At 41.1% G+C, this 72,089-nt stretch overlaps 4 protein-coding genes across 7 annotated transcripts in view; 1 reads left to right on the forward strand and 3 right to left on the reverse strand.

Annotated features, from left to right (window-relative positions):
* Positions 1 to 28,802: 28,802 nt before the first annotated feature.
* On the reverse strand, positions 28,803 to 34,281 carry LOC111237647 (gap junction alpha-1 protein-like). 2 transcript variants are annotated; one of them, XM_022766816.1, is made up of 2 exons: positions 34,129 to 34,281; positions 28,803 to 32,044 (listed from the first exon to the last, which is right to left on the reverse strand). In XM_022766816.1, exon 2 carries the CDS (start codon positions 32,026 to 32,028, stop codon positions 30,877 to 30,879), a length of 1,152 nt encoding a protein of 383 aa, XP_022622537.1. In that variant the 5' UTR covers positions 32,029 to 32,044; positions 34,129 to 34,281; the 3' UTR covers positions 28,803 to 30,876. The 2 variants fall into 2 exon arrangements, with proteins under 2 accessions (XP_022622537.1, XP_022622544.1); XM_022766823.1 differs by lacking the exon at positions 34,129 to 34,281 and adding an exon at positions 32,427 to 32,619.
* Positions 34,282 to 38,339: 4,058 nt separating this feature from the next.
* LOC111238772 (gap junction Cx32.2 protein-like) lies at positions 38,340 to 40,485 on the reverse strand. The gene is made up of 2 exons (XM_022768453.1): positions 40,351 to 40,485; positions 38,340 to 39,555 (listed from the first exon to the last, which is right to left on the reverse strand). The coding sequence occupies exon 2, from the start codon at positions 39,537 to 39,539 to the stop codon at positions 38,667 to 38,669; it is 873 nt and encodes a 290-aa protein (XP_022624174.1). The 5' UTR covers positions 39,540 to 39,555; positions 40,351 to 40,485; the 3' UTR covers positions 38,340 to 38,666.
* Positions 40,486 to 45,520: 5,035 nt separating this feature from the next.
* Positions 45,521 to 48,283, forward strand: LOC111238710 (gap junction Cx32.2 protein-like). 2 transcript variants are annotated; one of them, XM_022768364.1, is made up of 3 exons: positions 45,521 to 45,579; positions 46,731 to 47,082; positions 47,284 to 48,283. In XM_022768364.1, the coding sequence occupies exons 2-3, from the start codon at positions 46,740 to 46,742 to the stop codon at positions 47,502 to 47,504; spliced, it is 564 nt and encodes a 187-aa protein (XP_022624085.1). In that variant the 5' UTR covers positions 45,521 to 45,579; positions 46,731 to 46,739; the 3' UTR covers positions 47,505 to 48,283. The 2 variants fall into 2 exon arrangements, with proteins under 2 accessions (XP_022624085.1, XP_022624075.1); XM_022768354.1 differs by having other exon boundaries at positions 46,731 to 48,283.
* An 8,643-nt stretch (positions 48,284 to 56,926) lies between these two features.
* The window catches only part of mcm9 (minichromosome maintenance 9 homologous recombination repair factor), a 29,037-nt gene continuing 13,874 nt past the window's right edge, over positions 56,927 to 72,089 (reverse strand). For both annotated transcript variants that reach the window (XM_022770186.1, XM_022770180.1), the window contains exons 5-15: positions 71,743 to 71,949; positions 71,563 to 71,644; positions 70,379 to 70,579; positions 70,154 to 70,279; positions 69,950 to 70,069; positions 69,596 to 69,770; positions 68,311 to 68,513; positions 66,858 to 67,061; positions 65,699 to 65,781; positions 63,175 to 63,320; positions 56,927 to 58,996 (exon numbers count right to left, since the gene is read on the reverse strand). In XM_022770186.1, the coding sequence (XP_022625907.1) occupies positions 57,367 to 58,996; positions 63,175 to 63,320; positions 65,699 to 65,781; positions 66,858 to 67,061; positions 68,311 to 68,513; positions 69,596 to 69,770; positions 69,950 to 70,069; positions 70,154 to 70,279; positions 70,379 to 70,579; positions 71,563 to 71,644; positions 71,743 to 71,949 (3,177 nt within the window). In that variant the 3' untranslated portion in view covers positions 56,927 to 57,366. The remainder of the gene's footprint in view (positions 58,997 to 63,174; positions 63,321 to 65,698; positions 65,782 to 66,857; positions 67,062 to 68,310; positions 68,514 to 69,595; positions 69,771 to 69,949; positions 70,070 to 70,153; positions 70,280 to 70,378; positions 70,580 to 71,562; positions 71,645 to 71,742; positions 71,950 to 72,089) is intronic.

The raw sequence follows: 72,089 nt of genomic DNA on the forward strand, positions 1-72,089 counted from the left end.
ATTCCTTTGGAGAGTGGAGGTCACTCTGGAGACAGAGCTCAGAACTGCACCACATTACTCTACATGGAAGGTGTGTGGTTCACTGCACATACAGTGTAATTGTATGTATTTCCACCTCACATTCTCACTACCAGACAGACCGAGGTCACGTCAGAACTGTGTTGTACAGCCTCTGCTCTTCATGATATCACCTCACTAGACTGTAGACCAGTGTTGGTGGTCTGTGTGTCTGTTCGGATCCGGATCTATCATTGACTGGATTTGTGAGGATCCAGACCAAACTCACCACTGTCTGCATTTACCACAACTTTTTCCTGCTGTGGGTCTGATGGCTCTGCTGCACGGGATCTGGTTCTGTCCTTCAGATCAGCCCCGGTGATATTCTCTAATGCTGCAGCCTGTGGAGGGCTGAGAGGGATGAGTCTTATATAATAAAGTAAACAGTGTATACACTTACTGATACTGACAGTTTTGAGCACCAACACATTATCTTGTGTTACATATACAATAATGTGAGTAATTACAAGTTTGGTTGTTTTATTGTTTTTGGTGCCAATCTTTTTATGAAAAATGTAGTTTAGTGTTTCATGGGTAAATTTAGTTAAAATTTTTAAAGGCATTTTAACTGTTATGCTAAAACAATAACACACACAGTCACACAACTATGGATCAAACATCCAGGTATGAGATTTAAATCTTGTGTTTTATAATGTATTCCAACAGGGGTATGACTTCACAGTTCACCTGTCTGTATAACACTGAGGAGGTCCACCAGATTATGTCTAAATACATCAAAGTTATTCACCAGCTTTCTGGCTTACAGCAGGAGCAGCAGCAGTACATCATTGATCATTATGAATTATCAAGTCAAAAAGGTCAAGTACAAACAAAGCTGTGCGTTTTAAACACCCGTTCCGATGATCAAGTTTTTCACCATGTTAACATCCCTAGGGTGTTTTTATGTAATACAGAGATATGATGAGTGAAATAATCACCAACACCATGACTGAGTGTTTCCACCTTGAACTGCAGTGAACCAATGACTCATATAAAAAGATTCAGACAGCCAGGGTTTCATACATCAAAAACCTAAGGAACCAATCCTGTCAACTTGTGGGGACGAGGGGCGGGGCTAAACAATAATAATAATAATATAATAATAATATAATAACAAACTTTATTTATATAGCACTTTTCATACACATGATGCAGCTCAGACCGAAGTCTTACTGTCAGGTCAGGGTGTAAGTCTTGTAGCAGAGATTCAAACTATAACAGGGAGGTGACTCTTTCAGTCATTAATTTCCAACAGGAAGAAAATTAATCACTGTTCATGATCATTTTTACCACGGTACTCATCACATCACCCGGATGAGTGCGTCCAGGCGTACTGTATCATACAACGCAGTCTCTGACCTCTCCTTCAGACTCTCTAACGTCACTGCACACCATGGATGCCACTGCATTCCACTCACCTGTCATGATCTCCAGCAGATGTTTTTCCAAAAGAAAAGAAATTTTCTATCAAGACCCAGATTTTTTTTTTTTGGATAATTTACATTAACTGATTTTTTTTTTTTTTTGAAAAAAAAAACTAACCCTTGTAGTGGGTATCAGGTCATGTAATGATGTAATGTAATGATATTGTATTATTTTTCATGTGCATTTCTTGGATATCAGAAACATGCCATGTACATAGATATGCCAAAAAGATTTTCAGCTCCTGTTGATTTATGTGCTGATGTTTTTTCTAAAACCTGGTCGTCTTTGTGCTGTAGTAATCAGAGACTATCAGTCTTGGCTGTGACCAGCAACATAACATCTCCACAGCTGGGTTGAGGCTTAAATGATTAAGAAAGGAGAGGTATTGCAAATGTATTGTATAAATCAACAGTTTGCCCAATTCAAGCGTTTAACTGATTGTGTACTGTACATTTGTGTGTGTGTGTGTGTGTGTGTGTGTGTGTGTGTGTGTGTGTGTGTGTGTGTGTGTGTGTGTGTGTGTGTGTGGTCAACCTGTCCTCCTCTGAGCTGTCATCTTCCTGCTCTAGTCTGTCCCTCCTCCTCCTCGTCTCCTGACAGCTCTGAGTCTGACTCCTTCCACAATTCTGAGTAAAATCCTTCCTGCCTCACTCAGCCCTCTGCTTCCTAAAGCAAGGAAATTGGTTAAAAACGGGAGTCCTGCTGTCCACTACAAAGGACATTGAATAAAAGTTGTGTTTTGAAAGAGTTATTTTACTAAATTCAAGTTAAGATTATTGGCAACTGAAACATAATTTCTGTTATCTCCCTTGTTGCCATAAAATGAGGAAGCTGCGATGTCCGCCATTTTGAAAAGCCAAAATGCTCTGTTAGCCACACCCCCACAACTGTGGCATCACTAGAAAGCCCAGGATGGCCTCTTGACAGACCAGTAGGACTCAAATTGACTGCATAAATGCTGCTTGACTTGAGGTCTCAGACTCATGTCCCCCACAGAGGATGAAAATAATTTGCCAGGTCTCAGGAGGATAACAAAACCAGGAAGTAAGTGCAAGGTCAGGCAGGCCGCTATCTGCCTCTCTCTGTCTTGTGTCAGGATACTGATAGTCATTTTTACACGTGATGTTATGGTGGATGAGTTTTGCTGTCAGGGCTCTTTTCGCTCTTTTTGTTATTACTAAAATGCATCAGTGATTTGTAAAACCACTGAATTACTATACAAGGCCTCATGGGTGCGTGCGTGCATGTGTGCATGTGTAAAAGAGTAACAGGGAGGGAAGAAAGATTCACAGCAGACAAGAGAGAGAGTGACTGGACTGTATGCATGACTGATCCATTTATTGTGTAAGAATCATAAAGTGTAAAATCTGCTACAACAACTGCACCTCTGGAATGGCAGCTCCAAAATGTTCTGATAAAATAATACAGGATTAGCTCAGCTCAGCACAGGGACAGAGCTGTGGCTAAGTTCTGATCAGCTAGTTCCTGTGGTGAATAACAGCATAAAAAACCTCCTGAGACCACAGCCAGACTGACGCTCATCTGCCCAGGGCGCCTGGAACAAGCAAAGTACAATGATGATGTCCTCTGGTGAGTTTGAGTGCAGGGATTTAAGTTATGAAGCATTTAAAAATGTTATTTTTGCACTTTGTATATACAGTACACTACTGAAGAGAAGAAGACAGAGGAATAGTCAAGACTGAGAGATCTGAGCATACAGTCAAATACACCGGATCCTACATTTCCAATCATGCAATTTATTCTATATATGGTGATAGCTCCAAATACACTGGATCCTACATTTACCTTCATGCAATTTATAGAATCTCTCATCAGATGGTCCTAGCTCGATGAATGTTCACATCCCTAGTTTATTATTAGTAGACATCATGACATCATCAGGGTTAATTTCTCAGATTTGACAAAAACAACTGTTTAATGAGCACTAATCATGACTAGTAAACTGACCTTAATGTGTGAAATTAAGATATTAAAGTTTGTTCATTATAGTTCATATGATGGTTAGGGACATTCCACAATTTGACATGTTTTCAGTCATAGTTAGTAGGTAACATGTTAGTGATGCTGTCAGGTTGCACTTTTAAAAATGTAGGATCCAGTGTTTTGGAGCTTTACCCACAGCAGGGACTAAAGATCAGAGGTCACGATATCTCAGACTCTGCTGCTTTGTTATCAATTATCCTCTCAAATAAGACTTTCATGAAAACGTCACATACATCAGAGTATCTTGGCGGTGAGAACAAATGCCAGTCTATTCTACTTTCAAAGACACGTTATTTTAACAACACACACACACACACAGGGAGAATGGGTGAGAAAGTACCTCCCTGAAAGCCCACACACTCTCAGAAGAGGAATCAAAAGGTGGGTAGACTTCAGATGTTTCAAAGCACAGACTGGTTGTTTGAGGACTGGCTGCTGCACACTGAGAGCACAGGCAAGAGAAGCGTGGGCTTCACTCCGTGCATTTCTGCAGACAGGCCTATCATCTGGACATTTAGCTTACATTACAATTTGAACCAGCATAAATTAGAGTTGTAATGGTCAGTATTACTCCCCATGCACAGCATCCATCCAGTCCATTCAGTTTACTGCTGGAGGGACTTGCTGACTCAGTCTTGTTACGGAGAATCAAGCCAGGCCACAAACAGAAAGAGCTGCAACTTTCTCATGTAAAACCACTGGATACTGTACACAGCCTGTGTGTTGGTGTGTGTGTGGTGTTGGTGTGTGTGTTGTGTGTGTGTGTGTGTGTGTTGTTGTGTGTGTGTGTGTTGTGTGTGTGTGTGTGTTGTTGTCGTGTGTAAAGGCGTGTACACATGGAATAGCTTTTTCTGCCGAGTCAGTGCTGTTCTCGAGCATGCAATTGATTGTGCTGTGGCTTTGCCAGCCAAAAGCAGTTAAAAATACCCAGCCCAACCAAATGAGGTGCAATTTGTTTGTTTCTCTTCAAGCCTGTAAAGTGGAACCATGTGAAGCAGAGACTTATATCTCCTGAAGGCTATTTTCTTTCTTGTCTTCTTTGAAAATAATTGGAAATCTTGATATTCTAGTTACCACATTTCAAACATAATTACAAGCTGTGGGCATTGTTTTCTTGTCTGATGTGGTCCCATGTCTTTTTTTCTTTGGTATAAAAAGGCTAAACAAGCATGAATACTTTCTTTTTTTTCTGTCTTTGTCCTAATTTGTTTCAAAACTGCCCTTTTATTAAAGCACTGTAGGCCAGGAAACATAAAAGCAAGCTCCAAATTCAACTGAGTTTTAGTTTTTAACCAGAAATACCAGAATGAGGCAATAATTTCCCATTGTCTGTTATTGATCATAACTCTGTCTGTTGGGGTAGACAATAACTACAGTCTCAACAGGAAGTCATGTCATCCTCAGACCACATGACCTTGTTCTCCAGAGCCAAAGTTGATGAGAGGTAGTCTTGAGAGATCCTGGCCCCTGCAGTCACAGAGTGGTGAGCTGGCTGAGATGAAGCCCTGCAGTAACCCTATTGAAAACTATAATCATCAGAAACTGTAATCATGGGCTGGGGTTTGGAGCGAGGTATCTTCTCCCCCTCTGTCAACCTCAGAGCATTTCAGCACGGGGGAGACACAGGAGAGAGAAGCTGGCTCCTGTTTCTGTATTGATGGTTTTATCATGTTTGATCAAATCATCATCAAATATATTTTTACCTGTTAACCCAACTTGGCACAAATCCTCCTTGGGTATTAATCTTGATAAAACATGTTAGCCACTCAAAAATTCAAGATGGCCGCCAATTCCAAAGATAGCTGCTATTTCTGGAACGGAAATGTCATTTTTTGCAATACACCCACAGTTCTCCCATATCAATGAGCTAGGTGTCAAATCTACATTTTAACAACTTAGAGGGTGAAATTTAGTACACTGTAATAAATGAAATGTGTGAAAATTTTAACAGATTAAATTGAAAGTGCTGCTAAATTAAAACAATCACACAGAGGGAGAGGCCAAAAAACTTGTTAGCATACATTTTTTATTATTATTTTAAATAATATTTAATTGACATTAAAAATTCAGAATTTGATGTCCTCATATTCAAAAACATAGGATTCAATAGCAAAATCATTGAAATCTGTCCAATGGGTAAAAGTCTGTGTTAAAACATGTGTTCCCTATGCCGGAAATGGCGGCCATCTTGGACAACGGCAGCCTTTTGAAATTTCAAGTGGCTAATAGGATTTTTCAAATTAATTGCCTCAGAGGGATAAACATACCAAGTTTGATCTTGTATCCACATTTGGAAGATTATTAGCTGCACAACTAAAACTGACCACTGATCAAATGTTAGACTGACTTTATGAACAGTTTCATCATGTTGAGAATATGACGCAGCATCTGACAAACATCCAGCTCAGTAATATTAGACCATTCCATGGATGTAGCAGGTTGTAATTAGCGTAGCATTAAGCAGCAGGTGAATGAACATATGTAGTTTGTGTTTTGAATGATTTCATTTGTTAGTTGTGTGGAGCAAATGAAGCCACGCTGGAAACATCCATTCAGTGGTCAAGCTAAGCTAATAAGCTAGGCTAAGAAACCATAGCTAAACTAGCACAAGATATCCAGGTTTAACATGTTTCTGTGTAAAAGCATCACAGATAAAGAAACTGTCAGAAGAGTGAATGATGAATGATTAAATTACCCATTTAATTCACTGAGCAGTTCAGAGGCTTCCTGCAGCTACTGGCATCTTTTAAGGTGGAATGTTTTCATGCGTGTTACTCAATGCATGATTGAAGTTTGGAAATCAATCAATACACCTTAAATGTCAATATGACAACTTTGATCATTCCATTTGTTCTTATTGGTTCTTACATGACAGACTCTGTAGTGATGATCGTATCTTCAAAAGATGATGTGAACTGAGAATAATTTCCTTACCTGGATAAAAATAGGTGGAGCAGCACATCCAGCAGTACAAGACCTACAGTTATACACCAGGTGTGGACCTTTAATGAATCCCCTCACCACTGGAATTGTCATGTTTTAATCCAAAATTTATGATAAGCCAGAGGTGCTCAGAATCATGGGAAGTCCAAGCTCAATAGTGTGGGGGGAATATTCATCACACACCCACTCCACATTAAAAAGAAACTGGAAACAATCAGCCCCTTTTTATGGAATAAAAGTACCATTCATTGGTTAATTCAGGTCATGTGAACACTGAAAATTAAGCACAGGTGAGTTTTGTTCTGTTTTTTAGTTTAGTTTAGTTTTTTTATTATGTTCAGTAACTATGGACATCTTATTAAAAATATCCTGGTTATACAACATTATACAACATTGGTTCATTTGCCTTTATGTCTAGATATTCTGAGTTATTCAGGGGGGCAATCATTTTGACCAGGACTGTAAAAGCAGGAAGTTAAACTACATATTATATTATATTAGATTAGATTAGATTAGATTAGATTAGATTAGATTAGATAAAATTAGATTAGATCAAATATTTAGGGTAATCACGTTATTGCCTTATAACCAGTGGTTTAAATAAGATGTTTTAACTGTTGAGACTGTGGACTGAAAGCTGCAGTGGGAGAGAAAGAGAGAAAAGGGGAGGCAGAGAAAGTGTGTGTGTGTGTGTGTGTGTGTGTGTGTGTGTGTGTGTGTGTGTGTGAGTGTGTGTGGTGTGGTGTGTGTGGGTGGTGTTTTGGGGGGTGGGGGGGGGTGGACACAGTCAACAGCCAAAAACACTTAGCTATAAAAGGGATAATTTCTTTGTTTCTGCTTCATGCTGACTGCACTGCCTGGAAATCCCAAACAATTTCACAAGGCATTTAAGACCCATGAACATGCTAACTAGAAAACCAAATAAATTGCCTCAGCTCCAAACAATCACTTCTTCAAGACTTTCAGACTCTTTCTTATGACCTCACCTCTCAACCTTTTCAAAGCACACACATTTTCTTGAGTGAATTTCATCTTTATTGTTGACACCACTGCTACTGTTTGTTGGTAAAGATGTGAAGGCTCTAATTTCAGAGGGACTACAGCCATCATGGAGCATGTTCACTTCAAAGGAGTTACCGTGGCAACCTCACAGCTGACCCCACTGTGTTTTAAAAGTATTGTAACTCCATGAGTACAGCCCTTCATTCATCTCAATGGGACCACAGGGTCAGGCCAATGCAGGCAAGGGTTATCTGGGGAAGAAAAGGTTTGACTTGGTTTCGTTTTGCTGCAATACAATGTGGGAACATCATGGAGGGGCTGGGAGCTGAGATTGATGCTAACCTTTGTTTCTCTGATAACTTATGAACCAGACGTTCAGCAGGTTTTCACCAGCAGCTGAATTATCCACAGAGGTGTCCTCCTCTCCATAACGGATTAAAACCAGTAGAAACACTGAATCAAGCAGTTTCAAGTTAAAAATCATTAATTCAATGATTCACTTTTCAGTGGTCACAGGACATCTTGGAGCTGAGCTGTCTAACATTTCCTCAGCTTTTTTCTCTGATAACTTCAGATCCAGATGTCCAATGACTAAAATCCTTCATCTGGTTCAAATATAGAGGTGAAAACCACCAAGGTGTAAAAAGTAAATGTGGCTTAAAACTAGATAAAAGTCAATGTTGAGCATCTGTCAGACAAACACAACACTGACACATGATCATAGAGGATATGATGTCATTGACAGGAGACCAATGAAATTTTACCATGATTAAAATCACAGATTTTTCTGGTTTAAGAATTGATGGAAACATTTGGGATAATGTAAGAACACAACTCAACAACATATAGAACATAGGTCTAGATGTTTTTAGACATTTTAATGTGGAAAAGTTACAGAGTAACTTTAAGTTTGTAGTGTGAAAGAACAAGGTACTTGCCTGAGGTAGGGATGTAAATGAAAACAAATACAGGTAACACTCACAATACGGTGCACATGTATATGAGTAGTTATTAAGGAACAAATCAGGAATAATTAACATTGCTATTCACTATTCACATTTTAGCGTAAAGTTTTATCAGAATACATTATTCAGATATGTACAGATAATGTGCCCTGAACTAGACAAGCATGAACTATGCAGGGACACATGAACTGATGGAGCTGCAGCACCACAGTTTAGTATTTAGTGAACTGTTTAACTGGCTTCTCACTGCAAATATTGATATATGAGATTAATTTAGATTAATTACATTCACAATTAATCACAAAGCATCTCATTATTTTTTTACCCTACCTTTAACAGAGAAGAAAAACATCCAAACTTATATTTGCAGTGATATTTGCCACCACCCTCCCCTGAGCCACCTGAGTCTCTTTGTCTCTTCTCAGACCAGAGGGGAACCCTCAGGGCCTTCTAGGCCTTCAGAGAATTAGAAATTTTTTTTGTTTTGTTATTTTGTTTTTTGTTTGTTGTCTCTAGGCAGAAAAGAGTTTAGAGCTCACTTATTGGTTAGGACTTAATTGACAGAAGGCCATGGCAGTGTATGTTTACGTAGGAAGTGACAGGTGAATTAACCAATCATATTTTGATTTATAGTGGGTGGGACCAAAAAATAATTGCCGTAAGCCTTCTCGAAGGCCAACGCTGTCCTGTTGGAAGTTTGGCGCCAACCACCAGTTGGCCCCGCCAGCGCAGCAGTGAAATAAGAACGTTATGTCCATGGCTATGGCAGAGGAGACCGATGTGGCTAGCTTGATAGCGCTGCCTTTTTCAAGGCGGGCTTTCGAAGAGAAACAATTAATAATACAAAAGGGAAGACCAACTCCAGCACTGGAATTAACAGAAAAGGGGAAAACTGTTGAAAGGCATTTCAAAATCGACAATTATGAACACTACCCAGGGATGACTGGCTGTAAAAAAACTAATAGGCTGTATTGCTGGAGTTGCCTGGTTTTTTCAACAGACAAGTCATCTGCCTGGGCTTATGCTGGATTTGTTAGTCTTACTAACCTAACAAAGTCAGCCCACCATCATCATAATTCAGCTACACATTTGCAAGCTACGGTGAGCTTAAAAACTTTTGGGGACACCAGAGTAGACCTCCACTGCAACCAAAGTCTTGCCCGCAACAACAAGGTCAGGCAGAACAGGGAGATATTGAAGCAGCTTATTAACACCATCGTATGGACATGATGATGGCAAGGAGCACTACTTGGAGATGCTGGATTTTCTGTCCGAATACAACACCCCCCTCCGCTGTCATCTTGATACTGCGACAGTATTTGTGGGCACGTCAAGCAAAATTCAGAACAACCTGATAAAGTCAGTTGCAGAGGTTATGACTGAGGCCATGAGGAAGGAAGTGAGCAAAACACCTTTCGTTTCCATTATGGTTGACGAGACAACTGACATTGGTAATGCGGCTCAGATGTCATATGTTCTGCATTATGCGCTTGACAGCGGTGTGAAGGAGAGGTTATTGAGTTTGATGATGTGAGTGGGGACAAGCAGGCAGAGGCAGTGGTGGGCCAGGTTCTTCAGTTCCTAGAAGACTGTGAATGCGCCAAAACAGTACCCCAATGTTATGATGGAGTCATGGCCTCAGGTCTGTACAAGCCAAAATTAAAGAAAATATACCATAAGCTTTTTTCATCTACTGTTATGCACACTCTCTGAACCTCGTCATGACTCAAGGTGCTGCTAAAATCAAGAAGTACAAGGTATTTTTCTGTCACCTCAGTGGCCTAGGAGCCTTTTTCACTAAATCAGCAAAATGCAAAAAACTGCTGGATGAGATCTGCCAGCGGAGACTCCCCAGAGTGGCCCCAACACAGTGGAACTTTTCATCACATTTGGTTTGAACTGTGTATGAGCGGAGAGAGGAACTACTGGAGCTCTTTGAATATATTGTGGACCACCATGATGATTTTGCTGAAGATGCAGTTCACAGCGCAGATGGACACTGCTGATCAGCTTTGAGTTTTGCTTTATACTCTCCACATTCAACACAGTCTTTGCATATTCCAATGTGCTGTTTGGGATCTTGCAGAATAAAGAATTGGATATGCAGTTCTGTCTGTCCAGCATTGATGATTTTTGCAACACCACAGAGAGAGAGAGGTAACTTTGACTCCATCTGTGAGGACACTGCATGAGATCGGGGATCATAGCGGGCACAAGGCACAGACACATGGAGATGTGAGGGCTGTGTACCAACAGCTGCACAGTGAGATCCTGGAAAACATTCTCACGCAACTTCGGAACCGGTTCAAAGACCATCCAGACACGCACACAACAGACACACCCTTCTCATCTTACGACCTGTAAAGAGTGGATGTCCATCAATCCGTTCAGAAATCAAAGAGCCTTATAACTTCTAATATTAACTCATAATCATCAGATTCAGGTGTATTCTTCTTCCAGGCGATTGTCTGTACAGTGTGAGCAGAAACTGCTTGTAGCCAAAGGACTTTCGATGATGCAGATTTGCCACAATTTAAACTAAGAGGCTAAAGGCTAAAAACCACAATAGGAATAGTTTTAAGTTTGATATTGAGACGTTCAGCAAGCTTCATTCTTAATAACGTTTCATCAGTTTGTTGTGCAGTGTAAGATAACGTGGCACCCTTTGCAACTTGACAGTACTGAGAACTGATGGGCTGTCTTAAAAGTGTAAGCTAATGGGCCAAAGGAGTTTATTTGATTTTTTTTAGACTTCAAACTGACACCTCCCAGTACATGGACAACCACATTTTTCAAATCTCACTTTTTAACCATTTACTATGAAAAACCAAATTAATTTTATGTTTTGCTCAGCCTTTGACACAGTTGACCGTCATACTCTAATCCACAGGTTGAGGCATCTCATGGGTATATCTGGGACTAAGTGGTTCTCCTCCCCCCTTCAGAGACAGGTCTCTCTCTGTAGGAGAATTATAATATAATATATATATAACACATTTACAGGGAGAGAACTCTGAGAAAGGCAAACAGCATTGTGGGTGACCAGCAGCACCCCTTTGCTCTATCTTTCGAACTGTTGCCATCCGGGCGACGCTACCGTCCGCCCCCATTCAACCAAAAATAGGTCAAAGTTTTCATTTGTACCACAAGCAATTAAGCTCTTAAACAAATAATGCACTTTTCTGTTTAGTCACCTTAGCTGTTCACTGTGCACCTACTGTCCAGCTGGTCTGGGCAGCAGGTGCGACCATCTTAGCCATTATGTTTTTAATAATGCTGCAAGGCATGAAGTGGAAATGTTTCATGTTGTATGTCCTAAGCTGTCTTTATCGTATGATATTTTGTTTTTTGTTTTTTTTTGTTTTTCCTTTTGAAAGGCCTGTGATAATGCTGCAAACCAATTTCCACACGGGGAAAAATAAATACTACTACTACTACTACTATATATCAGACTCTGCTCTCCTGTCATGTTGTTTCCCTCAGGGATCAGTCAGGACCCAATTTATTTTCGATATGCATGCTGTCACACAGGACAAGTTATCAGTGCTTTAGGAACATCTCCTATCATCTGTACGCTGATGACATTCAGTTGAGACTCTTAGCAGAGCTGTTTCATTGAAGTACATTTTACTAACTCCAGATTGAAAGTTATCAAACACCCTCCAGTGTCTGGACAAGTTGCTTTTGGACGACCTTTTCTAGGATTCTGGAGAAGCTAGTTTAGAAAAAAAGCCTTTCATTCTCTGGCAAGTAGGGTCCCGGTTTGGATTCTTTAAATAAGGATGGACCCATTTAAAATATCTGAGGACTCACCCTGATAAAAGAACCATTTAAAATGTGAAGGAGCCGATGGAGTTAAAAATCTTTGAAAACAGAGATGTTGGTAAGGCATCTGGTGGGCTGGAGGACTTAATTTGTCCTATCAGGGCTATAACATCATCTATGGACAGGATGGGTGGTTTAAAGGATAAGGGTGAAAGTGTTTTAAAAGAAGTTACTGATTTTGCCTCATCTACTCAGGCTGGTTGTTTAAAAGTTGACAGGCCCTGATGGTGAAAGCAGTGTCACCTTTAGATTCAAGCCTTGACTGTCGAATGGCCAGAAGGACCTGACCTGAGGATCTAAGGCTGCATACTGGCTCGTATATGCTTAATAATTCTGTTATGTAGCTCAGGCCTGGGCCTGAGCGTGCTTTAAAAGTGATTAGTAAAATCTTCAAATTAATTCTAAAACAGACTGGGAGCCAGTGAACTGAAGCCAGGATCATAGTGATGTGATATCGTCTCTAAAACTCCGTAAGAAGCTAAGCTGTTGTATTCTGAACTAGTTTGAGGCGGATGAGTAACTTTTGATTTATGTGACAGAGGAAGGAGTTGCAGTCCTCCAGTCTGGAGAAAATTAATGCATGAATGACTTTTATCAGATCAGGGTGTGAGATTAAAGGTTTGATTTTGGAGATGGATCTTATTTGAAGGAAGCAGGACTGGACAACTTTTGTAATGGAGTGTTTGAGTAGAACAGTACTTTACAGATTTCTAGCAACAGATTTTACATTTGTAGACCAGGGACCAAGGGGATTCTGAATGAGACTGATGGGATTTGGTGGATTAACATTTGTTGCATTATAAGATGTTAACTGTTGGATGGACATGCAACAGTTTACAGCATTAAGACAGTCTAAAACAGCAGCAACGCTTTCTGGTTTATCAGGTTTTAGTGGAGTGTACTGTATATCTGTGTGTCATCTGCATAGCAATGAAAAGAGGCGCTGTGCTGTTGGATAACTTGGCGGAGTTGAAGCATGTAAATTGAGAATAAAATTGAACCTTGCAGTACACCACAGGTAATGCGAGTTGTGGACGATGAATGGTTACCTACAGTGACCAAGTAGGTTCTGTATAAAAGATTGTCAAGTGTCCTTGATGCCAACCCAACTTTTTTGGCAATCAATTAAAATGGCATGATCTACAGTGCCAACGACGGCACTTAGGTCTAAAAGAACTAAAACTGCTCTCGTCCCTGTCAGCTGCTGAAAGGAGATCATTTGTTACCTCCTCCTACCCTGCCTGGTACCCAGAACCCTGGATACCTGAAATAGACAAGCTCTTCAATTCTTGGATGGACATGAAACCATCCTCATTGAATCATCAGCACAAAAGATGATGAACTGTACACTGAGCTTGAGAGGCCGAATAAGGTTGCATCAGTGTCACTTCAAATTCAAATGTTTTTCAACTTACTTCAGTGCTGTTATTGCTGGAATACATCTTAGAAAGATTAAACACACTGTAGCTATAGTAGGTTTCCATCAACATCCAGTCTCTCAGTTTGTGCTTCAGGACATAAATGGTCTCATTTACTCAAAGATAACAGCACTTATGGAGGACCAAAAGAGTGTTACTCCATAAGTGCTTCTGTCCCCTCTCATGTAAAGTGTTCAGCTGGCAGAGCACTGATCATTTCCTCTGCACACACAGTTTAGGCTACAATCACGGCAGCTTACAGTGTGACAGTGAAAACAAACTGAATTCTTTCAGCTGACACTCAACATCAGTCTGACACCAGAGCTCAATGCTGATGCTCAATAGACTGCATCTGGTAATGTGTGTGTTTACACATGGATTCCCAACAGACATTCTTTCAGATTTAATATATTCCACTGGACATCTGCAGGGCCCCGAGTACTGAGGGCCAATGACACCACAATGAGTGAAGGCAAAGTGTATTAGGTGATTTGGCTCATAACATATTATTATTATTATTATTATTATTATTATTGTTGTTGTGGTTGTTGTTATTGTTATTGTTATTGTTATTGTTATTGTTATTGTTATTGTTATTGTTATTAAGAAGACGAAAAAGAAAAAGAAGAAGACAAACAATAACAAGACCAAGTCAAAACTTAGCCTATGCACAAATCCTGATTTTATAACTGAGACGTCGTCTGACAACATCACCAAACACATCATTAAAGACAAAGACTGAGCTGTGACTTCAGCTGGATTTAATGTAAAATGATCACTCACAGAGAAAGTTAGAAGATAGAGACTATATTTCTTATGTTGAAGTTATTCGTTCAGGCTTTTACCTTTATTACAGTCATAGTGAAACTTTGCTCGGTGTGTCTTATGTTTATTTATTCCTCTGCCTCCTTTAGTAATGATACATGTAATGAAAGTAGTTTATTTGCTGTAATGGAGGTGAGGCTCAGTGTTTTGGAAGTGATCCTTCTCTTCCCTGGAGTTCCTGAGCAGCCGGGAACCCGGAGCAGCTTGGTAGACTGCAGCTCAGCACTCCGCTGGCCATTGGTGGAAATATGATCAGTCAGTCAGTCAGTCAGCCAAGGACATTTGCGATTGTAGGGCTGGCCCCGCTGCTGCTGTCCAGCCAAAAAAAAAAGATAAAAGAATCCCCTCCTGGTGGTTGTCTGCCTCTTCCACTCAGACCATTTTCAGTCATTTCTTTGTTTACCGCCATCTTGTATAGTCCTCTTTGTTCAGGTCATGTGGTCATAGCAACCATTTTGAATCGGCCATCTTGCCTTTGTCTGTGTTCCCACAGATATACCCCCATACACACACACACACACACACACACACACACACACACACACACACAAACATACACACACCTGTATATACTAGATTAGACATTATGTTTTTACTCTGTTTTATTGTAAATAAATGTCTTTAAGTACTGGTGTGTTTAATATTGCACAAGCGTGAATATTGCCAACCTCTACTCAGTAGAATTCCAATCCAGATTAAAAGTAATAAATTGAGACTGAAACAATATTGGCTATTTTGCCTGTTAGTTTAGGCTGGTGCCCCCGAGGACTTTAATTCATTTTAAAGTTATTATTTAATATTACTATTTGTAATATTAATATTTTCTTGATTTATGATAGCCAGTAAATTGATAGACAACCAAAGATCCAATATTTATGGTGTCCAGCTCATGAGGCAGAACTCAGCCCCAACAGTGACATGTGACCTTTTATGTGCTCATACTGCAAATTTCATATGTTTAGTGTCAGTTCAGAAGAATAATCCTAAAACTTCAGACAGAAGGTGAAAGGTGAAGATATCAGAGAGCAGAAGATGAAAGAAAAAGACTTAGAGAGACAGACAGTACAAAATCATGAGACAGAAGAAGCCCTGACTTTAAGAGAAATTTGTTGCTGCTACTGTTATGAAAAGGTATGTTTTAGTCAGGTCCATATTTTTCTTGTTTGTTTAGTAAATTGCCTTTTTGTTTGGGGGTGGGGGATGAAGTTGGTCCTTGGCTCTGCTTGCCTATATGTAAAGAAGGAGGCATTAGGCCCGCACGACCCTGCAGAGGATAGGTGGGTACAGATGATTTGTTGGTTAAATTGTTTCAACTTCTGAAAACAACAATATTTGTATATAAAAACAGCTCAGCGCTGGGTTTTATGTGTGTCAGATTATTCCTCACTAACAACTCCATTAAATGAAAACATGTCTTGTTTCCTCTGCCAGAGCTGCTGCATTAATTGTTTCCAGGGCTGAAGGTTCCACTGAAAACTCTGAGGTCATGTCCTTTGTGGGTTTTTCTGAGGATTTGAAGCTTTTAGCAACTCAAGGTGCAGGTCACAGTTATTTATGGCACATCATGTTACACATTTCAGTGTATGTCCAGTGTGTGTGTGTGTGCTGACAGAGTCATCTCATCCTCCCCTGAGCACAAAGACGTTTAGTATCAAGGTGTTGTTAACAAGCTCTGTGTGTGTTCAGACTTCAGGCCTCTCAGTCCTGCACAGAGCAGCTCGGACTGGATGAATACATTAGAGGAGCACAGCAGGCAGTGGAGGAGTGGGCTTCACATCTGCTTGTCTCAGCCTGCTGACACCAGAGAAAATATTGTTTTTATCATCAGGGAGAAATCATGTTTCAAGTTATGCTTTAAAGAATCTGTCCCATGTCTCTCTTGGAGCTCTGGATGCATGTCGAATACACCTGCTCCTCTGTGAACAATTGTCCTGTGGAAATCTGTGGAACAGCTGAGCAGGCTGGTGTACAGAGCAGAGAGGACAATGTAGCCTACTTTTTGTCTTACATCCTGCTGTGTAACATGTTTTAGATAGTTAAAGTTCTAATCTGTAACTTTTCCACATTAAAATGTTTAAAAACATCTAGACCGATATTCTAAATGTTGTTGAGTTGTGTTCTTACATTATCCCAAACGTTTTCATCAATTCTCAAACCAGAGAAATCTGTGATTTTAATCATGGTAAAATTTCATGGGTCTCCTGTCAATGTCATCATACCTTCTATGATCATGTGTCAGTGTGTTTGTCTGACAGAAGCTCAACATTGACTTTTATCTAGTTTTAAGCCACATACACTTTTGACACCTTGGTGGTTTTCGGCTCTATATTTGAACCAGATGAAGGATTTTAGTCGTCGGACGTCTGGATCTGAAGTTATCAGAGAAACAAGCTGAGGAAATGTTGGACAGCTCAGCTCCCAGCTGCTGGAGACGTCCGGTCCTGTGTCACTGAAGAGCGTTGGTGAATCTATGATTTTGAAAGTCAAACTGCTTTCTGGGTGTTTCTTCTGGTTTTAATCCCCTGGTGTGTTTGTTATGGAGAGGAGGACACCTCTGTGGAGAATTCAGCTGCTGGTAAAAACCTGCTGAACGTCTGCTTCATAAGTTATCAGAGAAACAATCAGAACAAAGGTTAGCATCAATCTCAGCTCCAACTCTTCCCTGAGTCTCTGTCCTCCGTACAGTGTTGGTCAAACTGACTGACTGTGTGTTTAAAGGAAGTTCTAGTGCTGTGTGACCTGTGCAGGTACTGACCTGAGCGATTGTTATGGATGAGATTCATCTTACTGACATACATGAAAAGGATTGATGGGATTTTGTGAGTCTGTGTTTGTGAACTGAAACCACAAGACTTGGTGCTGTGTTGGTCTGAGCAGACATACGTCCAAGCACAATGTCAGCTGCACCAGGAGTAAGGAAATCACAGATAAGGCACAAAACATGGAGCTGAGGAAAACGGCGTCAAGGCTGCATCAGTGGTACAACTGAGAGGTGGAGGAGGCAGAATGCAGGAGGCCTCCAGTCCCCCACCCACTCCCCCACCCCTGTCCAGCGTTATGTCCCTGATGGATGTTTGAGCCTCGTGCTGAGTGTAGCTCTGTATTTCATGAGGAGGAGTGACATTTGCTTTATTAAAACCACATAAATATTTCACTAGAGCCTCAATAAAGGCTGGAGCACCCTGAGACTTTCACATGCTGTCTGAGTTTGAGTAGGTCTCTTTCTCTCTGCAGGTTTCCTGCTTCATTTTGGAGACAAATTTCTCAATACTTTTCATTGTTTGACGCAAAGTGTATTCAATCACCACATCTCTCAAAATTTATGACCTGTTTTCTCACCACGAAACCTCTCTGTGTTTACGCTCTATTTTACTCGTTAACATGCTATTTTACCAAAGCTGTGAGTAGGAATCAGTGTTGGGAGTAAGAAGTTACATGTAATGGGATTACAAAATTAATTAGAAAATAAATTAAACTTTAATCTGTTACATTTACTCAGAAAAAATATTCAGATGAGGTTACGTCTGAATATATTCTCTTTGATAGGAAGCTGATATACAACATTGAAGAATGTACGGTTATTTTACCCCTGTAAAATCTCTTTCACTGCTGCAAGTGCCTCAAGTTTTTTCTTCACTAAGGAAACATTTTAAGATATTTTGTGCAACACCCTTAAGCTAAAGAGAAATTAAACCTTAAGTAAAAAAACCTAAGGTGTTTTGTGCAACCAGCCTCTGAAACCTGATCCACGACAATTTCAGAATCATAACGCGACAGAGAAAAGGACCGATGGCCGGCAGCCAGTCGGGGTTCTTCTTTGGAAGAAAAAGACGAAATGACATTTGGACACACTTTCATTACACAGAGGTGGAAAAAAAACCAGAATGTGTTGTGGAAAAAGATGGGGAGAAATGCGACCACAAAATCACAGGAAAACACGTTTGGTTGGTAAAATAAATATGTTGTAAATTCAAATCAGAGCGTCTTGTGTGTCTGGAATGGATGTATTCTTGAGTCTATAAGGTAACAATAATATAATAATAAGATAACCTTGTTTGAACTGTGAAATGGGTTTGGCTAAAAGAAAATTTTGGTTTTGTCCATACTACTAGGTACTTATACTATACTGGGTTAAATAGAATTGCATTACTAGAAAGAGACTAAAATAAAATTTTCATTGACTAAAACTAGACTAAAATGTCATCAGTTTTCGTCGACTAAAACTAGACTAAAATAGTCATGGATGATTCTGACTAAAATAAGACTAAAATGCTCAGACTTTTAGTCGACTAAAACTTGACTAGACTAAAAAGAGTATGAACATGACTAAAACTAATAAAAACTAAAATGACAGCTTGACACAAAGACTAGACTAAAACTAAAATTAAAACAGGCCGTCAAAAACAACACTACATAGAGGGTCTGGATGCTGGTTTCAGCTCTGCGGAAAAGTAAGACTACATTCAGATACACAACTAGCTGGAAACATGAGGAGCCCATGAATTATATCACCCTGTTTAACAGTGTGAGTTCACTGGATGCTTGTGTACACACTTAACAGGATGCTTCATAATGAGGAACATTAATAATGAACTATAATTGCTGCATTAATAGGAAACAACAGAGCAAATGGAATACGTACTCCTGGGCTGGAAGGGTGTCTGTTTTAAACCTCCATAAAAACATTGAGAGTTTGGCACGCAGTCTCAGTCTTTGTTGGTTCAATCACAGAGGCATGCCGGCCAAGAGGAGGGCGGAGGAACTGAGGATGAGGAGGAAGACATGAGAAGTGAGGAGGAGGAGGAAAATAATTTTGTTAGGTTAGAGGGAGGGAAATCTGCAACCTTCATATGGAAGAGGAACTTAAGAATTTTATTTTCACTGCACCTTGTAGAGATTTCATGTCACATTGAACCAATCAGATATATTAAAATACAAGCTCCAGCCTAAATAAACAACAAGGTCAGTAACACTGTAATTCATTACCATGTTGCATTTACCACTGGTAGTCCAGGCTGATGAGAGCCAATCAGGAGAGACCGTGGGTGTGACGCCATCATTTCCAAAGGTCTCAGTTTCTGTCCGTCCAGATACAACACACCACAGAGTTTTCAAAATAAAACAGGTCCAGCAGAGTTTCTGAAAATCTCTGTTTTAGAGGCTGAAAACTCCAGATTAGTGTGGATGTCAGGAGGAAACGTAGCAGAAGAGATGAGTTTTAAAACTAAAATGTAGTGGTGTGGATCTAAGCTTAGCTTAAAAGATTCACGGCAAAATAATCCAGATATTCAGACGGAATATATGATCGCTCCCAGGGTCTCCTACCAGTCAGACCTGGGGAACCTCCACAGAGAGGTGTCCTCATCAGATTCCAGAACAACTTCACCTGAGTCTCTTCACTGTGAAGACAGATCAGCTGTTCTACTCCAGACTCTCCCAGCTGGTCTGTGCTCCTCTAAGGGAGAACCCGGCCCCTCTGCGAAGGTTCTGTACTGAAAGCTTGTGACCACAGGTGAGAGCTGGAGCACAAACTGGCTGGTAGATGCAGAGCTTTGCCTCCAGACTCAGCTTCCTCTACAACTCTACATCACTGAACCCTGATTCAGAGAGTTCTGGTGAATGGGGAGAAGTGTGGGACTGGGAAAGGTGAATCATTCAGTTTTCCATAGAACCACCCAACACTGCAAACTGAATCTGCTACGACACACACACACACACACACACACACACACTCCATTTGCTCTGTAGTTTGAATAATGAAGGCAATGGAGGGATGAAAGCATCCTAAGAAAGGAAAATCTTCTCATGAATGAAAGGTGTTGTGTGACTTTGGAGACGTGTAAGACTGTGCCTCAACTAAAGCCTGATTGTGTTGTTTGTGTTGTGAATGTCTGGAGCAAATTCCAAGACAGTTAATGAGATAATCCAGTTTGGAGCAAAGTGGTGGACTGACGGACATCATCATCCCTGCAGCCACACCTCTGAGATAACAGCTGGAATGCTGGGTCAACAAACACATTGGTTTATTACCATGAGGAATATCAGAGTCATGTTCCTGTATGTCCAGTGTAATCTTGGCATTAAACATCCATCTGTGTTTAATTTCTCTTTTTTCTCACCACACGTCTTAGGCTCTCTCCTCACGTTGTGTCACGTTGTGTTGATGTTCATTTAAGCTGTTAAAAAACAAACCTGCTTGCATCATGGGTAGTTCACGGGGGCTGGTAGATCAGGTCATTCTACATACAAACAGGGTTGTTCAGAAATCTTACAATCTCAGCAGCTATTACAGAGACAAAGTGACTGCTAACTAACAGCAAAACTCATGAGACCTCGCTCATAAATCACAGTCACTCTCTGAGCCCCTGACATAGGAGGGTCAGGTTGTGTTGTGTGAGTATGAGCTGGTTCTGGCGACCCTGAAAACTGGGGTTGAACCTCCTCTAACTAACTAAATTCGTGCCTGTTTCCATCTGCCTGTTTCCATTTTCTCCTCCTTTACAAACGGTCTTGTGTTTGGACTTAAATGTCATAATCGTTTGGTTTAGCCTCTTAATGCACTTAAAGCTATTTTCCGACACAGAACATTGACACACACACACACACACACACACACACACACACACACACACACACACACACACACCTTGTAGATGTTGTAGTGTACTAACAAACGCCATGAGTTTCATTAAAGTTGTATGACCAGTAACTGTCAGCTGGACGGCCTGAAGGCTGCAGCTGATGAGGACACAACTCAACACAGATTCAGATGGAAACACACCTGAGGAAAAAAACAGGTAATGGAAAGTGTTTGAGGATTATTGATTGTTGCAGCAGAACAATAACAACCAGTGAAAATAAGGAAAACACTGGCAGCATTTGAATGTTGTTTTTAATATTTCAAAAAAAATATTTCAATTGTTTACTTAATGGTCAGGTCAGCCCTGCTACCTGAGAAACCAGCTCTCTCACCAGCCTGCTCACAGCCTGCGACCTGCTTAGCATTAACTGAGAGTAAACCAAGTTCTCCTCAGAATCAGCAGCTACCACACAAGGCCAGCCAGCTGATTTTCCAAGCAACAGGTGTACCAGCAGAGTAAGTGTGGAACAGCTACCTGTGTGAGGAGAACAAAGGAGATAACAGCAAAGCAACACAGCCAGACAGGACTGTACTCCACCAGGAAGCCTCCCAACTCACTGGACTTTACAACAACACTGGAAAGGACCTCTTTGTTTTGTTCCAAGGACTGGGTAACGTTAACTGACTGGGCCTAACCTGTCCTAGCATAGCACAGCACAGCACAGTTAAGCAGCAGAAGTCTTAACTTTGTTAATGTACATGTTGATTAATGTCTTGTTGTTGTAATGTTTGCTTAGGTTGTGGTAAGTCACACAGTTACAGTGGTATGAAAAAGTTTAGGCACCTCTCTGAGGCTGGATAATAATTTACTCCGTCTTCTCAGAAAATGATCACAGTGGCATGCCATTCATTTTCTAATAAAAGCTGAGTACTGGGGTATTTTCCAGACAAAGATTTTTAGTGTAGCAATATTAAATTGTATGAAATTAAATCAGACATGAAAAATAGGCTGTGCAAAAATTTGGGCACCCTTGTCATTTTTTTGATTTGAATACCTGTAACTACTTAGCACTGATTAATTGGAACACAAAATTGGTTTGGTGAGATCATTAAGCCTTGAACTTCATAGACAGGTGCATCCGATCATGAGAAAAGGTATTTAAGGTAGCCAATTGCAAGTTGTTCTTCTCTTTGACTCTCCTCTGAAGAATGGCAACATGGGGGCCTCAAAACAACTCTCGAATGACCTGAAAACAAAGATTGTTCAACATTATGGTTTAGGGGAAGGCTACAAAAAGCTATCTCAGAGATTTCAGCTGTCAGTTTCCACTGTGAGGAACATAGTGAGGAGATGGAAGACCACAGGCACAGTTCTTGTTAAGGCCAGAAGTGGCAGGCCAAGAAAAATATCGGAGAGGCAAAGGCGAAGGATGGTGAGAGTGGTCAAAGACAACCCACAGACCACCTCCAAAGACCTACAACATCATCTTGCTGCAGATGGTGTCACTGTGCATCGTTCAACAATTCAGCGCACTTTGCACAAGGAGAAGCTGTATGGGAGAGTGATGCGGAAGAAGCCTTTTCTGCACACACGCCACAAACAGAGTTGCTTGAGGTATGAAAAAGCACATCTGGACAAGCCAGCTTCATTTTGGAATAAGGTGCTGTGGACTGATGAAACAAAGACTGAGTTATTTGGTCACAACAAGGGGCGTTATGCATGGCGGCGAAAGAACACCGCATTCCAAGAAAAACACTTGCTACCCACAATAAAATTTGGTGGAGGTTCCATCATGCAGTGGGGCTGTGTGGCCAGTGCCGGTACTGGGAATCTTGTTAAAGTTGAGGCTCGACTGAACATTGATGTGATTTTTCTGTTGGGGTGCCCAAATTTATGCACCTGTCTAATTTTGTTTTAATGCATATTGCACATTTTCTGTTAATCCAATAAACCTCGTTTCACTACTGAAATATTGCTGTGTCCATCAGTTATTTGATTGATCAAAATGAAATTGCTGATCCAAACACCCAATGATTTATAAATGAAAAAAATGGAAATTGTCAGGGGTGCCTAAACTTTTTCATACCACTGTAATTGGGTACATGTATGTTCACACACATACCTGTAGTACGTCTCAGTTCTAGAACCTGCATGCAGCTAACCTTCTTCTTTAGATTACATGAGCTAGGCTAACAAAGAAACTCACACCTTCCCTCCCACACACACCAGGTGGTCTGAGCGGCCATTTTGAGTAGTTTTTTGTTTACCGCCATCTTGTGTAGTCTTCTTTGTTCAGGTCATGTGGTCACAGTGACTACTTTGAATCGGCCATCTTGCCTTTGTCTGTGTCCCCACAAACATACCCCCATACACACATACACACAAATACACACACCTACACACACCCGTATATACTAGATTAGACATTGTGTTTTTATTCCGTTCTACTGTAAATAAATGTCTTTAAGTATAATTACTGGTTCCAGATTAGTAGTAATAAATTGAGACTGAAACAATATTGGCTATTTTGCCTGTTAGTTTAGGCTGGTGCCCCCAAGGACTTTAATTAATTTAATTATTTTCTTAATTTCATCAATAAATTGATAGACAACCCAAGATCCAAGATTTATGGTGTCCAGCTCATGAGGCAGAGCTCAGACCCAGCAACGTGCTGAAACAAACCCAAGAAAGTTTCTATTTTTCAGCAACGCAGCATTGATTTGAGCCTCCACAGCCCCATATTCTGCATTTCCTGATAAGGCTCATTTTTAGCTTTTCATTTTAAAATGTTACTCAGGTAGTTGTTTTACTCTTGGTACTGCTGCCATCAGGGCTGGAACACACACTTTAGACCAGGAACACACTGAATGTGTGGCATGAGTGTTCTCTGTAGAGAGACCAGTTTGGATGGACACATGTATGTTCACAGTCCTGAGTAGGATTAATGATTAATGTTAATAGTTAGCAGGGCTGATGATGGCAGTGCTCATTGTTTTATGTGCTCTTTCACAACTGCACACAAAGTGGCTATTGTATGGCCAATATGTATTAAAACTGGAACATGCAGTGACCATTGTGGTTATGTGTTTGTCAGACATGCAGAAATGCAACCATTTCAGTAGGTGGAGGTGATAAGGAGCTGAGGCTGACAGGCAGGTAAATAGTCCCCATTCACTCTCCAGGCTGAGAGCATCAGTAACACACACTGATATGTCACACACAGACCCCATGTTCAACATAGGATTACACTGTACAACCTGTCTGACCCCTTCAGACCAGACTGCTGACACTGGTCCACTCCTTGTCAGGATACATGCAAAGACCTGTTCAGTCAGAAAAGACCCCACAAGTGAACAAGAATGTGGATTTGACAGAATCTTAACTCAAGGTCCACTTACTAGTTTTTGACGGTGATAACAACCACCTCTCACATTAGTTTTAACCCCAAACTGCTGCGAACACCGAGGAACGTTCATGTTCATGAAGCCGTTCTCTCAGAGTGTGCTGGATGTGTTTCCTGCTTTAAATTCTGAAAGGTTTGAATATCTATAAAACATTCACAGTAAAAGCAGCAGCTCATTCCCTCATGACAAACGGGATTTTTTATTCTCTGTAGTTTTAAGTTGAGTCTGAGGGACACATACTGACACTTGGTCATGGAGAGGTGTTGCTGCAGTGGATTCTCTTGTAGCGTCACTTGTCAACATATTTGTTGAATGAATTAAGCTCTACATGTATTAATGGCAGGCGGTTGGTGTGGGTGTGTGGCGTGCAGAGTCTCTAGGTGTGTTTCCATTAACCTGCTTAATGCACAAATTTTAAATTGTGAACTAAAAAACAAGAAATGGAAACGCAAACCCTTTTCATTTAAGTCGCAGATCCTGTTGTATCAGGCCCCAGGGAGCCAGGTCCAACAGAGAAACAGACTTCTGGAAATCTGTTGTCATGTTTAATTGGAGTGATATCATGAGAGAAGAAAACCAGCTTTATTCACATAACATCACTCGATGGAAACACAGAACATTCACTATTGTGTTATGTTGATTTTTCTAAAAAAAATTGCTTCTTTTTTGTGCAAAATTGAAACGGAAACCTGGATAGTGATGGCGACTGTCACTCCAGAAACCAGGGCTCTCTGTTTGTGGTTAGGTTCAGATTATCACAGGACTTGGTTAAGGTCAGGGAAAGACTGTGGTTTTGTTTAATACAGAAAAAGTTCACTGTTACTTCAAATCTATGATGTCTCAGCCCATATACGTCAGCAGACAACAGGCTGCTTGCATCATACATCTTAACCGCAGCAGAGAACACTGGAAGTCTATCAGACCCTCCATGTTGAAAAATGACACTTAAAAGTCTAAACAGTTAAAGCTCCATAATTTCCACTTCTCCAGTGTTTTATTTGAAGTGTTGATAAATAAGAAGATATAATTGTGGTTATAATTATATTGTGGTTTTAAGAACCAAAAACCATCTCAATGTAGTTTTACATTTCTTCTCTCAGGCTTCTCTCTGGAGCTCTTGTAACAACAGGCCATTGAGCCAATCAGCCAATCAGAAGACAGGTTCAGAGCGTCCTCTCTTCTGACCGTTTTCTGGGCAATCCAATAAAGATATAGCAGATTTCAGGTAAACACTCAGGAAATGCAAATCCTGCAAGGCTGGATAGTGGCTCCAGGTGGGTGGGGCTTGGGGCGTGGCTGAGGGCGGTGATTGTTTCATTCTGACATCATAAAGTTCCAGAAGTCCCGACGACTGGTTTTAAGGCTCAGTTTCTGAATACAGGCTGTGTGCATTTCTCTGTGGACTGAGGCTTTGATACTTTCACAGTATTAATATAGAACCTAGACCTGCTTTATAATCTGACACTGGTCAGATACTGGTATGTGACACTGGTCTGTCAGTCTGTCCTGATATTTACTTCTGCATTTGGGTCAGTAAAACCTGACTGCGTTTGTCTGATGGTGGTATTCATCATAGTGGAGTTATGAATCTGACAGAGCGTGACTCAGATCAGCTACATATGATATATCACGATGAATCAACATGACACTCTTCAATGACCTGGAAACCCTTGACAGATTCATGACAAAAAAACACAAGATCTCCTTTTTAGCTTTTTCTAGAGTTTTCAACCATATCACACAGTCTTCTTCAGCATCTGGGTCTGTTGACATGAGCTCATTCTGGGAGACATGGTGAAACAAAAAGGAAGCAGAAGAAGAAGGGTTTGATATGCTTTATAATCAAACAACACATGGACATCTACCTTTATACTATATGGACCTTTAATGGTGCTGAATGATGACAGAGAGAGAATATGTTTAAAGTTTGACAGTTTACAAGTGATTGGCTAAAGGCGAGCGTGTCAGGTTGTGATTGGATGAAGACCAGAATGAGCTAGTGGAGCTTGTGACCTTGAAGGGATGAACAAGGAGGTTCCTGACTGAGCTTAGAATAGAACGTTAATACAGTGTTTTCTGTTTTATCTCATCAGTGTTGTTTGCAATGTCGAGGAAACTTCAAACTTTGCTTTTTTTTCAGTGCCTGATTTTATGAGTGCAGGTTGTAGTGTTTTACGTTTACATTATTTCTTTGGTCAAATGTTGAATGTCTGTTGCCATTGTGATAAAAGCTGGTGGACTGACAGTGATGGAAGTCCAGGACGTCATCACTCTGTTCCTGATAAAGTCTGATGTTGTATTTTATGAAGATGTTTAAATGTTGTCCACTCTTAACATAACAACTGAACTAGAAGGAGCTTTTTATTGTGAAAGATATGAATAAATTATTTAGGAGTTCCAGCTCTGCTAAACCATCAGCTTACTGATATTAAAATGATTAAGTCATTAATGAGAGTTTGACGTCCCCCACCTCGCTCTGAGCCACATGTGGTCTTGTAGCTGCAGCTTGGCCTTCTGCTTACATGTGGTTTGATTTAGTGCTGTGGAAAGATTAAATAGGAAACTTGGAGAAGCAAAAAAGAGCTGTGTCCTTTCATATTATGAAATTTAACTGCGTCTCTCGGAAGCCTTTATCATAGCTGCAGTACACTTCAGGACTGAATACCTCCATGCTCCTATCACTCGCCTTAATCTGGATCATGACTCGGTTTGTGTGGTGTTCAGAAGGCCTTGGCAGAATCAGCTGGACAGAGCATTCTTCTGTTTTAAGCACATGATGCAATCCTCCAAAAATATTACAATAGTTAAGTCAGAAAAATTCTCATCATAAAGTTAAAACAATATGTATGGATGCCAGTGTGGTTGTATTTGGCAGTCTAGCTGTGCAGGGTGCTCCACACATGCAGCATGGAGGAATATACACAACAGTATGAAATTCACATCATTCTACATGTTTGAATCAAAACTAAATATGATTAACTATAAAACTCAGAGCAAGAGAAGGGCGATGGAGAAGCCAGATGTTGATGAAAATCTCATATGTTAATTGACCTGCCAGAATTTTAATATATTTATTATATGTATATTTTAATATTGAGAAATATACGTAAGCAGTGCTGATCTGTGTATGTGAGTACTGTATATTAAAAGTGACATATTTGTATTTTTCCTGTCCCACCAAGATACTCAGTCAAAGGGCAGTTACTGCAGACCTTGTATCTCTGCTCATCAGAAATTCCTGATCAGTATTTTATGTGTCACTTTTTACTGAGGTGTTAATTCAATTAACAAAACTATGACTAAGTTTGTGTTGACCTTCTCCATGATGAAACTGAGACTAAAACCAGGAAACGTTATCTTTTATGAAACAGTTAGAACTAGATCTAGAACTACCACCTCACGACTGTATCCCTCTGCCAACCAGTAAAGTTGCAGTTTACATCCACATCAGTCCAGACCCATTCATGAAATAGACTTAATAAAAGGTAGTGTATGTATGACCTTTGACCTTTTGGATATAATATGTCATCATTTCCATCATTTTATCCTATTTGTGTGAAATTGTGTCAGTTTTTGTTCTTGGGTTATGGCCAAAAATGTGTTGTGTGAGGTCACAGTGACCTTGACCAGGAAATTGTAATTTCCTCAGGGCATTGCTGAGATAAAAAGTGAGCTAAGGCTAACAAGACATCATCAAGGGCAGTGGATGTGGAGGTGATGTTAGCTTGTCTGCTCATTTCAGTCTAAACCCAGCAAACAGACAGGTTTAAAGGTCCATATAGTCTAAAGGTAGATGTCCATGTGTAGTTTGATTATAAAGCAGGTCTAGGTTCTATATTAATACTGTGAAAGTATCAAAGCCTCAGTCCACAGAGAAATGCACACAGCCTGTATTCAGAAACTGAGCCTTAAAACCAGCTGCCAGGATCTTTGTGATGTCACAACAGTGTTTTCCTGAAATCTGCTATATTTTTTTTCCATCACTCAGAAAACAGTCTCAGTGACCTGTTGTTACTAGAGCTCCAGAGAGAACCCTGAGAGAGGAGATGTAAAGCTACACTGAGATGGTTTTTGGTTCTTAAAACTACAAATATATCTTCTTATGGATCAACACCTCAAATAAAACAGAGGAAAATATGGGACATGAACACTGTAAGTGTGGACAATAAGGTGAGCAGTGGCTTTTTCTCTAACAACGGTAACCACACATAAAAGATGGAAACAGCTGAAAATTCTTGATGAAGTTATTTATGTGGGATAAAATGTGACTAAAAAATGACTTAAATGTTCATAAAACTAATACGTGTTTAAGCTAAAAGAGAATGATCTGCAATAAAGCCAGTCAATCAGTGATTAAGAAAGAAAAAATATTTATTGGTTAAAATAGCTTTTCACAGATACAATGAATAGATTTGTGTTTTGCTATCATGCACTTACACTGTACAACAGTGGATCCCCATGGATTAGCATTGTCTGAATAACTACAACATATGACTGTTGCTCCTGTTCTGTCAGTGGACGACATCTCTCACAGAACCAGTCAATGAAACCAGTGGTCAGATGTCTGATGGGATGCACTGCAGTGATTTCTGTTATAAAATAAATTAGTAGTGTGTATCAGAAAACTCTTTTACCACTTACTGTGTGCACCATATTACATCTCTATCACCAAGATCTCAGTGCAAACACCGCTGTAGCCCAAAGATCCATGACACATGTAAGTACCGACAAAATGATGTACGATTGACAAATGAAAACAAAGAGAACAAAAAGAAAAGAAGCCCAGATTCATCCTAGTGTTTGGTAGTTGTGGAGCTACATTGGCATACATTTTAATTTTACTGACTAAATATTAGTCCAGATCTATAAGCAGTCTTCTAAAAACTCACATTTTATTGTGACACAGTTAGCTTGATTTACAGTACTAAATATCTATTTCTCAAGCAGCAATGGTTACATCTGAATCTGAAATCAAAACATTACCTACAGAACCAGGAAATCATTCACTCCAATATGTAAAACACAGATCATCATTCTACTGCCCACAGAGGATGAAAAAAGAGTGGATGACAGTGATTAAATCTTACTTTATGGACCCCGCGTACTGCTGCGCTCACACACACCACAACAGACAAATCAAACCACAAAATGAAAACATCAGACCACATAAATTCAAAGTTTATCAGGAAACAACAGTCCACACTGACTGACGAAGTTACTTTAAAAAAAAAAATACAAATTGTTTTTACTGTCAATAAATATACAGTTGTTGGGGAGTTAATGAAAGATGTTTTCTGTGAGTGAGAAATCCTGGATAGTAGTCAATTCTTCCTCTTAGTGGTGGGTGTCCTACAGAGGCCAAGCAATAAATATACACTACAACTGACACTGAGCTTCTCCTCCACACTTTCCTGTAAGTCACTAACTTCTGTCTACAGTGGGGACTTGGTTAAGATAGTTAGGATGTAAGTTAAAAATGTATTAATAATATAGACCTACGTATAAATTCAGCTTTATTACAGAAGCAAACTGTAAGAGCAACTGACTGCCCGTCAAACAGCAGAGACGAGCTGTTGGTCTCACAGGTGACTGAAGTGAGGGGTCGTCCTGGTTTGTTCAAAGTACCTGACCCATGTTTAGTCCTCTCTCAGGAGCTGAGCTCTCTTATTTCTTAACCATAACCTTACATAGTTTTAGTCACCTTAACCTCAGGAGTTTGGGTTTGTCACACCAAACTGTTCGTGGCTGCAGCTCTAATTATTGCCTGTAATCAGAATGAACTGCCCTGCTTTAAATCATTTGGCTGAATTATGGATTTGGGACATGTGGATGTCGGGGGGTTTTGCCGTACTGTAATAGTTTATTTGAAAGGGCAGTGCTTGCTGATCACAGGAAGAAGACCTGAATGTACCAGATGTTAATGTGTATCTGCTGTTAAACAGACCCAGCTGAGAAGGCACCCTGTTGTCACTGTCACCATACCTTCAGACCTCAGCTGAGGCAGTGGTCTGTCGTCAGTTGAGGAGAGAGGAGCAGAAACTACGGAAACTAGAAGTACTAGAAAACCAAATGAGTCACTTTGACCAGGGTGGTCCTCGGTTCTGGAGCTGGTCAGTGACTGGTTCTAAGGAGCGCCTTGGTCAGACTCTGTCCTTGTGGCTGTTAAGTTCTCTTACAGCTGGGTTAGCTCCACTAAAAAGTTATGGTAAAAGTCATTGAAAAAATATTTGCAACTTGTACCTTTGACAGTGTTACATAATTAGTTTAAACGTCTCTTTGATTGACTAAGAGTCTCTATGCTGAAGACAGTGACTGAGGTTAGTCCCACCTCTTACATTAACCTATGTGATGGAGTGTTTCCTGATTCTCTGGCTGCAGCCACACATCTCATCAGCCAGGCAGAGGTGGGAGGAGGAGGAACCTGGTCTCACACGTCCAGGTCGTCTGGCCTGGCTCGGCTGCTCATGCGGCTGCTGGCCCGGCTGCAGGGCCTGGCATCCATCAGCGCCAGCGGCTGCAGCTCATGTCCTGCTGACGAGGACAGTTTCTTATGCTCGTGGGTGTCGTCGGGGAAGTCAAAGGCTTGTGCGTGGGAGTTTGAAATAGTGCTTCCTCCACCGTTCTGGCCGAGCCGGTTCTGCTCTGTGGAGTAGTTGGCCCAGTTCTGCTCATTGGCCTGCTTATTATAATTGCGGCATGAGCCGGTTCCTCGCTCCCCTGTGGCCATCTTGTAGCCTGGGGGAGACATGGGTGTGAGCGGGGCGGTCGGGGAGGAACAGCCATTGTAGTAGGCAAACTTGGTGGTGGGGCTTGTGGTGCCTCCTCCGCCGGGGAAGAGCGTGGTCTGCTGTTTGCCTTTCACTCGATCTTTGATCCTCTTAAAAAACACATAGAAAAGCTCGATGATGTTTAGGAGCAGGGACACCAGAGAGACCACCAGCATGAAGATGATGAAGACTGTCTTCTCTGTGGGGCGGGACAGGAAACACTCCACCTTCTGTGGACATGGGGACCTCTCACAGGTGTAGACTGCAGAGAGGCTGAAGCCATACATGTACCACTGGATGAGCAGAAAGCCCACCTCAAACATAGACTTGAAGAAAATGCTGACAATGTAGGTTCTGAGCAGAGCCCCCTTCATCTTCACTTTCCCGTGCTCTTCAATGCCGTACTTAAGCTTTTTCATCTCAATTTTCTTCAGAGGGATGTCGACATCACCTCCATCGTTTTGCACGGCTTTAAGCGTCTCCTCCTTCCTGTTGAGTTTCTGCTCCTTCCTGTTCAGATAGAAGACGTGAGCCAGGTAGAGGAGTGTGGGCGTCGACACAAAGATGATCTGGAGGACCCACAGGCGAACGTGGGAGATGGGGAAAGATTTGTCATAGCAGACGTTGTCACAACCAGGCTGTAGGGTGTTACATCTGAAGGCAGACTGCTCGTCTCCCCAGGCTGACTCCACCGCAGTGCCCAGGACCAAGATTCTGAAGATGAAGAGGACCGACAGCCAGACCTTCCCCCCAGCAGTAGAGTAAGCCTGGACCTTGTCCAGCAGACGACCCAGAGCACTCCAGTCACCCATTCTCAGGGAGCGTTAGCTGGTGAAAGAGAGTAGTATCAGCTATTAAGACATTTTCAGGTTCAAACAGACACAGTATAAACAAAGATTAATGTTCTCAGCATCGAGATATTTTTTACTTTTAGCAACAGTCTGTGATTAAACAGCTTTGTTATTGGTGGAGACAAAACGAGTCATTTCAGGCTAATCCAATTAGAGAAAAGCAGTGTGTATGCCCCACTGCCTTTAGATCAACACAGTGACATGAAACTCTATGTAGTCATCAAAAGTGCTTTAGATTGAACTGAGCAGATTGAAGAAACCCTGGATCCCAAGATCATGGACCCACAGAGGGTCTTTGTTGACCCCTGCTGTTACTATGAAGATTTAAACACAACATGAAACATGTTAGAATAACATACACTGCCTCAAGCACAGAGAGGGTTCCACCTCCAGGACCGTAAACCTTCTCCTCCCGTCAGAACACCTGCTCCTGCAGCCTCAGGCCTCTTCTTAAAAATCTGTGTCAGAGTTTACACATGTGAAGACTTTCTATTAGTCTTTACTCCTGTTGCTACTGAGCAGAAAGAACAGGATCTGCTTCAGGTGCCAGCAGACAACCCAGAGCTGGATCATCAGCATACCTACTGAAATCTTTCGTCTGAGCCGAGCTGCTCAGAATGAGGTTTCTGGAGAAAGGCCAGTGTGCTGCATGATTATGTACCCAATCTGATCAGTGTGTGTGGCAGAGCAGACGCTGCAGCTGAATCTGCTCAGGAAGGCCTGTGGTGAGCCTCTTTCCTCAGATCCACACACACACACACACACACACACACACACACACACACACACACACTTCCTGTGGGAAAATCGTGGGGACCAGCAGGACACAGCCCAGGGAGACAGCGAGTAAAACACGCTCTCAAACACTGACCAGTGACTAGTTTAAGTCAAGTTAGTTTTATTTATACAGTGCCAAATCAGAGGGGGGGCACTGAACTTATCTGGGCCCTGTCCCCTGGCAACTACTGCCCCCCTTGGTCAAACAGAACTGTGTGCTATAGAAGCAGTGTCAGCGCAGAGAAAAATACTGCTGAGCTCCTCTGACAAGCAGACCTCAGTGAGATTTCAATAAGCTGGTTATAATAAAATAAACTGGTATATTCAGCACAAATATAACAGAAGAGGTCCTTCCACAGTGATTTGAACTAGACTGAAATGATGAACCACAGATTTAATCCGGTTGATATCTGCTGTGAGCCTGAGAGGGTCTGATATGAAAATAAGTATAAAATAAGAGGAGCTGTTACAAGGTTCAGATCCTTGGAGGTAAAGAGGAGAAGCCTCCAACAGATCCATGTACAGACATTTACTTAATGCCTCCAGTCGGACCCACATGGTGCCAAATTAAGTGCATGTGTTCTCACTTATCTCATGATAAACTAGGTCCACTCTGTTCTGTGACCTGTATTCCTGTAGGAATCACCTGCAGCCCTGAACAATGGCAGCTAAGAAGAGGATGAACAGAGTCTCAGTGTCTGTTATTAGACTGAGAACATCCCGCCACTTTCTACTTGACTGAGTTTGTTTGGTGGAAATGAACAAGACAGAGCAGAACAATAGAGTCCAACACAATGAGCCTCTCAGCAGACTCTGAGCACTCTCTGCCTCATATCATGGGACATTAAGGAAAAAGCTCCAAATGATGGAGCAGTCCATCTGTCCCCTCAACTCAACTGTTAGTCTGTGGGGTCTGAGTCCTTGAAGGTAAAACACAAGTTTCCTCACGTTAAAAGTCCAGAGGACAGAGTGGCCCGGGTTACAGCGTGAGGCCAGAACAACAGGATGAGAAAAGAAAAAAGAAAAAACGCAGCGACTTCATTTTTCATCTGATAACTGAAGCAAAAGAAAATATCAACCAGTAAATGAAAAAACTATTTTATCTACTTTTCTCCCTCCAGATGTGAGTCTGGGGTTTTCTTAGTGAAAGTGAGGAGTTAAAAACGGAGCAGAGAAGCGGAGGGAAACTTCTCAAAGTTAGTGAAGCAGCAGCAGAGACAGAGGCAGCGGCGGAGCTTCAGCGTCTCTGCGGCACAAGTCCAACAGAAAGTGGCTCTAACTTACCTGGGAAGTTTGAGAGATACAGAAGAGGGCCCGCAGGGACTTTCTCCGCCACTTGTACCAGTCTCCCTCTGACGATGGTGAAATCCCTTTTAAGAGTCCCGTCAGAGAAGTTCACAGTCACCTGATCTCTACGTCAGGTCCGATCCCGGTCTGCGAGGAGGACACAGGGAGAGATTCGCACTGGGACCGCCAAGGTGTGGAGTCCGGACTCTATTGTTTCATCTGTGCAGAAACAACAGAATCCAGATGTGGCAACAACACGCAGCAGATGAAATGAGCGTCCCTCTGAAACACTTTTAAACAGACAGATGAGGTCTCAGAGTTCTCCAACACTTTTACTGCAGCTCCTCTGTTTTTGCTGCTGCAGCTGCTGTTACTGTGCAGCTTACATTCAACATGTGATCAGGACATACAAATAATCATGTAGTTCAACCACCAGATCTAAGAACACACCAACAGGAGAAACACCACTGCTCCATCAGTCGATGTTAATGAGTATTTTGATATTTGGTCCTGATACTTTTACATAAGAAGAAGATCTGGATTCTCTGGATTTCTTTTTTCTTTAAGTACCTCAGCTGATGTTGTGTTGATGTGAGAGCTGTGAGCTTAACTCAATTGAACCAAATGTATAATTAACGTTTATCCCTAGTAACAATGCACTGATTATATTGACAATGTAATTATAATGTTTGTATATTGCTATATACTCTAACTGAAGCTTTTTAGCAGGTGATATTTATCCATCATCTTATATATCTTGAATATACTGCAGTGTTTCTCTCCTGGTGAGCTGTAGCTAATGATAAAAGCCCCCTGTGGTTATCAAGTGTTAACATATAATTATTTTAAAAAGTATTATCATTATGAATTTAAATATATTCACCACTAACACTCCTACAGTCAAACTAAAACTGCCTCTGTGCATTTTGTAACTTTCCATTGAACCACTGGGTCTCCATGACTACACTCCACCGGTGCACACCACCACCTAGTGGTGGAGATGATGCAGTGTAGGTGTGAGTGTGGGGACACACTGTGTACATGTTGTTGTATTACAGGGTTTTACACAGACATGTTTGAGGGTTTAACAGGGTCATTGGCTTAACAAGTATGGAATGAGGACACACACACACACACACACACACACACACACACACACACACACACACACACACACACACACACACACACACACACACACACACACATACACACACACTGTGAGAAGGGCAAAGCCAATGAGTGACCTAGTTGTGGCTTCAGGTGACAGCAGATTGGACAGCCCCTCATTAGGACCTCCAGCAGGAAGAGAGTGATAGTCTCTGCAGATTGATGAAGTCAGTGTCATTTACTTTTGTTCATATTTACTAAATAGTAAGTGTTAAATCATAAGTCTAATACCTCTAGCCTAATACCCTACCTCATCTGAAAATCACCTGTCATCCTATTAACCACACCCAGGAAGTTCTATAACCCCACCTAGTCAGACTAGTGCGCCTTTCCACCCAAACCACTGAGAACAAAGAACCACTGTGAGTTGAAGAATGGACTTTTCAAACCTTGTGTCATTTTATTTGGTTAATATTATAGCAGTTATTTGGTTAGTATTTTATTGTTGCATGGTTATTGAATGTTTATTTGTATTATGTTTCATTAGATTCCTATGTTTATTACCCTGCAAGTGAAGAAAGAGATGGTGGCAGTAACGTCAGCTTGATTTACTTTAGTTTATTATTTAATATATTATTATTATTATTATTGTTACAGCTGATATTTTAAGTTGATGCATAATACATCCATCCATCCATCCACCCATCCATCATCCATCCATCCATCCATCCATCCATCCATCCATCATCCATCCATCCATCCATCCATCCATTCACCCATCCATCCACCCATCCACCCATCCATCCATCCATCCACCCATCCATCCATCCATCTATCCATTCATTCATCCATCCATCCATCCATCAACCTAAGCATCTTGATTTGTGAAAAATAAAATTGTTGGAACGGATTCTGGAGACTGTGTTTAAATGTGAGCCATTGCTGCAACCTATAGCCTAGTTTTTCAGTAAGATTTCAATATCAGAATTAAAATGTTTCATGTGACATAATGCAGTGATGAACGTCATATACCTTCATTCTGCCATTTATTGTTAGGATACTGACATTATGGATGTTGTTACAGTGTAATGGTTAAATTGTAAGGTTTAATCTTACCTTGTAAAGTGCATTGAGATAATGTATGTTATGATTTGGAGCTATACAAAAATAAAATTGAATTGAATAGTAATATTATAATAATAATTAAGTAAAACAATTTCAATGTAATTGTTCTTCCTGCCTGTTCTGGACTCTAAGAGATCCCTTCCTGAAGTGATCCAAAGTCCAGAGTCTTGCTCCATGTAAAAATATATTCAGTTCATCTGAAGCTCATATGACGCTGCAGTCTGAGTTATACAAATACACTTACAACATTTCAGTATAAAAGTATGTCTGTGTGCTTTCAAAGTGTTTCCATGCTGAGCCACAGCTGACTACAACATGAAATCCAAATTCATCATATTAGCTTTGACTGAACTTTTTTTCCATGTTCACACAAAACAAGGACTATGGACTCTGCCCCCATCACTTACACTGAAGTTGAAGGACTCTCTTCACAGCCAGTGTGGAGGAGGACTGATTACAGAGATGACAACCTGCAAGGAGGAGGATGCATATATATATATATATATATACATGTATATATATATATGTTTCATATATACATAATATACAATTCAACAGCTACATGTATAGCTGTTATGTATGTATGTATGTATATATATATATATATGTATATATATACAGTATATAGCTCAGTGGTGGACTGCAGGTGTCATTTGTAGCTTATTTATTATTTAGCTCATCACCGTGTTTACTCCACCTAGCTTATATTTATAGTTCTAATCTGTAAAGACCAATGTTCTGTATGTTGTTGAGTTGTGTTCTTACATTATCCCAAATGTTTCCATCAATTCTCAAACCAGAGAAATCTGTGATTTTAATCATGGTAACGCTCCGTGTCATTGGTCTCCTGTCAATGACATCAAATCCTCTATGATCATGTGTCAGTGTGTTTGTCTGACAGAAGCTCAACATTGATTTTTGTCTAGTTTTAAGCCACATACACTTTTGACACCTTGGTGGTTTTCAGCTCTATATTTGAACCAGATGAAGGATTTTAGTCGTCGGACGTCTGGATCTGAAGTTATCAGAGAAACAAGCTGAGGAAATGTTAGACAGCTCAGCTCCCAGCTGCTGGAGACGTCCTGTCCTGTGTCACTGAAGAGCGTTGGTGAATCTCTGATTTTGAAAGTCAAACTGCTTTCTGGGTGTTTCTACTGGTTTGAATCCCCTGGTGTGTTTGTTATGGAGAGGAGGACACCTCTGTGGATAATTCAGCTGCTGGTAAAAACCTGCTGAACATCTGGTTCATAAGTTATCAGAGAAACAATCAGAACAAAGGTTAGCATCAATCTCAGCTCCAGCTCTTCCCTGAGTCTCTGTCCTCCGTACAGCGTCGCTCAAACACTGACTTTAAATGTGAAACTGCTTCATTCAGTGTTTTTAACAGTTAGAATCACTGGGTCTGTTTGATTTCCTGAACCACTGACACTGAAGGAATCTAAACCGGGAGGAGCTTACAGTAATGGTGGCAAAGACAACAACTCCCATGATCCCATGCTACTTTATGAGGTCACTCAACGCCGTATTTTGTTATTGTTTTGATTGAGACCCCTAGAGGCAGAAATTACTGACTGTGTGTTTAAGTTTATTTCTTTCTTCACCACGTGCAGATATTCACTGAAGGGGAGGAAGCATGTGCTCTGAGATTCCCACCGTCACCTGGACACTGAAGTTGAAATCTGAATCATGCCCTCCAGTGTTTTTGCCAACTCACCAGTGAGTGTGACCGTACCTACCATCCATACACTCCTGCACCTCCTTCACACACACAGAGGTAGATGCATCACAGTAGATAAACAATACCACACCATGCTCTTTTTGTGTGGAGAATTAAATAACTAGTAAAAAGTAAAGTAAAAGTAAAAAGCTGTGTGTATCACTGAGCTCTTGTAACCTGTAAATTTGGATTTAATGTCCTAATTTTCACATTTTGTTTTCTTTATTGATTTTATTTCTTTAACATGTAACGTGTATAACAGAGTGAAACATTTATTACAGCACAATGTGACCCATATTGTCATAACACAGCAACAAATATTACCTATTACAAATATAGCAAACATAATAATATCAATGGATGACACACATGTGTGACACAGTGGTGTTACTGACCAATCAGAGCACAGTATTGTCAAGGTTTATTTTTAAATTAATTCATTCAATTGAACGCTTAAAGAAAAAACAGCAAATGTTGGTAACTCACTCCAGCTGTTTGAGAAAATGTTTAAGAGTAACTGAAGCAAAAAATAGGAAGAGCAAACACCTCCAACAGATGTTCATTAATTATTATAACTGATGTGTCAAGTGTCCTTTTCTTTCATGACAGAGTCGCCATATTTGTCGTCACTGCAGAGCTCTGTCAGACCCTGACCAGGTGGAGGCAGCAGTGGGAAGCCTCCATACTGGCTGCTCATGCCCCCCCAGCCAGGATTGGATGGATACTGCTGTAAACTGGACACATGCTCCTTGGCTAGAAGCCGTTTCCTGGCGTCTCTCCTCTGGTTACAGAGCAGATATATGATCTCGATGATGTTGAGCAGCACTGAGATGCCTGAGACCACGAGCATGAAGATGATGAAGATCGTCTTCTCTGTGGGACGGGAGATGTAACACTGGGCTCCGCTGAAATGGGCACAAGGTGGACTCACAGTACAGTGGAAGTAGGACACCATGAACACAGAGCCAAAGATGTAGAACTGGCCCACAATGAATCCCACCTCCAGGAGGATCTTGAATACCAGCTGGGTCATGTAAGTGCAAAAGAGGATGCCTTTTATCTTCACCTTCCCTCTGTCGTCTGTGTACTTGGGTTTCTTCAGTGCACTTCCATTGGGGTTGTTCTTCAGCTGCTCCATCATCCTCCTCTCTTTGTGGATGATGTGGACAGCGTGGCCCAGGTAGACCAGGGTGGGCGTCGATACGAAGGTGATCTGCAGGACCCAGTAATGAATGTAGGATATTGGGAACATCCAGTTGTAGCAGGTGTGTTTGCATCCTGGTTCCTGGCTGTCACAGTAGAACTCCGACACTTCGTCTCCCCAGACATTGTCCGCAGCAGCGCCCAGGACGAAGATCCTGAACAGGAAGAGGACACTCATCCAGATCTTCCCCACCACAGTGGAGTGAGACTGGACCTTGTCTAGCAGAGCAGACAGGTAAGACCAGTCACCCATGGCTGGAAACTAATGTCTGAAGTGAAAGAGAAACACACACACATCAAACTTCACTAAGAGCGTTAGTCTATTCTATCTACATTAATCAAGGTGTCTACATTTCCCTCTAAGAGATGAGCACATTAAAGACGTTTAGGTCTAAATAAACTAGACCTTTTAATATTGATTAAACTGAATTTAAGCCTTTAAACTTCCTGAGGCAGTCTCATCAAACTTCTTGGAGCTCAAAGAATACTTTAAAGTTCTTTGCTTAAAATGAAGGATGAGACTCATTTAGAGAAAATGTCACCTGTCAAAGCTCAGCTGATTCATGACAATCTAAACTAACCTCCTCCTCCTCCTCCTCCTGACACTGCAAAAAAGTGAAGCGATGATAAGTTCAGATAACACAAAAAAACAGCAGCTGCACCTGTTGGACATCCTGTTGCTTCAGATAACATTTTGTTTATCACTACAGCCCTCTAAGACTGGAACTGGCTGCTGAACTCTCTTGGATACAACAGTAAAATTCAATTCACTTTAAGTACAATGAAATTAGATTAATCAGGTAATAACAGGGGAAATGGCTGAATAAATCAGCAGCATGATAAACACAGATGTCTTAAAGGTATGGCTTTATAAGACCAGTATCATTTACAGACATATAACAAAATAACAAGTTACTCAAGTTGCTCAAGATCTGCGGCAACTAGCGTGTGGTGAGAAGGTTACATGGAGTCTGTCTTAAAGAAACACTGAAGGACATCCTGTGAGACAACAACATGTGTTAAGTGTTTTCATTCAAGGTTGTAGAAACATAAAAAGTACTTGCCTGTCAGGCTTCAGATATCAGAAACTCTTTGCCGTGAGCCCATCACAGGTGCGGCCAACGAAAGACGCGACACAATGACCAGCGGCAGACTTAAATATGGTCAGGCCTGTGGGTTTGGTCTTGATGACTCAGGTCACGTACACTTCAGTCTAAACTCACAGCTTCTCGTTTCACTAAGTCTAACCCGTGATGATTTTGATGAGTCTGGAGAAAAGATTTCATCACTCTCAGTTCCAGTACAGGAAGCCATGATGAACCTTAACACTGTAAAATATTGTGCTTTACCTCCCACTGAGAACAGATAAGTCACACATCCTACACCCAGGCTGTATGTACAGCTATTTCACAGACACACCTTGTTTACGCGCAGTAATGTGTCTGAAGGGAAGAAACTGATGTCAGGTTTGAAAGGAGGGTCATCTGAGGTCAAAGAGCATACATCTGGTAGCACTTTACATTAAGACTACCCTTATAAAGGATTTATAAATGGTTTATAATTAAGATATTAATTTGGTTGTTAACACTTTGTAAATCATAAAGAAACAATTATAAAGAAAATAGTTATAACACAGTTTTCATACATTGATGCAGGCTCATTATTTGGTTTGGTTTAAGATTACGTTAATGCTTACTACTCACTAAACATACTAATGAGTTACTACCATTTATACCTGGTAAAAGGAGCATTATAGTAACTCATTAATAATTGGTGATGTGTTTTTACACTTTACAGTTAGACTCCTTCTACCTGTTACAAATAATAGTAACTCATTAATAAATGATGATGCCTATACAAAAATGCAATATATGCCATATATGTCCCAATATTAAGAGTTATGTTGCCATATATGTGAACTATAAGGGAAAATATTGTTATCACATACATACATCCTCTGGATATATGAACATATAAGTTTATAACATATATGAAATACCTATTGTAATACAATGATGAATATTTGTGTGGCATACAGGGTTTTTCCTGCATAGAGAATTAGTTCTTCTAATATGGGGGAAAAAAAGTAAATTCATGTTGCGGACGACATACGGTTAATGTGTCGGGACTGACAGTAGGACTAGTTCTCAGCCACAAGTGGAAGGTGCCAGTGGAGGAGAGGATCAGAGCGTGAGAGAAGAGTCAAAGGAGAGTACATGATTTTATCATCACTTTTTGTGTTTTGGCTGGAGAGACAATGATAATGAACATATATATATATATATATATATATATACATATACATACATATGTGTGTGTTCATGTCTGACATGCTGCTGCCCCAGCAGACTGCAGCATTAAAGAATACACTGGCCACCACTGAATAATAAATAAAATGTGCAGCATTTCACTGCAGACGTCAAAGGACCTGAGCCTCCTGAGGAAAAAGAGCTGCCTCTGCCCCTTCAGGTAGATGGCATCTGTGTTCAGGGACCAGTCCAGTTTACTGTCCAGGTGCACACCTAGGTATTTATAAGTGTGCAACACCTCAATGTCCTTCCCTCTAATGTTGACTGGCTGAAGGGTGGGCCTAGACCTCCGAAAGTCCATGACCATCTCCTTGGTCTTGGAGGTGTTCAGAAGGAGGCAGTTCTTGTTGCTCCATTCACTGAAGGCCATCGTCAGATCCCTGTACTCCTCTTCCTGCTCGTTCCTGTTACGTGCCACAATAGCTGCATCATCCGAGTATTTCTGGATGTGGCGGGACTCAGAGTTGTATTTAAAGTCGCCCATATACAGGGTGAACAGGAATGGAGCCAGAACAGTCCCCTGTGGAGCCCCAGTGCTGCTCATCACTGTCCGAGACACAGTTACCCAGCCTGGTCGTCTTGTCAGTTAATCCACAATCCAGGACGTGAAGCAGGGATCCACCCCCATCCCTTCCAGCTTGTCTTTAAGGATGGGGGGGTGGATGATGTTAAATGCACTTGAAAAATCAAAGAACATAATCCTCATGTAACCACCTGGCTCATCCAAGTAAGAATGGGTGGAGCATGTAAAGAACAGCATCATCCACTCCAATATGTTCCTTGTAGGGAACTGTAGGGGGTCTAGTGCATGTTCAACCTGTGGCCTCAGAAGGTGGAGAAGCGGCTGCTCCAGGGTCTTCATGATTTGTGATGTGAGGGCCACTGGTCTGTAGTCATTTATCTCAGCCGGTCGTCCTACTTTAGGGACCGGAACAAGACATGATGTTTCCCACAGGACCGAGACCCTCCCTGTTTGAAGGCTTAAGTTAAAGATCCTCTGGAGAGGCTCAGCCAGCTTGGCTGCACAGTCCTTTAACAGCCTCGGACACACATCATCCAGGCCTGTTGCCTTTGCAGGACGTAGCCCCTTGGGCCTCACCCTCACCTCCTCCGCTGTAAAGGACAGGAGACTTGACCCCAGTGTGGAGGGAGTTGCAGCTGCAGTGTCAGGTTGTAAAGGAGATGCCGTAGGAGAAGCTGCAGCTGAAGCAGTGGGAGAGAGAACAGGTGAGGCTGTGTCAAACCTGTTGTAGAACAGGTTGAACTCATTGGCCTTGTCCACATCACTTGATGTTGCCTGGCTGTTCCTCTCTTTATAGTCAGTCATGGTCCTCATCCCCCTCCAAACCTCTCTGGTGTTGTTCTGCTGCAGCTTCCTCTCCTCTTTCTTTCTGTCGTCCTCCTTCACCTGCTTTAATCTCCTCTTCAGTTCATGTTGCACACACCTGAGCTTCTCCCTGTCTCCATCCCTGAAGGCCTCCTTTTTCTGGTTGAGGAGATTCTTGATGTTACTGGTGATCCAGGGTTTGTTGTTTGGAAAGCAGTGTACAGTCCTTGCTGGTATTACAGTGTGTACAGTGTGTACAGTCTGACGTCACATGTGACAGGCTCTGCTCACGGCTGAATGGCAACGATGTGAGAGAACTCCCTCGGTACATAGTACGGTCTAAGACCAACTGCCAACAGTTCAATCTCAATCTCTTCACATCTCTCTTCAATCTCTAATATCTCATACTGCAGTGAAGCCGGGTACACAACAGTCGTGAGTGTTGTTGTTACTCACTATACTCACGATATTCTTGCTGGTTCTTCACAAGTGCCTCCAGTTCATCACACTTGTTAGCCAGGGAGTTGACATTTCCCATGAGGATCGATGGTAGAAAAGGCTTTTATCTCCATCTCCTAGCCTTTAGCTTAGCGCCAGCTCTGCATCCATGATACAGCTTCCTCTTCTTCACAGTATGGGATGTTTAACTGAATATCTGGTACACTTTAAAGCTAGGATAAATCAACTTATTAACTAAAGTTATGTGACATCCAGCTTTAAACAGCAGACACGCAGGTCTCCAGTCAAATGATTAGAGAGGGATCATTGTTTGTAGAGCTGCAAATGTGCAGAGCTGCCACCAAGTGATGTGTTAACTGGAACACCTTGTATTTTTAATAGAAAGGTTTGGTGGGCTGCTTACATGGAGATTACCTCTGATTACCTGAAGAGTTTTGTTTTGAGAGATTTGTCTTGGTGTGGAGGAGGATTAGTTCTTAGTGATTCACATTTGTGAGCAATAGGAGGGAGGGAGACAGTCTGTTATCAGTCACTGGCTGGAGGTCACAGAGGTCACTTCATAACTGAGAATAATAAATAATCTAAACGATGCTCACTCTACTGAAGACACACTGCAGTTTTGCTGTCTACTAAAACACAGGTTTCCAGATGAACTGAATCATTTCATGTGAAGGATTCTCTGTCTGTCTGTGTAAATGTTGGGTTTAACATCCAAAGTGTAGACATCTGTGGATCACAAAAACATGTTGGATCCTGCTGTGCAGGTGCAACAGTTTCTACAGTAAGTGGACTGTACTTATACAGCATCTTTCTAATGTTATCAACCCCTCAGAGCTCCTGTGTTTCCTTACCCACACACAAATGTAATACTGTATATGTATATATGTTGAATTTCCATTTATGAAATATATACACACATAAAATAAAAACCCATTTATCCCTGTTTATCCAGAGTCATTTAAAAATATGAACCATTTGTGTGAAATTTTGTCATAATTGCTGTGTGAAGTCTTGAGTAATGGCTAAAAAGTGTTTTGTGAGGTCACACTTCCCTTGACCTTTGACCTTTAGCCACCAAAATCAAATCAGCTCATCTTTGAGTCCAAGTGGTCACTTTGGCCAAATTTGAAGAAATTCTCACAAGGTGTTACGGAGATATTATGTCCACAAGAATGGGACGGAGGAACGTACAATCTATATATACAGACGGATGGACGGACAACCCGAACACAATGTCTCCGGCTCCCGAGTGTCAGAGTGCAGAGGCATAAAAATAATAGTAAAAACTATTTCATATATTGACATATATGTCTAACTTATATTACTTATATTGTTATGTAAATATAGATCCATCCCAATATAAATCAAATATGCTGTATATCATTAACATATATAGTAGCAACATGTTATAGTCTATAGATTTCATCATATAGATATTTTTAATATACTGTATGTAGATATGCAATTTTTAAGATGGGTATTTCATATATTATGTAAACGTATACCTTAATATATGAGGTGTGATAATATATCCCCTTATAGGTGGCATATACGGCCATCTCACTCTGCATATAGGGATATATGTTATATATTACATACAGTCATCAGCCACATTAACCTGCTAGGGCACTGGGGGCCAATATACTCTACTACCCTCATTCACCCCACTCTGAGCAGTGTGTAGTCTTTCTGGGTTGGTCTTCCTGTTCCCAGGTTTGATTCATAGTTATTTGATGAAACATACATTTAGTCTTAGAACTGGTCTACACTTGTCCTTGACCCTCTTCAAGATAGGGCCTCAAGACCAGGTAATGAAGCAGGAGCCTTAAGGAGCCTATGATGGTGAAGTTTAAATGAGCACAAACCAGTTGACCCTTTGACCAGCTGGTGGATCCAGCCTTGGCCCCAGTCTTAAAGAGCAACGTGAACTTCAGCTCATTGCTCAAGGGCACATGGGCAGACATTTTCAGAGGAGTGAGGGTTATTCAACTATGTTGGAACAGCTGATGTGATGTCAGTTTTCATCAGCTGTCATTGCTCAACATCTGTCATGTTGTGGTTAGGGAGGGAGGGCGGGTCCAATGGACCTGGGAGGACTCTCATAGTTCTGTTGTCATCAGTATGATTTATAAGGGGGAAGTGAGAGAAGCCCAGTCACAGTAAAGGACTGACTGAACGAGGCAGTGTTCATCACTGAGGTAGGACCAGCTATTACTGTGTGAACAGATAATGTTGTACAATATCAATTATTCATGAAATATCAAATCTGACTTTATTTCACAGTCTTAAGAAACTTATTAGCAGTGTTACTGTGTTATTATAAAAAGGTAATATCACACCTCAGAAACAAGCTTTTTACTGGAAGTTGTGTCTAAATATAATTTTGTATCTATAATCCAATAGTAGCCTACTGGCTTTGGATTTTTAAACAAATGCATCATATAAAATCTTTCTTTCTATAATACTGGTGTTTATGTTTTTAAAGCATTAAGGCAGTCAGGCTCTCTCTGATTTGTCCTAATGAGTTTGTGGTGTCTGTAACAGATTCATTTATTTAGTCTCAGAGGCTGAGACACAGCTACTCTTTATTCAGAGTCCTCAGACTCTACCAGGGGTGGAGAGTAACTATGTGCATCTACTAGAGTACTGTACTTAAGTATATTTTTTCAGTATCTGATTATTGTTTTTATGACTTTGACTCCACAATATTTCTATGAAGTGCTCTTACTTTGAAGCAGAGCTTTTAGTCAGTGAATGTATTTTCTTTCATTTTGAAAATGTGATAGAGCATACACTGGGTTAGGGTTAGAGTTAGGGTTAGGATTAGTGAGAAAAACCAGGAGAAAATCAATCACAGCCAACTCCTCCACTGTCAGTCATGTTTGAACCTGTGACGATGGCGACCTTAGATAAAGATGAGGCAGAAGATTCTTCACCAGAGACCATGGTCTGATCTGAAGTCTGTGTTTGAAACTTTAAGAAAAATAAAGAAAGATTCATTTAGTTTTAATGTTTGCTGTGTTTACCACGACCATCGTTCATCACTGACTAAAAAAAAAAAAATGAAAACAACAATGGCTCCTTAAGTTGATTCAGTTGTGTTTTTATGTTTAAAGTCTTTTTATTTTATCCTACAGTCTTTTTATTGTACAGTACAGTACAATTGTTAACTGCTAACTGTGGACAGCTAACTGTGTTGCTGCTGTTTAAGTTTTCATGTCCACTTTGAATTGTCCTGTGTGTAAAATGTGCCACACACTGAGGTTTCCTCACACTGACCTCACTGACATGAAACGTGGCAGGGTCAATGGTGTGCTCATCAGTGCTGTCTCTGTTTTCTCTCTCTCAGACTTTCATCATGGGGGAGTGGTCCTTCTTGTCTGATCTGTTGGACAAGGTGCAGTCTCACTCCACTGTTGTGGGGAAGGTCTGGATGAGTGTTCTGTTCCTCTTCAGAATCTTTATCCTGGCCGCTGGTGTAGATACAATATGGGGGGATGAACAAGCGAACATGGACTGCAACACCAAAAGCCCTGGTTGCAGGAACGCCTGCTACGATAAATCTTTCCCTATGTCTCACTCACGCTTCTGGGTCCTCCAGATCCTAATTGTCACCACACCGACACTCATCTATCTGGGGCACGTCCTGCTGGTGATTCGCAGAGAGAACAAGCTGAGGAGACGCGTGGAGCAGAAACTTGGTAAGAATGGGATGGTTAAAGTTCCAAAGTACTCAGATGAACACGGCAAGGTGCAGCTGAAGGGTGTCCTGCTGGTCAGCTACATGATACAGCTGCTGTTCAAGGTCCTGCTTGAGGTGGGATTCATCGTAGGCCAGTATTACCTCTACGGCTTCATATTAATGCCCACTAAGATCTCATTTCCCCACTATCCCTGTCCAGCCCCGGTGGACTGCTTCATAAGTCGTCCCACAGAGAAAACCATCTTTATTGTCTTTATGATGGCGATGGCCGTCCTCTCTGTGGTCCTCAACATCGTGGAGATGTTCCACCTGATCACCTGCAAGATTAAGGAGCGGAAGAGGAGGAGCAGTGGCTCAGTCCCGTCAGAGGTGTACAGCCTCCCCTCACCGAAGCACAGTGAGAGAGTCACACTGTGCTGAGAGACTATGAACAGACAATCAGCTTCACCTGCAGTCCGCTGCTTCTCGCTTTGCTCAAGATTGTTAGAGATGAATGTTGCGATGACTCATATCCAGTTTCAAACTGTCAGAGTACCTACAGTGATTCATCATAGATTTTGCCTTTTACTTGTAGCTTTAAATAAATGAGGTCTGTAGAGCAGCACTATGATTTGTATTAAACCATGTCCATCAAATCGGTCAATGTGAATGTGACAGGGGCTATTAAATAATGTGCTTGTGTGAAACTTAAACTTTTGAAATAGTTTCAGGTATTTCAAATGTAAATTGGACGGATGTGGTTCTGGACTGGTGAGTCTGTGGCTTTAAGAGTTTCTAGAAATTAAGGAAAGATAATAAACTTTATTTATAGCCCTTTTCATTACAAACAGTCTTTATAAAAGTCATCTTATTGTGGCTGAAACACTAGTTCACTGTCACTTGACCTGGGTCATTTTAAAAATTCACCTCTGTACAAATGTTAGTTTGGAGCTGATAACCTCATTAGGATGTTTGTTGATTTCTTATAGTTTATGTCTGTGTATTAGTGGGAACTATTAAACACAGACACACAGCTGTTCTACAACTCATTTCATATTGTTTCATTTACAGTTTGTCATTGTTTACTCTGCTGCTGTACAGTGGAATATTTCTCCTTTAAGAATAAAACTGTTTTTTAATCATGAAATAAGTTAAATCAATAAATCAGTGACTAATGTGGATTTATATTTTTTCCTCTGAAATACATGAGGGGATAGTGTCAGTTACTCTACAACAGCTGGCTGTCGAACCAAAACATACATTATACCACTCTATACACTGATATGTACCACAGACATTAAACGCTGACATTAAATACTGATTTTTAATCTCTTAATTAAAGATTGAAATAATGAACAGTCTGACAGTAAAACATTCTCTCAGGAGTGTCTCAAGGAGAAGCTAGATTGACCTCCTGGTGGTTGTCTACCTCTTCCACTCAGACTAGTTTCAGATTACATCGCTGTTTATCCAGAGTCATATAAAATATGCCTGGAGCTCCATCGCAGAGGTGACTGTCAGTCTGATCTGGTTCAGTGTCGTCACAGAGGAAGGTTGATCACAGACAGTGTGTGTGTGGAGCCCTGGAAGCTGTTGGTGGAGAAATTACATTTCAATCAGCTGCAGCTTCTCCTATTCTTCTTCCACATCAACTGAGAGAGAATCTGAGATCAGCCTCAGCAGATATCATGACAGAGGTGCTGCTGCTGCTGCTGCTGCTGCTCAGAGTCTCTTTCAGATCTCAGAGGACTGAAGTTCTGTCCCATGTCTACACCAGTTCACGTCTCAGTTCCTGTCAATGACGCTCATGTTCACAACAGATTCTGCATGTCAGTATCATTTTAACTCTTGAATAACTCATAGGCGGTGTCAGGCCGCACCTGGCCTGTAGTTTGGGCACCCTTAAATAGAGTACCACACCACAGTAGTTACCAATGATTAACATGTTTTCAGCCGAGTGAGCCATCAGTTAATGTCAGTTGAAATGACCTAAATTCATTTTGCCTTGTTAATGTTGGGCCAGTGAGAATCTGTATTCAACAAACATGTAGTGATAAGTTTTATTTTCCTTTGTCAAACTCTTGTCTTTATCATTTTATGGAGCTGTTTTATGATTATGCTGTTCTGATACTACAGCACAGACTTCACCGCAGCCTTCAGCCAGGGAGCTGAGGTGTAGCTTCTCCGCCTCCTCCTCTCCAACACTGCACATGTCAGGGGTTTAGTGAATCATGTGGTTCTGTGAAATGGAATAAAATCACGATGTCAAAGAGTAAACCATTACAGCATGATAATGACATTGTGATTTATTCTGATGACACCTTGGAAACAGTTCACACACAGTGAGTTACTAAAAACATTGCCTGCCTCAGACTTCCTGACTTCACATTATGTTAAAACCTCATCTCTCAAAAAGTGAACTTTCCAGAAAAAGAGGAACTGAGAGTTTAGGCCACTCATCTGTGTGAAACTCTTTCAGATGTGGGTCTGCAGTAAAACTTTGGATTCATCACATTATCTTGACTCAAAGCTTTCTCTGAGATTTCAGCCCGATCTGATGGTTTTCATCAGCAGATGGTTCAGCTGCCAACACGTCACTTTGACATACAACATGTGTCACATTATCACAGGTACATGGGGGAGATGATGTCCCCCAATGACCCGTGGTTCACAACCTTTGGCCTCTCCACAGGTGATTCTTACAGTCATTAGTAAAATATTGTTGAGAAGCTCTGCTGTTGTTGATTTGCAACATTGCTCATCAGGGCGCCCCGGTGGCATGCACCTTACCGCATCAGCCTGGATTTGAATCCAGCCTAAGCACTTTGTTACAGGTCATCCCCTCTCTCTCCCCAACTTCCCTGTCACTCTCTCACTGTCCCTATCAAAAGAAAGGCAAAAATGCTGCCCAAATAACCAAAAAGAAGACATTGCTCGTACATTATACAGTATGTTTAGGTGCCAGACCCTCATGGTTTATAAAACACCAAAAGTATAGTTACAGTGGTCAAACATTTAACTTCATTACCAGAGGGAGACAGAGTCCACAGCTCCATTACTGGAGTCAGAGTATAGCTCCTCCTGGTCAAATATGACTCTAATACAAGTGAAAGTTGTTCAGTCAGAGTTAAAGTACTGGAGTACTTGATGTTAAAAATACTGAAGTATTCAAAAGTACGTTTATGTGAACACATTGTTGTATTGTTCCACATTTACAGAACCTGATGACTCTGAAACAACCTTGACTGACTGACTGACTGACTGACTGACTGACTGTAGAACCTGTAGAATAAAAAGACTGTAGGATATGATAAAAAAGACTTTAAACATAAAAACACAACTGAATCAACTTAAGGAGCCATTGTTTTCATTCTTTTTTTTAGTCAGTGATGAAGTCTGGTCGTGGTAAACACAGCAAACATTAAAACTAAACTAGAAAATTCCAGGGAAATTTTGAGTGCCACGGGGGCTACTGCCGGGATGAGTACATGATTTATTTCCAGTGTTCAAAAGTCACCCTGATCATATTCTGGTTTTGAGAAATGTCTTGATATAAAAGACTCTGATATAAAACAATGTCACATCCCTCCATCATGTATTATGTGGGAAATATCTCATATTCTGTGTTTTTTTTTTAATAAAACAAGAGGCAACATGTCTTCAAACTGGCATTTAAAGGATTAAAATCCTGAAAACTAATAAACATTTGGTAGGTTTGAGCAGAACTGAAGTGGTTTAAGAGATGTATGCAAAAAAAAGCAGAAAAAAATATTGATATATGATGATTTTATAGCATTTTCTTTGTGTGTCCTTTTTTGGACGCGAGGAACCCCAGAGGGTACAAAATGTGTTACCAGTGTATAATAGACCTGTAACAGTAACTGACATTAGATTTTAAAAATATGTCAAAAAAGACACTTTCTTGCAGAAATCCATACCTTCAGCTGTAACACAGCCAAAATGATCAGCAAATCAAAAAAGAAAAGTGAAGAAAATGTCCAAAAAAGGACAGAGGGACCCCTGAGGGTTAATAAATCCCATGAACCGCTATTTAAATTACCACTATTATGTTTTTTTCGGTGCTAAATTTAACATTACTGGGGAGGAGAGCAACGCGACTAGAAGTGACAGCGAGAGAGGGCTAGTAGCTTCTCCTCTCCTCTGTCTCAGCGGAGACCGTCACAACTTCATTCACTCATTTAACAAAACAAAAAGAAAAGCAACAAAGGAAGCAGTAAATGGACTTACATATTTAAGACCTAACTAAATGTAATTTAAGACCTAACATGCGGCTAATGTAAAGCTAGCGGAGCTTGGAGAGTTGGTTATCTGGTTGCTAGGCACGCACGGGAGCGTGTCTATGTTCCCACAGCCCTATGTTAAGAAATATGGGACCATAGCGTTTCCTTTTGAGAAAAATCTTGGGCCTTGTCCACATTAACACGAGTAAATATAAAAATGCACATTCACAATGAAAACGATCTCCATCCACACTAATCGTTTTCAGAACGTTTTGCGTTCCACGGCGTCTTCACATTTATCCACCTCAGCGATCGTTTTTGTAAAGCATCATTTTCAGTTTCAGAATTCACCGTTCTAATGTGGACGGAAGGGCTAACCGAATAAATATTACCCAGGTTAGTGGGGACATGGGCTTATGGGAACATATAAGACTGTGGGAAAATAGGGCCTAATTTTCAAAACATTCTTAGAAATGTGGGAACATAGGGCTGTGGGAACATAGGGCTGACCCCGGCACGCACACATGCACACAGGTCAGGAGCTGCCGTTGCCGTGGCAATGTGAAAATCTGCCCAGAATTTGGCTTCTACATGGCTTAAAACAATTGCAAATTATGAGAAAACCGTTACTTCTTTTCAAAAACCGAAAACACCGTGACAGACACTGAAGCCAGAAGTTTCTTACAGTCACTATTTTATTCAGATATTCCTTAAAATGAGTGAGTAAGCTCAGTGCGAAGACAGAGTGAGATTCTTTTGAAAAAAAAAGACGATTACATTAGGTGTCAATGAGAGTGAGACAGGTATTGCTGCCGGACTCGGCACCCCCGTTTAAATTTTGTGCAGACCCTGCCTGTCAAAGTTACATTTTATGAATCCCAACAACTATGTCTACATTTTCAGAAAGAATTATTTGTCTCCTTTTTAGGGTTTGGCCGTGAGCTCGAGTTAAAAATAAAAATAAAGGTTATTTTTTACTGCTTCACGCACTCTAGCCAACTGACGCTGTCACTCTAACTTTGAAGAAAAAGTGATTTCCACTCTTCCTTTGAGTGCTCATAGTTTGAAAAGTTTACATGTTATGTAAAAACAGTTCCTGTGTTTTGGAGAGAGCAGAAGTTTTCCTCCGTTTTATAGTTTGAATCACATTTCTACGTGCAGGTATGGGAGAGCTGGGTAACTCAGAAAAAAGGTGAAATTTTGTGGGTTTTTAAAGAGTAGTCTAGTAGATGCATGAATTATTAATTTAATCTCTATGATTATCACACCTTGCATTTACTCTGTAGATAGTGGTTTAGTTAATAAACTCCTTTATTTACACCCAGTCTTTGTCCTGTTGTGTTCTTTTGATGTAGAGACTGGAGATCCATTGAATCGAGAAGTCATGGCTTCTGAGATGAGATTGATAAATTTATCAATGAAGTAATTGATTCTTGTCCTCCCAGAGGACTGGTGCCCCCTTTTAACGAGAGCAAATTCTAAATTGTGGTGTTAAGGCTAAACCACTAACATCCAGAACTCAAGGTTATTTATATTTAATCAAACAGCTGTGATGTAATGTTTTGACCTGTAGAAACACAGACACACACATAAAGTATAGAGCTGTGTATGTATACGTTAGTACAGATCCAGGTCCTCGACCTGCTGACTGAGCTCCAACACTAACAGCTTCTTTACTGTAACAGCTTCATGTGTTCGTCAGCATCAAGACTCAAATCACTCAAAACAAAGTGAGGATTTTCTTTTAATAATAATTTGCGTAAACTGAGACTTTAAAGAGATGTGGTCCGGTGAGCTCTTGTATGATGAGAATAAATGTACAGTGGTCTGAAAGGAATTGCTTGGTAAGAGCAGGCCAGTGAGCACCTGAAAAAATCCAGATTTTATACTTAATGAAACAACAGACAGTAAAATGAAGCTGGTGTGTGACAGACCATCTGTTGATCCAGTCTTCAGTGTCTGAGACCAGGTCAGATCTGAAAACCAGAGGCAGGTTGCAAAACACCTTAAGTCCTCATATGGAAATGTAAAAGAATGATGTTGCCACATATGTTAACTATAGGAGATATATCATTCTCACATATACACATTCTCTGGTTATATGAAGATATATATTTATAACTGTTATGAAATATCCATAGTAAAATGTATATGAACATGAGCATGTTTAGTGTACCTTAAGTTAAAGGGCCCTAGTTTTGAAATTATTTTCTCCAGTTTCCAATTTTTGTATTTTGAGAACTTTATTTTTGTTAAATTGAAATTATTTTTAAATTTAAATTTTTTTTTTTTGCTTTACAGACCTGGTTTCTTGAGACTTTCTTCTCTGGTCCCTGACAATGATATTATATGCTGCGATTTAATAGATGGAATTATATATACAGGTTTACTAAAACAATATATGTATAAAATTTCTACATGCGTATGTATGTTTTTATTATTAATTTAAAACATATCTAAATTCTTTTTTTTTTTTTTACATATATAACATCAACATATTGACAGGCTTTGGAATGGATATTCATTTATGCAACATGTCTACAATATACAGTAAGCATGGATACATAAACATATCTGTATGGGTTAGTCATGTCAGTATATAAAATTGTTCCAGTCTCTAATAGGTTTCATATATAATTTTTACAAATATGTACATGTATGTTTTTACTTCATAGGTACATATATTTCATATATGGAAATTCGATATATGTACTGCTGGCAATTTATATATTAATATTAAATATTATAATAGACTCTTATTATTTAACTATGAATATGAAATTATAACTTTAATATGAATTAATGAACTGAGATAAGCTACAGGTATGTGTCTGAACATACAAGTACCAAATTAACAGTGTGACTAACCACAACCTAAGAAAACATTACAACCATCAAACTAACTGGATAAATGAACCAAACATGTACATGTTCATTCACAAAGGTTGGGAGTCCTGTGCTTAGCTGTGGAGTGCTATGCTGTGCTAGGTTGAGTTACTCTCAGTCTATGTTACCTAGTCCTTGGAACAAAGAGAAAGGTCCTTTCCAGTGTTGTTATAATGTCCAGTGAGTTTGTGTTGCTTCCTGATGGAGTTAAGTTCTTTCTGTGTTGGAGAGGAGGTTAGCTGGTTTCCTCTTTCTTCTTCTTACAGAGTTAGCTGTTCTACGCTAACTCTGCTGTGGCTCCTGTTGCTTTGGGTATCAGCTGGCTGACCTTGTATTGTAGCTGGGTCGCTGCTGTTGAGGAGCAGAGTGTTGCAGTCTGCCATGGGTAGGACCCCAAGAGAACTGTTGTCTCAGGTAGCAGGGCTGACCAGGGCTGGGAGCCTTGTTGCTCCTCGAAGAGCGGAAGAGGGAAGTGCTGTTCTTGGAGAGCCCAAGGGAAGAACAATGACCAACACTAACTGGTCAGTGAGGTCCCTGGGGGAGGGTCATCCCCCAGGTGTTTCATGTCCATCGATCAGCTGTGCTGCTGTGTCATTCACCGAGTGTCAGCAGATTATCATAGCAGAGTGAAAATAAACAAATTACTTCTGGTAGGAAACCAACCCAAACACACTGAGCCTCATTCATCAATGTTTCCTTGTTGCTCTGAAACTGGACACACGTTCCAACCAGTAACACCCATAACATCCAGCTGGCCTAGCAGTGGACAGAGGTGTCATACTGGCTCCTAAATGACATGGATGTGTTGGAGGAAAAAAGGTCCTGGTCCGGGCCAGACTCTAAGTCTAGACCTCTTCACCAACACTTAACTTTCTACAGAACTGCACTTTTAATGGAGTCAAAAAAAGATTACAAAAAGAAGTCACTGGAGATGGTCAGTGTCCAACGCAATAGAATTTATTCTTTCACAAGAACAAAAGCGAGATCAGATCCGGATCCTAACTGAAGACAGAGTGCCTGTGCATCATCATATATTGTTCCCTCTTAGGTGGGTTCTCCACCTATTTTTCTAAAGCAAACCTATCAACGCCATTGGAACAATGGTGTCCAAGCCCCATGTGGAATTTCCCCAAACTAGGCCTGCCAGGGCATAGTAGTAGTGCCAGGTGTCCAGAAGCCTCCTATCTACCCCCAACCTAGGTCTTCCATCCATCCTCAAAATCGCAAAAATATCAAAATAGCTATATCATTGGATTATATAACTTTGGTTTACATAAGTTTAACATTCAGTATATTTATAATGCATGGTATATATTAGTGAAAATTTACTTCAATAGATGGATGGAGTGACAGGTCTCAGACAAAAGGAAAGCACTCTGGTTAAAAACATCTGTCAACTGTGGTGTTAACTGGGCAGGAGTCTATTTCAAAAAGCAGGTTTAGTGAAAACTCAGTTTTTTTCTGCAACGTGACATCATAATGTTCCTTCAAAAACACTTCTGGTAATTATTCAACACTGTAACCATATTTGCTGTAACACCATCCCACAGGGTATATCAATTATTAGTGCCACGGGTGCTCAGCTCTGAGGCACTCCTCTACAGCTAGAATAGCTGAGAGGAGTGCCTCGGGGCGGATTACATTACACCTAATGTAATCATCTTTTTTTTTCAAAAGAATCTCACTCTGTCTTCGCACTGAGCTTACTCACTCATTTTAAGGAATATCTGAATAAAATAGAGACTGTAAGAAACTTCTGGCTTCAGTGTCTGTCAGTGTTTTCGGTTTTTGAAAAGAAGTAACGGTTTTCTCATAATTTGCAGTTGTTTGAAGCCATGTAGAAGCCAAATTCTGGGCAGATTTTCACATTGCCATGGCAACGGCAGCTTCTGACCTGTGCGCGTGCGTGCGTGCGCCTAGCAACCAGATAACCAACTCTCCAAGCTCCGCTAGCTTTACATTAGCCGCATGTTAGGTCTTAAATTACATTTAGTTAGGTCTTAAATATGTAAGTCCATTTACTGATTCCTTTGTTGCTTTTCTTTTTGTTTTGTTAAATGAGTGAATGAAGTTGTGACGGTCTCCGCTGAGACAGAGGAGAGGAGAAGCTACTAGCCCTCTCTCGCTGTCACTTCTAGTCGCGTTGCTCTCCTCCACAGTAATGTTAAAATTAGCACCGAAAAAAACATAATAGTGGTAATTTAAATAGCGGTTCATGGGGTTTATTAACCCTCAGGGGTCCCTCTGTCCTTTTTTGGACATTTTCTTCACTTTTCTTTTTTGATTTGCTGATCATTTTGGCTGTGTTACAGCTGAAGGTATGGATTTCTGCAAGAAAGTGTCTTTTTTGACATATTTTTAAAATCTAATGTCAGTTACTGTTACAGGTCTATTATACACTGGTAACACATTTTGTACCCTCTGGGGTTCCTCGCGTCCAAAAAAGGACACACAAAGAAAATGCTATAAAATCATCATATATCAATATTTTATTCTGCATACATCTCTTAAACCACTTCAGTTCTGCTCAAACCTACCAAATGTTTATTAGTTTTCAGGATTTTAACCCTTTAAATGCCAGTTTGAAGACATGTTGCCTCTTGTTTTATTAATAAAAACAACACAGAATATGAGATATTTCCCACATAATACATGATGGAGGGATGTGACATTGTTTTCTATCAGAGTCTTTTATATCAAGACATTTCTCAAAACCAGAATATGATCAGGGTGACTTTTGAACACTGGAAATAAATCATGTACTCATCCCGGCAGTAGCCCCCGTGGCACTCGAAATTTCACTTGAATTTTCTAGTGTATATTATAATTTGGCACTATACAAATAAAACTGCATTGAACTGAATTTCATTGGTGGAGGGGAGGAGGAGGCGTTTCTAGTTTGCTACTAAAATGCCCAATAACTCACAACCAGGAAATGATCTGTCAACATAAGTGGTACTGACCAATGACTGATGGAAACACTGATGAATCCAACAAAGTACAATTACATGATGAACACCTGGAACAGTTAAGCAGTTTTATTTTCAGACTGAAGCAGGTGACTACAGCATACATCAGGCACAGAGCTGAGCTGATGTGCCCCCCAGTGACATGTCACATGAAGCTGGTTATAGTGGTATTCTTCACACACAGACCGTGTGACAGCAGCCTGTGATTCAAACTCTGACTTTCTTTGAAACCTCTTGGTCCCAGTCAGTATCAAGAACGTCATCACCTAACTCCACAGAGCCAAAAAGGGACAGTCCTAAGGACGGACCCTTAAACCCACTGGCGCTTGGTGGGGGGTCCAGCTCAAAACACTTCCTCTTCTTCAGGTTGAAAGAGCTGTCAGAGTCAACAGGACCATTGTTTATCAGACTGTGTACAGTATGAGTGGGCTCTGTCTTTGTTTTAGTCTGTGACCCCAGTACTCGTTCAGGTTCTTGTGCTGGTGGGAGCCCACTAACTGGGGGGGGTAACACATCCTTTACTCTGCCCGTGACGACAGGTTTCATCTTTCCTTCTGAGGGAGCGTGTTGAGGAGATTTTGGAGTTTTCTTGATGTCAGAATTTGCTCTGGAACATTCAGGACTGTTTCCTTTAGATGAACCTTTTCTCACTCCAGGAGGAGGATTTGTGGTCGTGGACTCAGTTGTGCAGGTGAATGAGAATCGTGAGAGTTTAGCCAGTGTTGAGAAGGCCACAAACGACTTTGAATTTGAAGGTGGGGTACCAGCCGAGCTGTCTGCTATAGTCTTATCAGCAGTGTTGCATGTGGGTCTGTGTTGTTGACTCAGAGCATCTGTATCATGACTCCTCTGTACTTTACCGACAACTTTTCCTCGAGCTACTTTGTCCTTTCCAAAGGAAAAATCGTCCTCATCCAGTTGTATTGATGTTAAACAGGAACCCTCTTCAATTTGTCCCTCACCCACACAGCTGACATGTTTTCTCCTGCTTGCACCTTGTAGAAGATTTTGGTTCTGGTTCTGGTTCTTCTCTGTGTCTATAGGTGGACTGGCCGACTCATCACCACCACATTCAGTTTGTAACTCTGAGCTGAGTAATGGTCTCATCTTCCGTGGTTTGAATTTAAAGCCTGACAACTTTGCATGCAGGTTTTTACCTGTTTGAACTTCAGCTTCCATCTTCTCCCTCAGCACAGAGCATATGTTCTTAGTCCCAGTCTGGTCCCTCCGGTCTTTGCCTGACGACTGGTTGTCCTGGATCAGGTTGTATTCAGCTGATGACAGTGTGCTGCTGCTGTGGGAATCTGAAGTTGAATTTAAAGCATCAGTCACATTTTTACCTGCACTGTTCGTCAACCCCACCCTCTCTCCATGTCCCCCTTCTCCCTCTGTGTCACACAGCTGATGGTTCAGCTCCAGGTCCCCCAGTCTTCTGTCCCTCAGACTCTTGGAGACTTTCTGAACCACATGTTGATCATCTGTGCGTGTATCACAGTGTGTTAGCCTCCCTGCAACAGAGCTCACTGTTCCATCCTGGTCTGATGATGAGTCTGTGTTGCTCTGAACATCACTTTGACCGTGTGGATGTTTGACTGCTTTTCGATTCAGTTTTGCTTGGGTTGACGTAATTGTCGGTGAGGTCATATGATCTGGTGACACTGATGGAGTGATGGAGTGGAACCAGTCCAAGCCACTCCCCACTGTGACATCACCCTTATCGTCACTGGTGATGTCATGGTAGTGTGTTTTGTTGATGGTGTGTGCGTCTCTGAGTTGATGCTGGTGATTATCAGCTGCTGGATCAAACTGGGAAGCGTCTGACGTGCTGCTCTTCAGCCTGGTGAACACAGAGGATGTTTAAAGATAAAGGAAACAGAGAAGATAATACAACCAAAGGATGAGAAAAATAAACTGCACCAGCCATGTTCATCACAGTAAAGAAACAGGGCAACAGTATGGATGGGTTTTTAAAGGTTCTGTAAACGAGATTTCAAACAATAATACAGCAGCTAACAACTGTTTTCTCTTTAAAGATATAGTGTAGTCGGGGCGTCGAGTGGCGCAGTGGTTTGAGCAGGCGCCCCATATGTAGAGGCCACAGTCCTCGCTGCAGTCAGCCCTGGTTCGACTCCCGCATCGGACGGCCCTTTATTGCGTGTCATTCCCCCTCTCTCTGCCTCCCCATTTCCTGTCTCTCTCTACTGTGCTATCAATAAAGGCATACCCCCCCCCCAAAAAAAATACTGTAGTCATGTGGTCCTGAGCAGAGAACAAAGCCACACCCCCTCTGTGTGTGTTGTAATATGAGTGTCTCTGGTCTTTGTTTTGGTAGCTGGCCTGGTAGCATGTGCATGTTAGTGCATATACACTGATCAGCCATAACATTAAAACAAGTTACTGATTTTAATGTTCCGACTCATCTGTTTTTGACTGAGTCAAACCATGAAGCCATGGAAAATAATTGAAACTAAAAATTAAGTTTCAAATCAAATTACTAATGGTTCAGAATGAACACAATCCACGGATATACAATCAGCCACAACAATAAAAACAGTTACCTGTTTTAATGTTATGGCTGATCTGTGTATATGCACTAACATGCACGTGGCTGATTGTTGTTTGTGTGCATGTTAGTGCATGTGAGCCCCTCCTGTTAATCCGTTGGTCCTCCCTACATTTATAAAGACACAGGCTCCGCCCACAGGTGAGATTGCTCGGTGCAGTACACAATGTTCAGGTAAAAGTGAGAAACCACATTTTCGTCTAAAAAAGGCCTCAGACAAATGGCCTCGCCCCCCAGTACCTGTCCATCCTCCTCCAGCCCTATACCCTGTCCCGGAATCTACGGTCCTCAGACACGGGTCTGCTCTCCACCCCCTAGGAACTTTGGGTGACAGAGCATTCAGTGTGGCAGCCCCCACCCTCTGGAACTCTCTCCCGGAAGAGATTTGCACAGCCCCTTCTCTGGGCATTTTCAAAAACCTGCTGAAAACCCAGCTGTTCACCAGGGCCTATGGCCTCTAGCTCACTAATCTCCCACAATCACCTCCATCATGGCCATCCTTATTCTGTCTCATCTAGTTTTCATTTATATGTTTTATTTACTTTGTGTTCTTACTCTGTAAAGCTNATTTCCTGTCTCTCTCTACTGTGCTATCAATAAAGGCATACCCCCCCCCCAAAAAAAATACTGTAGTCATGTGGTCCTGAGCAGAGAACAAAGCCACACCCCCTCTGTGTGTGTTGTAATATGAGTGTCTCTGGTCTTTGTTTTGGTAGCTGGCCTGGTAGCATGTGCATGTTAGTGCATATACACTGATCAGCCATAACATTAAAACAAGTTACTGATTTTAATGTTCCGACTCATCTGTTTTTGACTGAGTCAAACCATGAAGCCATGGAAAATAATTGAAACTAAAAATTAAGTTTCAAATCAAATTACTAATGGTTCAGAATGAACACAATCCACGGATATACAATCAGCCACAACAATAAAAACAGTTACCTGTTTTAATGTTATGGCTGATCTGTGTATATGCACTAACATGCACGTGGCTGATTGTTGTTTGTGTGCATGTTAGTGCATGTGAGCCCCTCCTGTTAATCCGTTGGTCCTCCCTACATTTATAAAGACACAGGCTCCGCCCACAGGTGAGATTGCTCGGTGCAGTACACAATGTTCAGGTAAAAGTGAGAAACCACATTTTCGTCTAAAAAAGGCCTCAGACAAATGGCCTCGCCCCCCAGTACCTGTCCATCCTCCTCCAGCCCTATACCCTGTCCCGGAATCTACGGTCCTCAGACACGGGTCTGCTCTCCACCCCCTAGGAACTTTGGGTGACAGAGCATTCAGTGTGGCAGCCCCCACCCTCTGGAACTCTCTCCCGGAAGAGATTTGCACAGCCCCTTCTCTGGGCATTTTCAAAAACCTGCTGAAAACCCAGCTGTTCACCAGGGCCTATGGCCTCTAGCTCACTAATCTCCCACAATCACCTCCATCATGGCCATCCTTATTCTGTCTCATCTAGTTTTCATTTATATGTTTTATTTACTTTGTGTTCTTACTCTGTAAAGCTGCCTTGGGTACCTTGAAAGGCGCTATAAAAATCCAAGTTATTATTATTATTATTAGTGTGATATCTAGTGGCAGTGATGATGGTTTACAGAACCTTTAAATAGTTGTGTACATGAGTAGAGTTTGATGGCATGGATCAGACTGTGTAGACAATATTGATGGTTTTCATCTCCTCCTGGGATTTCTTGACATTAATACAAAAACAACACAANTGAGTCAAACCATGAAGCCATGGAAAATAATTGAAACTAAAAATTAAGTTTCAAATCAAATTACTAATGGTTCAGAATGAACACAATCCACGGATATACAATCAGCCACAACAATAAAAACAGTTACCTGTTTTAATGTTATGGCTGATCTGTGTATATGCACTAACATGCACGTGGCTGATTGTTGTTTGTGTGCATGTTAGTGCATGTGAGCCCCTCCTGTTAATCCGTTGGTCCTCCCTACATTTATAAAGACACAGGCTCCGCCCACAGGTGAGATTGCTCGGTGCAGTACACAATGTTCAGGTAAAAGTGAGAAACCACATTTTCGTCTAAAAAAGGCCTCAGACAAATGGCCTCGCCCCCCAGTACCTGTCCATCCTCCTCCAGCCCTATACCCTGTCCCGGAATCTACGGTCCTCAGACACGGGTCTGCTCTCCACCCCCTAGGAACTTTGGGTGACAGAGCATTCAGTGTGGCAGCCCCCACCCTCTGGAACTCTCTCCCGGAAGAGATTTGCACAGCCCCTTCTCTGGGCATTTTCAAAAACCTGCTGAAAACCCAGCTGTTCACCAGGGCCTATGGCCTCTAGCTCACTAATCTCCCACAATCACCTCCATCATGGCCATCCTTATTCTGTCTCATCTAGTTTTCATTTATATGTTTTATTTACTTTGTGTTCTTACTCTGTAAAGCTGCCTTGGGTACCTTGAAAGGCGCTATAAAAATCCAAGTTATTATTATTATTATTAGTGTGATATCTAGTGGCAGTGATGATGGTTTACAGAACCTTTAAATAGTTGTGTACATGAGTAGAGTTTGATGGCATGGATCAGACTGTGTAGACAATATTGATGGTTTTCATCTCCTCCTGGGATTTCTTGACATTAATACAAAAACAACACAAGCCAGAAGCTTCAAGCACTACAACATTCATAAGATCATCCAACATTAAGACTATAACTGACAGCAGTATGTGAAATACTGTCAATCAGACAGTGCTTCAAAAACCAAAGAGAAAAAATAGCAAAAAAGAATTATATACAAATAATTATAATGTTTTAACAAATTTGCAAATTGGGAGAAGACATTTTTCATCTTCTGTTCACACTCCTGTATGTTTCCAGTTTTACAAAAACAAAAGCTGCAGGGATGCACAACAAGGAGTTAGATGCATGTTGGATGAACAAATAAAAAAACAAGTGACACATGCAGTTTGCACACGCAGAAGCACACACACACACAAAATTATTTTCACTTGTGTGTGGACGCACGTCTCCAAAACCCTGTGTAACATTACACACAGTGTGGAAACCTTCATCACTTCTATAAATCTTCAGTCACAGCACTTGGATTGAACTGTTCTGACTGATTCACAGTTTACACACTGAGATCATGAGCTGTAAAGCAGCAGATCAACAAACACATTTTGTTCTGAGTTTTCAGGACTGTTCAGAATCTTTTTCTGTTGGATAAAAAAAAGACATGATATAAATTATCTGATAAATGTTGTTCAGATAAGGAGAGGGTGAGCAGAATGTATTACTTGTCTGTATTAACATGCAGCAGCTGCAGGACTGATAGTCTCTACATCAGCAGTTCTCTGTCACATTTTTAATCTTTTTTTTTACATTTTTACATCTTGGGGGGCATGGTGTTGATTAGGGGTTGTGAGACCGCCTGCATTGACACAATGACACTAAACATAGGGAAAAGCAGTCGCTCACCTGGCCAGCCTGTCCATCTCCCTCTGAAGGAGCAGTGGCAGGTTCAGTCCCTCCAGCAGCACCTGGCACTGAGTCTGATACTGCTGACAAGGCTCAGCAGGGAATGAGGTGAGTAAAGCATTCACATTCCCCAGCAGAGCACCACCCTAGAAGAGGAGAGCAGTTAGTGACTGCCACTGGGCCACAGGCTGCACTGTTGATGTGATGGTGGGTGGAAATGGAAATGTCAGTAAACAGCAGGACAGGTGTGATCTGTATCAGCTGGTATCTACATCACAGGATGAGGAAACATGTTGTCACCAGTAGATGGCAGGATATATCATTAGACTTATGTAGGCTGCTGCAGGAACATGATATTACCTGATCTTATATTAGCAACATTAAACTACTAAATTATAGCAGCAAGAGAATTTGTATTAAATTTGTGCAAATAAAACATTATCGCTCTCTCTCTCAAATTCAAATAGCTTTATTGGCATGAACAAAAATATGTTTTTGCCAAAGCAGTTTACATAATATTAAAATACATCTCTCTCTCTCTCTCTCTCTGTCTCTGTCCTTCTCTTATGCTATGCTAATTACACAAACTACCAAACATGCAACTCCTAGCAACCACAAGACAGAAAATGGTATTTAGGTGGAAAAACCCTTTAAAACTACATAGAAATACGGTCCTGAAATCAGCCTCCAGTAGCTACTGCAGGAACAAACTACTGGCAGCTCCTCTGTTCCAGCCTCATACAATCCAACATGCTACTGTCATCTCTGCCGCCAGCAGTGTCAAAGCTCCTCCCTCATCACTACTACAGAACAATGCCTGTGACATGTCTTAGTGTATTTCATATCAGAGGGGCTGAGCTGGATAAATAATCAGAATATGTAACATCTGCGCATCCACACTTGACTTGTAGAAGCTGTTTCACAGTCCTGTACATCACTGAAGGAGGCCCGACCTCCTCTGTCTCAACCACTTTTTGAGACAATAACAACAACAACATGTGGTGTCTCACTATCTCAACCACCCTGCTGTGTATCTCTTATGACAACAGCTGTCCTCTCCCAAAGGAGTCAGTCATGTGACCAGAAACAGTATCGTGTCTCTAATGTTAGCGGCAGCATCGCATAAAAAAGTCAGTGAACCTTTTAGAATGACCTGGTTTTCTGCAGACTGTGATCTGATCTAAGTCACAGATGTAGACACACACTGTCCCTAAACTAATATAACACAAACAATTATAATATTTTGTGTCTTTATTGAACACAGTCATTAAACCTTCAGAGCTCTGGTGGAAACAGGAGGGGAAGCTTGTATTTAATAACTGGTTGAACCTCCTCTGAAACCAGCTCTTCAGTAGCTGCTGATCAGATTATGGACCATGTTCTTAGAGCGATGCTTCAGTCAGACATGTTCTCGGGATGTCTGGTTTGAGCGGCTCTCTGAGCTCAGTCTACAGCTTCTCTACTGGATCCAGGTCTGGGCTCTGACTGGACCACTCCAGAAGGTGGATTTACTCTGATGTTCATGGTCATTGTCTTCTCCTGAGCTTCAGCAGGTGGACAGACCCCCTGACATTATCCTGAAGAGACCCTGATAAAACTGATGAGGTGGAGCTGGGCCAGGTCCAGAGGCAGCAGAGACTAATGCTTCCTCCACCCTGCTCCACCTGTGGGAGGATGTTTTCATGTTCGTGTGCAGAGATCTGTTTACTCCACTCAAGGAGCTGATGTTCTTCACACAGTCCAACCTCAGTCTCATCAGTCCATCAATCATGTTCCAGTAGTGTTGTGGAGAGTCAGACTTAGGCCCAATGATGCAGCATCTTCTGCTGTGGTGTCCATGGCAACAAGATTCTATGCTCCATGATGTGTGTGGTGGACTCATGAGCAGAGATGTAAACCAGCTCCAATGGTTCTGTTAAGCCTTCAGCTGTGACTCTGAGCTTCATCTGTGTTGAGCTGCTGGAGCCTCAGCTGGACATTGTATCACTGAATCATCTCCATCTATAGACAGTCTGCGTGACTGTGGACTGATGAAGATCTGAACACAGCTTCATCATCTCTTCTTCATCCTCAGTCTCTGAGATCTTTGTTGTGAGGCCTGGTTCACATGAGCTGATGTTTCTCTAAATGTCCGAGTGTTGTCAAAGTGTCTCTAAGCCAAAGCTCCAATCTGGTTTCACTGACTGACTCCAGGTATGATAAGTCCTGACAGCTTCTGTTCCAGCTACACTCTGAATGTTTGCATCTTGTTTTCAATATGGACATATGATTTGTGTGTTGTTTGTTTAAACAGATTGTGTTAACATGTGTTAATAACTGTAACTTGGATGAAGATCTGACCATATTTAAGGACAAATTTATATAGAAATGGAGGTAATTCCATTCAAAGGGTTCACTTACTTTTTCTTGTTACTGTATTTTACACAGTATATAATGTATGTAAGGTGTTTAAAAAACAAATAAAAAGACACAGGTAAAATTATGTTTGTGATCATCACTCATGTAGTGAAGTAGCTCATCTTACCTGCATTGAACACTCCATGACAGAGACTGCCATGATAGCATCCTCTACAGTCACTGTCTCTCTGTACATTAGCCTGGCGTGAGCTGCAGGGTTAAAACAAGTCTGTGTGAATGATGCAGGTTTCAGCTGCTTATATACACTCAAATTGATGTCTATTTATGTTTTGCACAACACAATGTTTGCTACATCATCAACACAAAATAATTAAGGTTAACTTATTTTTAATATCCCACCAACAAACCTCCCCCTGACCTGAACGTCAGCTTGTGACACAAACTTTGATGGGTGTCAGGGTGTTGGGGTGGGGGTTGGGGGTTGGGGGGTGTCCCAAACTACATATGACATAAATAGTGTTATTTTTTAAGCTGACGAAATAAAGAGTGCAATAATATTTTTCATGTGTGTTTGCTGGGGGGGTTGGTTAAAAGGAGTAGATCACCATGGTAACCTACGTTGCCTTGTTAACCTGCTCCAGAGCAGATTATCTTACTGACCATCTCCACATGGATGAAGTACTGACAATAAAGTGATGAGTCATAATGAGCAGTAGATAGTTTTATAGATCAGTATTAGCTCACTTTGCTGTTCCAGGCATTTCATGTCTATCAATTATAGTCTGTAACTTTTCCACATTAAAATGTGTAAAAACAACCATGTTCTATATATATTGAGCTGTGTTCTTACATTATCACAGATGTTTCCATCAATTTTCAAACCAGAGAAATCTTTGATTTTTATCATGGTAACTTTCGTTGGTCACCTCTCAATGACATCATATCTTCTATGATCATGTGTCAGTGTGTTTGTCTGACAGAAGCTCAACATTGACTTTTATCTAGTTTTAAGCCCCATACACTTTTGTCATCTTGGTGGTTTTCAGCTCTATATTTGAACCAGATGAAGGATTTTAGTCGTCGGACGTCTGGATCTGAAGTTATCAGAGAAACAAGCTGAGGAAATGTTAGACAGCTCAGCTCAGAGATGTCCTGTGCCCAGCAGAGACCGTCAGTGAAGATTTTTAAAGTGGAACTGTATGATTCAGTGTTACTAGTTTTAAAACCATGGTCTGTTTGTTATCAACTATTGTGATATTTCCCACCATATGTAATATTTTTCAATATTTAATATCGCCCACCCTATATCAAAACTCCACCCTCACCTTCAGCCAGCCTGCTCAGACTCTCCAGCATGCGGATGGTGGTGCGGGCAGCGTTGCGGCCGTCACTTTTTCTCTGTAGCTGGTAGTAACGAGTCAGGATGCTGTTGGCGTCCTCAGACACCTGCGGCTGCAGGCGTTTAATCACACTGAAGTAGGCCTTCATCTTCTCCATGGACCACAGGCTGGAGGAGTCAGCAGGCAGTCCTGAGGGCAAAACCAGACCCCTGTCATCATGAAGGGCTGTGCCATGGCAAAATGAATACTATGACAATTATCACAGCATTATTATTGATGTTACAGTATTAAATTACAGTGAAAATTCATACCTCACTAAAAACATTATCGCTCATTAGCCTATTCAGTCTATTACATTAGTGCACTCTTGTAACAACATTCTGCAAATTCCAATTAATATCAACAATTAATTTTCATTGATCAATTTTTGGTGCATATTTTTTCAGTGCTGTAATTATAAATATTATGTATTTTATGATATAGATGTACCAATTTCTGCCTGGAATGATGTTGTACAAGTCAGAGGTTTATATACACCTTAGCCAAATGCATTTAAACCTGACATTTAATCCTAATAAACATCACCTGTCTCAGGTAGGTCAGGACCACTACTAGAATAATAGCAGGGAATGATTTCAGTTTTTTTTTTTTTTTTATAAATCACATTCCCAGTGTGTCAGGAGTTTACAGACACTGTGTTACTATTTGGTAGCATTGCCTTTAAATTGTTTAACTCCAGTCAAACTCAGGCAGCCTTCACAAGCTTCTCTTGACTGAGCAGCCTTTCAGGTTATGTTCTACTGTGGATACAGATCCTTTTATACCCAATTCCTCCAGCATGTTCACAAGGTCCTCTGCTGTTGTTCTGGGATAGATTTACACTTTTCATCTCTAAGAGACAGAACATGTCTCCTTCCTGAGTAGTCTGACACCTGTATGGTCCCAGACTTGCAGAAGCCCACATTTTTTTCTGATTTCCTTTGATTTTCCCATGTTGTCACTTAAACAGGCTCTGAGTTTGAAGGTAATACTTCCACAGGTAAACCTGCAATTAAATCAGATTATGTCTATTAGCCTATCAGAAGCTTCTATTTCTGGAATTTTCCAAGCTGTTTAAAAGCACAGTGAACTTAGTGTATGTAAACTTCTGAGCCACTGGATCTGTGATATAGTTCATTAAAAGTCAAACAATGTGTCTGGAAACAATTGTTGTGTCATGCACAAAATAGATGACCTGACCGACTTACCAAACATATAGACTGATGACATGAAATCTGTGAAGTGGTTAAAAAATGAGTTTGAATGACTTCAACCTAGGTGTGTATTAACTTCTGACTTCAACTGTATTGTAATAAATACATGTAATAAATAACACAATAACCTTCATTAAGTCATTTTTGAATTTGTTTTTTTCATTTCAGAATTCAACCTGCTGTACCTCTGTCCTCCAGAATAAAAGAGGAGATGACGCGGTCCCACTCTGCGTTCCTGGTGTCCAGCAGAACCAGGACCAAGTCGAAGCGACTCAGTAGAGGGCTGGCCAGAGCTACGTTCACAGACAGCGGCTCGTTGGGATTGTACTGGCCTTTAGGGTTGGTGGCTGCCAGGATAGTGCTGCGAGTATTCAGCTTACACACCATGCTTGTAGAGACATGAGAGAACAGAGGAGGATACAGAAAAGGTGAGCATCTTAACCTTGCTCAGGTTTCTGTAGAAAAGGTCCATTGTAAAAACAGTACAGTGTTATCAGCTTATTTCTCCAATAACGTTGTAGAGGACTGAGTGAAGAATCTAACCACAAAATACAGAACTTCACTGGTTTCTGCTGGTGGTGTCAGTCTTTTCACAAATGTCCAAGAGACAGAGACTTTATATTTCGGTACATTACAGAGTATATCAACATAAGCATGTTAGGAGTACAGCTCTAGGGTCAGTTAGTCCACCACATTGGTCCAGACCGAAATATCTAAACCACTACTGGATGGATTGCTATGAAAGTTTGAACATGTATGCATGGATACGTCTGAACCAAGTCGATGCTAAAATTCTGAAAACGTGACAGTACTTGTTTTCCCACAGTACAGAAGGTACTGTAGATGTAGATTCTTCAGCACTGATGAGAGCAGTATAATAACACTACAAGTGTTCTAGGATGACATCAAAGTGGAAGAAAGGAAGAATGCAGTACAGTAAACTATAACAACTAGGGATGCACAATGTTATCGGCACGACATCGGTATCAGCCAATGTGACATGTTAACTATGTGCATGCGACGATGCTAAATGTGTACTACCAGCGCTAGCAACAAGCTTCGATGGCTACATGGAAGTATTTTCAAGTATCTGAAACAGACAACAAAATCCATCTTTGCAATATTTGTAAAAGCACCAGTGATGCGAGGAGGGGTGAAACAACACTCCTTTAACATGACCAATCACCCTGAACAGCACCAATACTTCCTTAAAAGTAGGAGAGCTCAAAACCTGTCAGCATTCTCTATTTCAGTTGTTCAACAAAGCTTAGTAATATAGTAGCGACCACCCAAAGGTGAAAGAGCTCAACAACAAAATCATTGGCTCTTGATAACCAGCCTTACAGCATGGTGGAAGATGTGGGCTTCTGTGGGCTAATGATGTGCCTGAAGCCACAGTATGCTTTGCCTGGCCGCCGTTACTTTTCAGACGTGGCCTTAACTAAAAAAAGAGATGCAGGACTATCCTACCCAGCTTTGGCCACACTTATAGACTGTTGCTCCATAGCTTCGTGGATGCTGATGCGGTCATGTTCCTTGATGCTGTTGAATTCATCAATGCAGCACAAACCACCATCTGACAGGACCAGGGCTCCCGCCTCCAGGTGCCAGTCACCTCCATCTTTGACCGCTGCTACTGTCAGTCCTTCAGCAAATAAAGTGATGTGTCAACAAATTCAGTCAATCCAGTAACAAATAAACTAGTTAATTAGGTTTATATGTAAGTATGAATAATTCTTCATCTGATAAAATTAAGCTCTTGATGACAAATTCCTGATAAATGGACTAAATGAGTCACTGAAACAGACAGTGTACAGGACCCACCTGCACTTGTTGATCCGATTCCAGCTGTGAGCACAGAGCGAGGCATGATCTTAGCCGCATACTTCAGGAACTGAGACTTCCCCGTGCCAGGGTCACCAACCAGTAACATATGACACTCACCTAGAGAGGACAGCATCACATAAAGGACCAGTTTTTCCCATGACAACAACCAACATACAGCAACACATACAACATGTTGTATACCCCTGATCTTGGACCCAGAAGAATCTATCCTCTGTACTCCACCAGCCAACACCATGGCCACTGCCAGTTTAATCACATACATGCCAAACACCTGTGGACACAGGCTCAACAAGACCTGGTTCCTCCCTATAGAGATGGGAGAGAGCATTAAAAAAAGAAATCAAAATAAAATAAGAAGTAAAAATATAGTGGTTGTTTAGTGTTGTAAGGTGAATTCTTCCATACCAGCTATGGGATCATGTTTGTAGCTTTCCCAGAAGTCTTCAAACTCCTGCTGAACGTCCTTCATGAGCAGAGCAGCAGCCACCTGCTGGTTGTTTACTTCTATGTTGTTAGCTTTGAGGACTAGCTCCACATCACAGCGCGTGCCATCATAGAAGGGCTTCCAGCGTTGGCACATCACCCCATAGACCGTCACATCGTCTCCTGGGAGCACCCACACAGTCCAAGATTACTGAGAGCTACAGCTCGAGCATGACATCCAACGCTGCCTAAGTCAGGTGGAGATAAAGGCTATACTTTCTCATTCACTTTCATGTCAACCTTCAAAATGCAACAGTGCTTTGTCTCACAGCTTGTGTTGTACCAAAAAGGTGAAATGATCAATCATAATGTTCAGTGTCTGATCGCATGGAGGTCAAACAGGCCATATAATTAGTGATGCCCCGATTGATCAGCCACCGATCATGATCAGCCAACCAGCCAATCACCTTAAAACTGATCACCTGTGGTTAATTCTCTGGTGTCTGCAGCTGAGAGAAGTGCTGTGTAGTGTAGTCCCGCCTCCCACCTTGTTCACTGTGCCTGCTAGCGACAGGCCACCAAAACAAAACATGTGGGCCGTGTGGAACTTTTACAAAGTGTGTGAGACTGATAGAACGTACGCCATCTGCAATGCATGACACGACAGAATACCTACAATTGGAATGCATTGTAACCGACTATAAATCCTTTTATTCTTTGGTTGGCATAATGCAACTGGGTTAATGTTCTGAAACATATTGCCTTTTATTTATTACTATTTGCTATTTTTTATTTGCAGTGTTTAACCTATTGAATAGGCTTAATTAAATTAATTAAAAAAAAAAAAAATTCAGTCTTTCAATAATTGTGTTAATTTACATAAATTAACACATGTAATTAATTAATTATTACATTGTGTAATGCAGTTGTCCTTTCTGTAGGATACTTGTTGCATTGCTCCTTGGGACTTTTTTTTTTCTTCTCTGCTGAACAAGGTCAAAACATGTTGACTTGTTGTCCTTTTATCAGGTTATGCTGCCGCCTGTTGGAGGTTCCAGTTCACTACAAAGCTAAGCAAACTGACCAACTGCTAAACCAGCTGCTATAAGAAAACACAAAAAAAAACATAGGTATCAGCCGTGCCTTCTGCTATTTACAGCTCTTACCAGATTTACAACTGTCAACCAGGTCATCCTCAAGGACCACCACCATGGAACGAGGAATACTGCCCACCGACAGCCTCTGCACCTGAGGTGGGGTTGGGAGGGGGGCAAGGTTTACACTGACCAGAAGTACTATCTATATTTAACACACACATAGAGATCAGTTTGTCATAGTGTCCCTACTTGCTCTTGAATCTTAATCTCCTGATAGTCCCTGCAGGCAGCAGGCTCGGATCCTCCAGACAGACAGCTGAACTTGTAGGAGGTACAGGCATCAGGATTGGGGCAGGCCACCGGCAGGACAAAGGTGTAGCACTGGTCAAAGTCAGCCTGCATCGTGAAAACATGACGACACTTTGCGCACATGTAATCACGCTCGTATTCCAGAACCTAAGATAAGAGGAGAAGGCACTGATTGTAATACAACTTGAAACAAAGAAATGAAGACAACACTCACATGTTTGTTCAGCCACAGGCTACAGCATCTGAATTACCAGTAATTTTTGAAGGTACAGCCTCCAGCTATTAAA

Source organism: Seriola dumerili, unplaced genomic scaffold (genome assembly GCF_002260705.1).
Source record: "Seriola dumerili isolate Sdu_G_001 unplaced genomic scaffold, Sdu_1.0 BDQW01000025.1, whole genome shotgun sequence".
NCBI classification, from domain to species: Eukaryota; Metazoa; Chordata; class Actinopteri; order Carangiformes; family Carangidae; genus Seriola; species Seriola dumerili.

Bases quoted from the DNA above. Each gene is read 5' to 3' on its own strand.
- LOC111237647 (XM_022766816.1), bottom strand. From the start codon at position 32,028: ATGGGTGACTGGAGTGCTCTGGGTCGTCTGCTGGACAAGGTCCAGGCT.
- LOC111238772 (XM_022768453.1), bottom strand. From the start codon at position 39,539: ATGGGTGACTGGTCTTACCTGTCTGCTCTGCTAGACAAGGTCCAGTCT.
- LOC111238710 (XM_022768354.1), top strand. From the start codon at position 46,740: ATGGGGGAGTGGTCCTTCTTGTCTGATCTGTTGGACAAGGTGCAGTCT.